This window comes from Pinus tabuliformis, chromosome 4_1 (assembly GCF_031772625.1).
Source record: "Pinus tabuliformis cultivar Carrire ecotype Pingquan chromosome 4_1, CPIR1, whole genome shotgun sequence".
NCBI classification, from domain to species: Eukaryota; Viridiplantae; Streptophyta; class Pinopsida; order Pinales; family Pinaceae; genus Pinus; species Pinus tabuliformis.
Genome location: NC_142303.1, coordinates 856,989,160 through 857,061,248, shown reverse-complemented (window position 1 = coordinate 857,061,248; position 72,089 = coordinate 856,989,160). Strand labels below are relative to the sequence as shown.

At 41.5% G+C, this 72,089-nt stretch overlaps 2 protein-coding genes across 2 annotated transcripts; one reads left to right on the top strand and one right to left on the bottom strand.

Moving 5' to 3' along the window:
• Positions 1 to 32,391: 32,391 nt before the first annotated feature.
• LOC149178913 (uncharacterized) lies at positions 32,392 to 36,585 on the bottom strand. Its single transcript, XM_089422283.1, has one exon. It carries the CDS (start codon positions 36,583 to 36,585, stop codon positions 32,392 to 32,394), a length of 4,194 nt encoding a protein of 1,397 aa, XP_089278409.1.
• A 19,235-nt stretch (positions 36,586 to 55,820) lies between these two features.
• On the top strand, positions 55,821 to 61,751 carry LOC149178912 (uncharacterized). Its single transcript, XM_089422282.1, has 7 exons — positions 55,821 to 56,313; positions 56,407 to 56,555; positions 57,161 to 57,349; positions 57,504 to 58,485; positions 58,639 to 59,151; positions 59,656 to 60,548; positions 60,858 to 61,751. Exons 1-7 carry the CDS (start codon positions 55,821 to 55,823, stop codon positions 61,749 to 61,751), a joined length of 4,113 nt encoding a protein of 1,370 aa, XP_089278408.1.
• The last annotated feature ends 10,338 nt before the right edge of the window (positions 61,752 to 72,089 follow it).

Sequence of the window (72,089 nt, the reverse complement as noted above, 5' to 3'; positions counted from 1 at the left end):
TGAGAATGTAAACTTCACTAGAATGAAGTGTGAAACCTTTGTTAACCTATCCACAATGGCCATGATGGAATCATCCTATTTCACTGTCTTCAGCAACCCTGTGATGAAATCCATGGAAATGACCTCCCATTTCCACTCTGGAATCACGATCAGCTGTAGCAGTCCACCTGGATGTTTACACTCTAATTTCACTCATTAATAGTCGAAACACCTCACCACAAACTCTACTACATCCCTCTTCAAATTCGGCCAATAGTAGAATCTCTTCACCATTATTAGTGTCTTCTGATAACCTGGGTGACCCAAATATGGTTTCGCATGAAACTCCCTCAAGATCACCTTCTTGAGCTCACTGTTATCTAGTACATATATCATGTCTCAAAACCTGACCAATCCATCTATTGTAAGAGAATATTCGATGTCGTGTGAACCTGCAATTTTACTTGTGCTTGTACCTATACTTTTACCTATACCTTTACTTGTCGCCCCTCCTATCCATAGTGTCCAACAACGTTCCACCTCTCACTATGTTAGATCTATCTAACCTGTGTCTACTAGGAGACTTGTTGCCATATGCCCCATTAGTTCCATCCCCATGTCCATGGTTGATCTAAAGTGGCCCTTGTCACTGCAAGTATGACAAACTCTGAAGAAGTATAGTATTAACCTTTGATTGTCTCTTGTGCCTTTATGATCTAGTCATTGTCTTCCTTACAAATCCTTATCTCTTCCTTCAAACTTCTCAATGTAACTACCAAATCGGAAGAGTTCCTAACACCATACTGCTCTTCATATTCATAAGGAGTCTTTTTAGTCAACCATCTGGCTAGCCATTTGATATCTTTCCTACAATGAATAATATGTCAGATAAACCAAATCACAATAAATCAATGTACCTTAGTATAACTTAGGGAAGGTAACTTGTTCGCAAGATCATCAAATCAATGTGATACATGTATAACATAATCATAACACCATATAGACATATGCAAATAAATGTATCAACACATAAACATCACTCTAGTTAGGGTCCAGTCATCAATGCAAGACCATATCAACAAATGCATGCTATGACCTCATGCATGACAACAGTCATTACTCCATTGTACACATCACCACCTGCAATCAACAACATGCATAAGCAATTACTAATCAACTACACATATGCATAAGTGCATGTAGTCGAGCATAAGCGATAATTATTGTAATCAAATTGCAAGACTGATAAATGTAATCAAAATATTCAAGAATGTAACCTAACATACAAGGATGTAAGTAGGCGACATAAAATCAACATGTAAGTGACATATAACCATATGAAACCAATCACATACCCATGACAAATGCATTTCAAAAGTTCAATATCAAATTCTCCATAACAACCTGTTGATGGTGTTGGACCCGACAACATGTCAGTGGATCTCCCTGATATGAAGTCCCAATTAGACCTCACACCATTTGGTGTGGGATCCCATCTGGTATGATGGCCCGGTTGCCATTGTCTTAAGGATTTGCCTCAACTTTTTCTTGTCAGCACAGGAGAGTGGTCTTCTTTGTCTTCAAGAAGTGAGGTTCACGTGCCTGGTGAGTGTAAGTGTCACTTGTGTCATTGGTTCTTTCACTGTAGAGGGAGAGGGTGGGAGTGAGTCCCATGTTGGTTGGGATGAAGTCCCAACTCAGCTAGGAATACACAACACAACTAGACGTGCATAGCTTCTAGAGGAGCAGTCCGCACAGATATGGCAGTCACAACACACAAGGTAAGATAACACGTAAAACACTCGACGGATGAACCCGAACGAGTGAAACAGTTGTTACAACAAGTTTTAAGGTATGTCTGGTGTTTGGGAGAGTAGTCTACATGGATGAGACAATGTTAACAGCATATACAACACATTTCCATTAATAGATTATGTATTACAACAAGTGAAGTAGTTCATATGTAGAACATAGGTTAAAGCAACATGCATCAAAAGTGTTAAATATTAGTCTTACAACAATTACAATACATGTTTGAAAATGTTCTGGCATATTAGCAAGCTTCTGAATTAAGTGAAAGTTCCAAGACACATCATTACACCATACATCACTAACCCCGAGTGTGGGGCCTTGGAGCCACTATTTACTCCTCAAAGAAAAGATTGCAGACTCTCTTGGCTATATGGGAGGAGCTGAGGTGAAAAGTCCTTTCATGTACAAATGAGGGGAGTACTTATAGCCAAAGGGTGAAACTAACCCTTGTGGTTGTTCGACTACCCTCATGATTGTTTGACTTCCATGACTTTTCAACTTTACATGACTCTTCATACAACAAGTGGGTCTCTTGGACTTCCATGTTACATTACATTGATTGACAACATAGCCCATAGTAGAGATGTGGGTGACATGACTCAACATGACAATGTTGGTACATTCATGATGTTGTTGGAGTGCATGTTAAGCTACAGTGCTACTGGGTGATGGATGTCCTCATGGTGTATCACAGCTTCACCTTCGCATGGAAAAGTGCATGGAGTCTTCGATGGTCTTTGGTTCACTTCATGATGCTTAGGAAAGTTGCTCCTTTCTTGCATGTTGGAAGGCTTGGTAGGCTCATCTGTTCACGAAAAGTGCATGTTTGTCTCTTCATTAGCTCATCAGCACATCTTGCGTGTTTTCACATTCGTCCATCCGCGAACATATCTTTTCATGATCATCCATTTGTGAGCACATCTCTTCGCATGCATCATTCATTCATCTATTGGTGAACCTGTCCTTCTGCATGTTCTCCCTTCGTTCATCCCATTCGTCATCTTGCCATGTTTGTTGGTGTACCTATACCTGCAGTCAATCATGACGAGATGACGTCAAATCTAAAACCTCCTAGTCTACCATGACACATGATCATTTCGGATGCAGGTGACCAGGAGGGGTAGCAAGGTTGTGAAGCGGGATGATGGCTCCAGGCATTGCTAATGAAAAGTACGAAAGAATCACTGATGGTGAATATGGGAAAACCAAGTCGAAAGTGACTATTTGCGAGGTCTGGCTCGGCTAGAACGAAAAATTGCACAAATTTTGGGAGGGACAATCTGTATTGCAAGAAGGAAAGGTAGGCAAGATCTGCGCAGTTTCCGGAATGAGTGAGTAGTAGCAGCTGGAAGGCCAAATTTACGCAAATTTCTAGAGGAACATGTCGAGTTGCAAGCTGTGTCAGCAAGCAGATATTGTGCAATTTTTGGGAGGAACTGCCTAGGATCCTGGCATCCAAAACTATGGAATTCCCAAATGGAACTGGCAGTTGGCTGCTGGCATTGATGGCAGCAGAAACTGTGCAGTTCCTGAAGGGAACTGGCAGTCTCCTGCTAGGAGTTGCTGGCAAGGGAAACTACACTAAGGCTAGGAGGTCAGCATGCTGATCATCTCTTCGCAATTTCTAAGCTGAGTGGACAGTTGAGCAGCAAATGGTCTGCTCATGAAAATAATGCAATTTCTCAAATGAGTAGTCAGTCGACTATCGGGATAACTGACTCAGAAAACTGGGAAACTTTCTGAGGGAGACAGGGACAGGCACTTGGTGTCTATCTAGCCTCTCTATGCAATTTCCTCGGTAAGCTTAGCGATTAAGGTCAGTGGCCTCTGCACAATTTTTTAGGGGAGTCAGCCCCAGGGTGACTTTCGGGTCTGACTGTCCTGGTGGCCAGCATGAGATTTGATTGAATTGCTTGCAGGCAGCGCAACTTGAAAAGAATAGCTTGGTGCTTCTACGTTGTTCTAGTCGATAGTTGATCGAGTCGATGTTGGGGTGATGGTCTAGCTGTTAGAGGGGAGTCTGGTCATTAGAAATTTAGTGAAAATGACTAAGTGTGTGAACAATCGAAAGATGCATATGTTATCATACAGACACATAGTCACATGACTTGATGATGAAACAACCATCCAGACACATATGTTCAACATGACTGACCGATAGTGAAAGTGACAAGCGTGACACTCGTGATTGACTGTTCATTGATCGAGATGATGCTTGCGCGACAGTGAGTGTGACCCTGTGTGTGGGTGCAACAGATGCTTTCATAGCGGAGACAACAAGTACACATGAAGCGAAGACTTTGAGCATAACCAGAACATGGTCGCAAGCATGACTTAGACACCAACATGCAGAAACTTGAATGAAATGCACAAGCATGGTGGAAGCAAGGACTCACATGAGCTCACGAAGTGGACTTGAGTTTGTGCAATCATCAGGTGAAACTCTCAAGGGAGGCTTCGAAATTGGGTGCAGGCCAAACTTTTGGAGGGTGGTTGTAGTGGCTACAACACTTGGTATCACACTGGTAGGACTCTAGCTTCTCTGTTTTGGTTCATGTCTAGCACAGGGTCTTGGTCTTTCAAGGAGTATTGAACCACTGTGTGGATTACTTCGACTTCACCACTTACCCCATGGACATGCATGGTTCACCCTTTGCCAACTCAGTCAAACACAATCAAAATTTTAGCTTAATCTCAGTGTTTCGAACTTTGGAAGGGTAGTTTAGCTCATGAGTTGAAGATTTTTAGAGTATAAGTTTTCATCTCTGGTGTTGCTTCGCTGCCAATAGGCCTGGACAGTACCCTGACTGTTATAGACATATTTGGGCACTGCAACCCCAAACTCATATGTCCATAATCTAAGGACTCCTTAAGTCCCTAAAAGTGTTGCTTCATATCCTAAAGGATCATGGTCAGCTGATTACATCATTTCCCAGAAGTTCCACCTGAAAAAATACTCAGAACTAGCCAAAACTGGACCATACAGGCTGCACCATGGACAAGGTGCAATGCATACTAACTGCCTAACTGGCCAGGTGCGATGCATACTGAAATGGCTTTCTGTGGGTTGCGATGAGCGAGAATAGACAAATGGCAGGGACAATTTGCAAGGTGGATGATCATGGAATCTTCCAGAAACTTCTCCTGTGACACTACCTCTTCCACCTGGATTGATTGCTATAAAAGAGATAGTGGAGGATCTTCTACCTAGTACTCCAGTGCATTTTGGAACTAGTATCCACTTACATCCTTCTACTACAGAAGTTAGTTCTTTTACATTGCAAGTTCCTGTCGAATCGCTAGGAAATATTTTGGATAGACTAAACATCTCTAAACAACCATCAACATCTAGGACTGTGTCAATCAACACAGCTACGATGGAGCTTCCTGTTGTTGTTCCTACAATGATTGCTGGTATACCATCTGTCCCGGCAAGTTATCAACAACAAGCCGGAGTCCAATCAGGGACTATTTCGACGACATGGTCAGTTCCTATTTCTTCATCCGGATTCTCATCTGGTATTTCTTATGTTGAAACTCAACAAGTCAATCCGATGTGTCTTCAAAGGCTAATCTACCCTTTAAGTACCGGATTAAAACCATATTGGGGGCAGTATGCCTTTTCATTGTTCCCTCCTGGAGAACAACCATATGAGAGTTTACAACAAGGTTCAGGTCAAACCGGAGTTACATCCGGCGGTTGGGTACTAATACTGCCTCAACAACCAAGGGTTGTATATTCAATGCAACCAGTCCATCCCATGACAAATATTCCCACTACACCTACTATTGTGACTGTATCACAAGTACAAGTGCTACCTATTGTATGTCAACCTCAAGTTTCTCAGGTTGCCATAGAACAGCCTCTTGTCTTAGCAATTCAATCACAACCTCAGGTTAGTGCCTCCTTATCTGGAGCGACTCAGGCTCAAACAGGTACTATGACTCCTCATCTTGGTCAATCATCCAATATTGGACAACAGAAAATGGTCCAACAACCATGGCTGGTTCAATACCAACAACCGCAATTCCAACAATCATACCAAGGACCTGAGCAACAAGTCTTTGTAAGTAATGGGCAATCGCATTTCCAAAGCAGTTATCAACAACCATACTATAATGGTTATGCCCATCAACCTTATCAAAGTTATCAGCATCAAATACGTTAGGCTGGTATGAAAAGACCTACTGCTCAGGCGATTCCATCTTATCCTGGGTATGCTTCACCTAACCTGAATCAACAGTTGCCCTTTGTAGCAACTCTAGAATTACCAGATCTAAACCGACTGACAAATGATCCAATTGCTTATGCCCCTTGGTGGCCTGTGATTCCTCATAAACTTCCCTCTGATATTCCTAAATTCAATGGAAATCCGAGTGAAGATCCATTGAATCATGTGATGACTTTCCATTTGTGGTGTTCATCCAACACCATGAATGATGATTCGATTAGGCTTCACCTTTTCCAGCGAACGTTAATAGGTCTGGCAGCTAAATGGTATATAGAATTGCCTAGAGCATCATTTGAAAACTTCAGTACCCTTTCTACCACCTTTTTAACCCATTTTCAGTTACCCATAAGGTACGAAACAGGAACAGAACTCCTTAACAACTTTAAACAGACGACAACCACTCATATATCTGATCATATTCATGAGTGGTGGTGTCGTCGAAGAATGGTGAAGACATACATTCCTGATCAGATTTTAGCTGAATGGTTTATAGAGTCATTATTACCCTCTATTATAGAGGATGTGGCTAAGGGGGGAGTTGTTACAGAAGAAAAAGTCATTGCTCATGCACAATATTTAGACTTGATCTATACTCAGTCTGGCATGCTCTACGACAAAATTCCTGACATTCCTAGACTAGAATTTTCCATTCCTGTTCTTCCTAAATCAAATAAAGACTCTCATGCCGGTGATGGCGTGATATGTATGACAAGCACGAAAACCACAAAGGCTACATCTAAGAAAGCCCATACAGTTTCTAGTCAAAAAGCAAATGAGGAACCTCTTGCCTCGGAGATCAATGCCATGTCAACCAACAAAGTCAAAAATGCGAAGCAACCAGGAGGAAAGAATAAAGGGACAAACAAAAAGAAGAAACAGGAGGATTCGACTCCTGAGAAACCTTCTGGAAACCCTGCTGGAAGGAAGAAACTTGGTCAGCCATGCTTCATATGTGATGAGGACCATTACACAAAAGATTGTCCACATCAAGTTGAAGTCAAGAAGTTCTTCAAAAAGACTTCAAATACCTCAGTAGTATTGACTGATCCATTTCCAAATCCAGAAACTAACCTGGTTGCTAGTGATCGTGCTTCCCCATCCCAAGTGCTTATGCTATCCATCTCAAAACAGCAAAATGACACTTTGATATCTACAAGGAATAAGGATTATGGAAATCCACAATCGTCGAACGGCAAGGCTACTGATCAACCAAGTAGTTTGACAACAACTTCTTCGGAAGTTGTTCCACCAATCATTCCTAAATTAACAATAAAACCACCTAAGGGAGTAGTACATAAATCGAAATTTAATCGGCGTTCTCGAGCAACGCGGAATTATAATATAGTGGAGGATTTGGCCCAATCGCCATCCGCCATGTCGACACTTGAAGTACTACAAAATTGTCCATCCCAAAAACAGGCTTTGTTATCAGTGATAGGTGGGATTGATCCAGTGGATTCCAATCTGGTGGCCTTTAATCATAAAGGATACAAACCTTAGTTACCAGCACAGCTCGCTTTCCTCATACAGGTAAAAGCCCTCAACAAAATTGTTCATCGAACAATAATTGATGAGGGAGCATCTACCTGTATTATGTCAATGAGTTGCTGGAAAAATTTAGGCTCTCCACCCTTGTCACGATCATCAATGACATTGAAAGCGTTCAATGGAAGAACATACATGCCATATGGGATATTAAGTAACTTGCAAATCAAACTGGGGGGCAAGACAGTAGAAATTGAAGTCAAGGTCATTGATGGAAACCTTGACTACAACATCCTATTGGGCAGGCCCTAGATTTATTCTATGGTTGTTGTTGTGTCAACATATTTTAGAAAGATTGCATTCCCCTTTCAAGGTGAAATCACAATCATTGACCAACTCACCTTCCTCCCCAACAGTTCTCAAGTTACCAAAAGCATTCCATTGATCCATGGAAGCTCTCAATCGCTTCAAAATATCGGAGTAGGTCTCCTAAAAGACCCTTCTTTAATGGGCACTTTTTCCCTTCTGCCTCTGAGTAATCTAGCGGAAGTGGCCACAGTGGAAACCTGTCACATGATATCTTCTACATCGTCAAAGATTAAGAAGAATCTCAAACATTTTTTTAGCATGGATCATTGACAGGCATTTCCCCCAAGCCCCATAGAATTGTTGTAGCAATCAATATTCTGGGCATGGGCGGCAAACCCAAATCAACGCTCGGCAAGCATTTGGATAGATAGGTCTCTAGAGTATGGTACCTCTTCTGATCCTTGGTCACATGTACATTCTACAGATGAAGGAATCATTCAGTCAATGATGATAGGAGAAACACCATGGGAAGATCACCACCATCATTCTCGACCTCAAGATAACAACAAGGATTACTCTAACGACCATAATCATCCTTCAGTTTTTTATTTTCTATCAAATACTATAAATACTGTGGATTTAGAGAAAAATCTGTCAAATATTGAAGAAACTATTTCCATTAATATCTCGACCAAACCAGATGTTGTAGAGAATATACATGTTGGAAAATCTTGTTCTCCTTCAGAACTGGAAATATACTGCACTCTCTTTCACGAATTCAGAGATGTCTTTGCTTGGTCATATGAAGAAATGCCAGGCATTGACTTCAGCATCGTTGAACATGAAACCAAGATGTATCCTGATGTCAAACTAGTAAGACAACAGCTTCGACTAGTTCACCCGAAGAAAGCTGCTACAATTAAAGCAGAATTTGAAAAAAAATTGCATCCTGGTTTTATATACCCCGTTCCCCTCACTGATTGGTTATCGAATATTGTTCCTGTGATGAAAAAGCAAGGAACGATTAGAGTGTGTGTCGATTATAGGGATGTAAATCATGCTTGTCCGAAGGACAACTACCCTACACCCTTCATCGACCAGATTATTGATGAATGTGTCGGATGCAAAGTCTTTTCATTTATGGATGGATTTTCCGGATACAATCAAATCAATATCCGCCCATAGGACCAGTCGAAGACTGCATTCATATTTCCATGGAGCACATTGCGTATCGCAAACTACCTTTCGGTTTGAAGAACATAGGGGCAACATTTCAAAGGGCAATGAACTACGCCTTCCATGACATCAAACACATCGTTCAACCATATCTCGATGATTTACCGACTCATTCGTGAAAGCGGACTGATCATCCGCAGCATATGAAAGCTATATTTCTATGTTTCTGACGCTACAAGATATGACTCAATCCACACAAGTGTGTGTTTTGTGTTTGTTTTGGTCGGTTAATTGGTTTTGTAGTTTCTAAAGACAGAATTTGACTCAACCCGTGTAAGGTTCAGGCAATCATCGACATGCCTCCACCTTCAAATTTGCTTCAGATTCAGAAACTCCAAGGGAAAGCAAACTTTCTAAGGTGGTTCATTCTAAATTATGCCAAACTTGCTAAAGGTTATACACATCTTTTTAAAAAATAAGTTCCCTTCAACTGGGATCAGGTTGCGCAAGCTTCCTTTCATGCTTTGAAAAGTTCCCTAATAAAAGAATCATTAATGTATGCTCATGATTATCAAAAATACTTTAACCTGTATCTCGCTACCACAGATACAACCATTGCAATGGTTTTAGTACAAAAAGACAATGGAATAGAACATCCTATCTATTATTTAAGCCACAACATAAATGATAGAGAAAGCAAGTACTCCTACATTGAAAAACTCGCTTTGGTAGCTATCCAAGTAGTACAAAGATTTTGACACTATATACCCTTTCGCAAAACTACCATCTTGTCAGATTGCAACCCTATGACCTACATCCTGTCACATCAATTGCTAGGGGGAAAGTATTCAAAATGGATAGCCATTTTGCAAGAGTTTGATCTGGAATTCACCAAATCCAAATCAAAGAAATCCCTAGTTTTCGCGAAGTTACTTTGCGACCTCCCGTCGTCATCCAACGATTTAACATCTCAAGCATCGATCATGGATGAAACATTATTTCTAATATCATCAAGCAACCCGTGGTACAGAGATATACTAATCTATCTCCAAACCCAAAACTTTAGGCCTAACACCTCTCACTCAGAACAGTGATGTACTTGATACCAAGCAAAAGACTACATGACCATCGGTGATGCACTTTACTGATGTGGTGTCGATACAGTTCTGCGAAGGTGCCTCATGCATGAGGAGGCCGAAAAAGTCCTAAATGACTGTCATTCAGGCGCATGTGGGGGGAATCTATCTGGCTACGTTACTGCACAGAAAATATTACGAGTTGGCTACTTCTAACCTACTATCTTCAAAGATTGCATAATAGCAGTAAGAAGTTGCCATGCTTGTCAAATTTTTTATCACAAAACCAGATTACCACCCGCACCTCTACATCCAGTAGTTGTTGTTGGGCCATTCGCCAAATGGGGCATAGATTTCATGACATGTAACCCCACCTCGCCAGGGGGCATGGGTATATCATAATCATTGTCGATTATTTTACAAAATGGGCCAAGGCGATGCCTACATTAAACAACAGCGATGAAATGGTTGCTCTTTTCTTTTTCAATCATGTAGTCTCTAGGTTCGGTGTTCCACAGGCTATAGTCATAGATCATGGATCGCATTTTCGCAATCACATGATGGTTGAATTGACTGCCAAATTAGGACTATCCCACGATAGTTCTACTCCATATTATCTGCAGGCTAATGGACAAGTTGAAGCGATCAACAAAGTCCTCAAGCGCATGCTGCAGAGAATGATTGGAGCCCACAAACGGGATTGGCATTTAATCCTGTACTCAGCTCTATGGGCATATAGAACCTCAGTGAGAAATGTGACCGGGTTTACGCCCTTTCAGTTGGTGTACAGCCTGGAAGTTGTCTTACCGATTCAATGTGAGATTTCATCTCTAAAGCTCGCAATCGATCTACTCCCCGAAACTTCAGAGGAAGAGGCTCGTTTCTTGGAACTAATCCGCTTGGATGAAACCCATTGTGACGTCGCGTTGGCTAACAAAACGCATAAGAAACGTGTCAAAGCACAATTTGACAAAAATGTCAAGCCTTGTGTCTTCTCCGAAGGTGACCTGGTCTTACTCTACGATCAGGACTCTAATAAATTGGGAGCAAGTAAGTTCCAATCATTATGGATGGGCCCCTACATTGTTAAATGGGTATTAGAAAAAGGAGCCTACGAGCTAGTAGAGTACGATGGAATTCCACTATCACAACCTCAGAACGGGTTGTATCTTAAGCGATACTATGCTTGATCAAGTGTAGTTATCTCTTTAAATTTTTTTGTTTCATTTTTGCTTTCGTCAAGAGTTGTCATTTTGGTTAAGTAATCCACTTTGCATTTGTTGCAGATGTCGGACTTTTTGGAAACACTCGTTCGGTACGCCGACAAAGCTAGTCGTAGAATGTAGAACTTATCTTCTACAGCTTGGGCCATCTTTGATCCAAGCGGCAAGTTAGTGAGTTACAGGGGGATATGTATTGGTCAATCAATGAACAACATCACTGAGTACAGCGCATTGATAGAGCTTCTCTCTGATACCATTTTGCATGGCATATGCCGACTTATTGTTAGGCTAGATTCGCAACTCATCATTCTACAGCTTACTGGCATCTATTCAGTTCAGAACCCAGCTATCTATCGTATGTTCCTAAGGGTCAAGATTTTGGAAAGATAGTTTGATTCCATTCAATATCAACACATTTCCAAAAACTTAAACACTTTAACTGATTCATTAGCGAATTATGTGTTAGATAAACATTTGCAACATTTGTAAAGAAAAGTATTTTATATCAACACTTGCATCTGGATCACATAACTTAACCAAAATAAACTTCGAAAATCAAAAATATATAATTGTTTATAGTTTCACATAATGTTTTTTGTACAAGGAAAAATCGGTCATGCGACCAAGTAACTCAAAACTAAATGAAAAAAGAATCCTATACTAATCATGCTGGTGATAACACGTCACTGCCTGTGTGATCATACGCAGGATCCTAGTCCATCGACTCGGAACACTAGTAGTATGGCACTATAGCCTCAAAGGTAACTAGTCGGTCCTCACATCCTGGATACCATGGGTAAGACCCTTGATCTGATCCTGCAATACTGCCAAGGTCTCTGCTATGTCCAAATCACGAAGGACAGCCCTCCCTACAGCTTCTCCTGCTAGGACGCTAGCTGCCGCCCTTGGGCGCGCCGCTGGTCTCATTGGTCCAACATCTGCACAAGTACTTGAGTTCAATTAGTCTCGATAAATCACAAAAAACATTATAAAAATTGATAAACAAAGATATGGTCAAAAATTTTACCTATCACACCCCACTGCTCGGCAACCAGCAATGCCAGATCTGGGTCACCTCAGAAGTCCATCCCGACATACAAATACTCTGAGAAGACCATCTCCTGATGGTCGAACCACTCAAAGAAGGCATCAGAGAAAGTAATCTGTGGCTGACCAGCATGTCTGGCCATGAGATTGACCCATCTCTACATCCTGGGTTCCCTCAGTGCTGGCAATCCTAGTGAAATATGTTGTGTCTGCATCAGTGGGATCCTCTCTAAGGCAAAGGTAGTCAAAATGGAACCGTATCTGAAGTTCTTGGATCTTCCATTCTTTACCTTGGAGAGCTATTCTTTTATCACCGGAAGTACTACATCACACTAGTTGAATACCTTTGGTTCCAGACATTCTAAAGCATACTGTACATAAGATCTATTTGCCAAATGAAGTGCTATGCTACCAGCCAATCTAGCAAAGGTGAATAAAATGGTCCTCAGAGACCAATTAGTGTTGTCCCAGATATTGATCTTGCTGTCTCTACTAGGCTGAGATCCATCTCTACAAAGCTGGAAGATATAATCTCTCACCGATTCGCCCCCACGGGTGGATCCCGATAGTGAAAGAGGGGCAGCACGCCTCGATAACCCCGTCAAAAAGTAGATGTCCTTGACTATCAGTGGGATGGATTTACCTCTAATCTGGAACACCTAGTTGATTGGATCCCATGCATTGAGGAAATATTGCAACAAGCTGATTTGTTGCCTCATGCTAGATATACGAAAGAATTTGAGCAAACCAGTTTCGCAATGCTATAATAGTACCCTGATCATGCAAGGCAATCATGTCTTCTTCTTCATCCTTGCGTTCACGCCACGTGACGACCATCTTGATCCAACAAATATATGAGTCACAAACAAAAGATGAATTAGGATCCAAATTTGAGCAAAAACAAGCAAAAATTTCATGAGAAATCACTATGCAAAGTTTCCCTTCTGCACCCATCACACCCTGCCTTTGGACTAGATGAGATGCATACTAACTGGCTAATGCACAACTCAGTATGCATTGCACCTTTCGATATAGGGCAGGTGCAATGATGGGAGAACATTCTGTTCAAACCCTAGGGGCTTAGAAAAAGGGAAAACTTTCTCAAAATCAGAAAAGGATGGTATGAAAATGAAGAGCTCAGGGTTAGCTCCTACCTGGTCCTGACGGCGCGGAGAATAGTCCATCGGATCTCCCGAAATCAGCTGATGAAGTTTGAGGCAGGAAACCACTCCAGAGCTCCAAATCCAAAATTTGAAATGAAATGGTAAAAATGAGGGGTAAAACTACTTTTTATGTTACTATTCACGTACTTCAAGTAAAATGTTAGTTTTTAATTCATTTTTCAAGCATATATATGTGTATTTCTAATCAATTTGATGGAGCAATTGAGCAGGTTGAATGACTGAGAAAAGAATCTAACGTGTTAAAACGGTAAACTGAATATCATTGACCAATATCAAGAGAAATGTTCCCGCAAGGTTCAAGCTCGTTAAAAAAATCAACTTGCACTGAGCACATGTTGGTACAAGGTTCAAGCTCATTAAAAAATAAACCCGCCTCTAGTAAATAACCTTTTGTGATCGCTTTGCTATCTGCCCTTTTGAACTTTGGTTGTGTTCCTTCCATCACCTCCATTTCATTCGGCTGACCATGTGCTTCGACTTGATTGTTTACCCTTTTGAGTAACATCTGCGAAGAGTGATTCTGATTGCCACCCTCTTCACACTGCCATATTTTGAGAAGTTCCAAACTTACCTGGAACCATCTACTACCCAAAAATATCACTCGTTCCTCAAAATAGAGCATCTTTTAAACTCTTTTTAGACTCGTTAAATATAAAACGATTTTTGAGCTATTAGCCTTCCCAGCTCGTTAAAGTAAGGGGAACATTATCCCTCTCATATATTTTAATCTTTTTGGACTTGAGGGATTATTAAACAAAAATATCGAGCACTTGTCTTTGTTGGCTCGTTAAAACTATCAAAAAGTCATCCCTTTTGTATTATTTTACACTTTTTTCGGACTTAAGGGATTATGCCATGAAAAAGGACTGTTGGAGTCTCCTTTTTGTCCATTTTCAGACTCCCTAAAAAATAAAAGGACTGAGTTATCTTTTTCATTAAACTCGTTAAAACAATAGCGACAAACTTGTCCACCCAGACAAGAACGAGTCTCGCTGACGCTAGGCTCGCTAAACACAAAGTGACAGGTTTGACCGAAGGGCAAATTATAGACGAACCATATGTTATCCTCCTCAAGCTTGTCAAAAATAAAGAGGTACTGGTCAACAATGACTGGGTAAAAATGGGAAGAAAACTTGAAGAACTCTATTGGTAGCAAGTCACTCTTGAACATGACGCTTTCACTCCATCACTATGATTCAGTTGGGTTGGGTTTCCGTTCACCGTCACCATAGGTCTGTCGTGCCATCCATGGGGTTAACAGTACCAGTCCATATCAATGTCGCCAATATGTTCAAGAGAAGTCATTTAGAGAATTCACCATCTAACAAACGTCTCATCCACTGCATTACATCCATGCTTCATTTTTTCATGACCACCATTCCTGAACCTCATATCATCAGATCATTTCCACCTCCACAAAAATCATTTGCTCCTTTTCGCGTTGTAGATGTGGGATACATCAAGGCCCTCCTATGACAGGTCACTTCTTCTCGACATCAGCTCATTATCCAAGAAGTTGGCTTAGAAACAACCCTTTCAGTACTTTGAAGCTTGCATGCCTCAATGGCAAGTTCCTCACTTCGAGCGACAGGTTTACATCAATAACCTTTGACTGAAATACTTTGCGTGGTGTTTGACATCAGCTCATATATTCACACCACGTGAATTGTACTATAGTACCTTGAGGGTCATCATCATTATTGATGATTCCTCTTTTGTCTGTTAACAGCTTACATCATTGGCTGGTAATCAGGCGATGTCTTTCCATGTTCGACTTCAGAACATCTTTTCACATGGATCGGCTTGTACATCGGGCAAAGATTTTACGAATTTTGAAGACCCCAGATCTAGTTTCATCCATCCAGGCTACGATATATTCAGGAAATAAAAAAATCAATTGTACACAGAAGCTGCACAGATAGTCATCTAGCTAGGGAAGATGACTCTTCATGCGAAGAATCACAAGTCTGCAACAGCAAATGATTGTCTGTCCTATGTACATGAAAATGAATTTATAAAGCTTAGCATGGGAATGCCTGCCTCAGCTAGATCATGAAAATAATATGATGATGATGTATTTTATTGTATCTTATACAGGTCACCTTCCAGTTCGAATACCTCAGATCCTCATGAATAAAGCATTTCACCCGAGATCAGAAGATTTACAACCTCATGCTTTAGGGGGCACCTGTTATAGACATATTTGGGCATTGTAACCCCAAACTCATATGTCCATAAACTAAGGACTCCTTAAGTCCCTAAAATTGTTGCTTCATATCCTAAAGGATCATGGTCAATTGATTACATCATTTCCCAGAAGTTCGACCTGAAAAACTACTCAGAACTAGCCAAAACTGGACCATACAGGCTGCTCCATGGACAAGGTGCGATGCATACCGACTGCCTAACTGGCCAGGTGTGATGAATACTGAAATGGCCTTCTGTGGGGTGTGATGAGTGAGAATAGACAAATGGGAGAGACCGTTTGCAAGGTGGATGATCATGGAATCTTCCAGAAACTTCTCCTGTGACACTTGCTTCTCTGAATTCACCCAGGGATGAATAAGAGATGATGAAATCTCCAAGTGGAACCAAGAACTATTAGTGGAATGACACTAATCAAAAACCTAGAGCTGACTCACACTCTTACAAGACATCTATAAATGGATCCCTCATCTGAGAGATCGTGAGGCTGGAATTTTGTATTTTGTAAGGAAGTGTTGTTGGTTTGTTGAGAAGAGACATTGCATTGTTGGGTGATTTGCTTGTTCATGAGCTAAAGAGGGCTTCTACAATTGGGAGGATGATGTTGGATCAGATAGCTGGGTTGTAATCCTCTCTTACATTACTGTAAATAAAGTTCTTTGAGTTTTCCTCCATATAATCTTGTATTTGTGAATCTTATTGTTTATGAATGCAATTGTATGGTCAATGTGTTTCTGATTCCATATTGGTTATGATGTTTTAGATAGAGATGCTTTGATATTTTGCTTTTACTTTGACTCTACAACTACTCTTTGAAGTGGGACAAGTAGGAGAGGAGTGGAAAATTCTATCAAGGAAAGGAGGAATCAAGCTAGGATCAAAGCGAGAGATCCAAGTTGGTCCTCTATTCTTCTCTTCCATCTATCACACTTAAAGGAACTCTTGAAAAGCTTTCATTGTTTGTTTCTAAGATAGCTACCTGTCTTAGTCGGACTAGTAGTTCGAATCGACACTAGTTTTCCCTGAAACACCGATGGAGTCACGTGGGAACACACACGTTTCTCCACTTCCAGCGATCCTAGTCAGTACCCCGGTCGAGTTGCAAGCTTCACCTCTCTGTGCAGGAAGCCTTTCTCATATTTCTCCTTTGTACCTTTTCAAGAGGAATGTGCATAAGCACTTATTTATTTTTGGGGCAGAAGAGGGATCCTGACTTATTGAGAGTAGAGGAGGTTGTTCCTTGAGAGAAGCATGTAATACCTCTGACATAGGTTTTCTCATTTAGATTTTCCCCTTCTTCGATTCTACTAGTTGGATGAGCTTGAACACACAGAGTAGAAGGATGAGTACAGGCATGGTGCCTCCCAGTGTGGACACAGGTTCATGATTGGACCAAAACTTCCCTTGCAGATGTTTCTTATTTTCCATCAAGACTTCATCGGTGAAGGTTACAGCCAAGCACAGAGAAGACAGACACAAGACTGGACAAGTGTTATAGTGTCACATGTTTCTTCAAATTTCAGCCACATACTCTATTCAGAAATCAGAACGTAGTAGTTGGAAGCACTTATTTCCAGAAACAAAAATAGTAATATATCAAACAAACCAAATGAACATGAAAAAAATAGATAAACAGAGTCAAACAAAGAAAAACAAAAATAATAAGAAAAGCAAACAAGATGAAAACAACAAGCAGCAAGCAGACTATGTACATGGCACGGGTGCGGCCCAACCTACTTAAAATAATGCTTGGGATCTTGGTCATTAGAAGGAAGGTTGTCAATCCTCCTATTAAGTGATTGCAAATGATATGTGTATCGGACAAGATTCTCATAGACCAGTGCAAGTCCACTGGGCTCTGCTATTGGAACCTGGTGGCATTCCAAAAGACCTTCAAGTGAAGAAAACACCACTGTTACAGGTACTATGTGAAACATGGGCTCAGATGATGGCATGAGGTAGTTTTTTTTTTATTTCGAGAAGGATTCAAGTTTCTGAATTCAATGCATAAGCATATTTTCCTGGATTTATTACATGTAGAATTTAAATTAGAGAACCAAGTATGATGAACAAATTTTCAAGTAATCCAATCATCCAAAATGTTAGTCAATTTTTCCTGTATAAGGAATGCAAACAACATAAATGTTTTACCTAGTCTTTGCTACAATAGATTATGTCCTCCTTTACCTGGGATTCTATGTTGGATTGCTTGCATGTATTGTGTACTCAGGTCATTTCCTGCCAATGTAGACCTGTCTAGGTATTTTTTGGTCAAGCGGTCAAAGATTTGTCGCTACTATGGTGTGTAGCTTGTGCTGAGACTAGCTATCTTCAGATCATGATAGGTTTCTAGGTTACTCTATCCATTCGTAGCATTGGTCCTTTGTATGTTCAGAACGAGTGCTTCATACTCAGCTGTGTTGTTTGTGCACTCAAATTTCAAGCATCTTGAAATCATCCATTGTCTGTCGTTTTGGAAGACTGAGTTGTACCAAGTCCTTGAGCCAACATATGTTTCTGATTTGTCAAGACTCATGGCCCACAACTTGTCTGTACATGGACCGTTTGGCATGCTAGTACTAGTGATATTGCTACTACTACCGGTAAAATAAACTGTACAAGTTTCATTACCATTAGTTGGGCAAGGAAGGAGTCCCAACTATGTGTCTGATGAGGTTGGAGCTACCCGTGTAGGATAACACTCCAATGTTGTTTCCAGGAGGCATTTTCCAAACATGAGTTCTGCGAAGGGCAATGGTTCATTCTCATTGTTAAGGGGAGTGACATTTTGTTTCATATACTTCTCGGATAACACTTGGATTTGGTTGCATTCTCCCTTGTACAGAAGCCACATGTGAGACTAGTCAGTAGAAAAATATCCATCTAGCTTGCTGGACTAGTCTCTACTGAGTAGCAGACCATATGCTTCTGGTATGTCCACGACAACTATGTTGATGCATTGGTGGACTCGACTATCATGATATAGTTGGATTATCATGTCTCGCAACTCACCAATTGCTGATACCAATGTTCGATCGAGTTGGATGATTCTTTCGGATGTTTTGCTCCATTGTGCATTGATCTTATTAGCAATGGAGAGTGGCATGACGTTGGCTGTAGTGCTAGAATCAACCAAGAATTTGTGGACATTGTAGTTAAAAAATTCAAACAAGATTAGGAATGGAGGGAAACCCGAGTTTGCTTCGTCCATTCAGAGTGTGTTGAGCACAGTGGATAGTGATTCGGGAGGTGTGTTTTCTCCCTTGCTGGTGGAGGCTTTGCTATCCGTTTTTGTCTATCCCATTACGCGCAGTAGGATATCTCACTAACTCTGGACCTTATCTAACTCGAACAAACTTATGTTCACTCTATTTTTCTTCATGTCTTCAACAATGTTGTATTCCAGAGGTGGTAGACTTACTGAGGTGTTCAGAGTGGAACGGATGTCTGTGTTGTCCAGCGGGGTGTTTTGCAACTTGCTTCTCATGGATGTAGTATTATCCGTCATTGTCTTCTCAAACTTGCTTTTTGTTTTCTGCCTTGGGGCGGCCGACGGATGAACATTCTTTATCAGCAGTCTCACCTTCTCTTGCATTTACCCAAGTGTAGGGGGAGCCCCTTTACTCCTAAGATTGTAACGATCATTTTTTTTGGGGCTGCTTCTCGGTGTTCATATTTGACATTAATTGTGAGCACTGATATGCATTCACCACATGCCCAACACTTGATGTTTCATCAAGTGCAGCCTCTTCGTCATCACCAGTGTCTTCCAGTTGCTCCTGCATATTTCTTTCTGCATCAAGTGTATGACTGTAGACAGAGATAACGACTCGCTTCTAATATGAACAAGAGTTCTTGGGGTGATACTCTTCATGGAAGGAGTAGAACTTGGGATCTGCGCACTATTCGAGTTAGAACACATGTTTTTGCATAGTTTTTGAAAAGAACCGGTTGTTGCTTGATGAGCCAGCTGATGAACTATTTGCATGTCTCTGTCTGGGCGGATGATTGATTGCAAATGTGTCCATTTTCCATTGTTGGGTCTCAATATCGGTTTCTTCCTTGTCTCTACCCTTCCTCATCATTGCTCGGGGCTTCATGCTCACATCCTTGGAGTCCTTCGTTGATTTGTCATCCTTGATTACCTCGATTACGCGCAAGTCCTTTTCAATAGCAATAGCCTCTTCGCAACTTTCCACGAGTGTTGGTTTTGTAGCTTGATTAAAGAACTACACAATGCTGGTTGGTAGTGTGAATGTGTAATAGTCAACAATGATGGAGTCGTGAGGTTTAGTGTCCACTGCAAACTTGTTCAAAATACGTGTAAACCTCTTATTGAATTCTTTCACTTTCTCTTTTCCCTCCATCTTTAGACTTCCCAATTATTTGAGTAGAAGGGCTGGGATCTTGTCATTAGCAAACTTCTCAAGGAACATACGTTTGAAAGCACCCCATTTTTGTATTGAGTTGGGTGGAAGGTTGTGATACCAAGCAGCTACGTGGCCATCCAAGTTACATGGGAACAATCTACATGCTACATCATCATAACATACCTCAAGGGTCTGCAGCTATAGGTAGAAGTTGTCTAAGTGGTCTTCTGCCTTCATCGTGTTGTCAAGGTTGAACTTGATGTTCATTCTCTCTACTCACTTCGGCATCCTGTGGAGAACAGTCGGGAGAGCCAATGATCCTAGAGTCATCCATTCAATATGTGGGTTAGCCATCTCTTCTTCTTCATCATCCTCTTCCTCTCCTTCAGATTCTGATGGTTCCGACTCTGAGTCTGTTGGTTCGTCTCTCCCTCCACCTCTTTCACTACCTTCCCCTCCACCTCCTATACCGAAGTTCAATCCCAAGATCACAAGAGTTCCTTTTTAGTCTTCCTGGAAGATTAGAGGTTACTCTCCATCTTCAATAGCTTCTTCTAGACCTTTGAGCATGGGAAGGACTACTTCTTCCAAAGATGATACAACAAATCCTATAGGAGTGGATTTTGGCTTCCTAGATGCGTGTGGAAGATGTTGTATTCTTGGGATCAGTCCGACTACTTTCACGAACTAGCAAGTGATGGGATGGATGGAGCGAAGGTATTGATATGAAATCTCATGTTCAATTCTGCGAGGTGAGGAGTAAACAACTGCAGAGTCACATGTAGGTGAGAGTGAGTGTGAATTATTGCCTTGACCAGATGGTTGATGAATGAGTGTGAGGGTAATTTAAACCATGTACAACTGGCTTCCCTCCTTCTAGCACCAGAAATGTTGATGGTGTTGGACCCGCCAACATGTCAGTGGATATCCCTAGTATGAAATCTGAATTAGACCTCACACCATTTAGTGTGGGATCCCCATCTAGTATGATGGCCTGGTTGCCATTGTCTTAAGGATTTTCCTCAACTCTTACTTGTCATCATAGGAGAGTGGTATGCTTTGTCTCTGGGAAGTGAGGTTCGTGTGCCTGGTGAGTGTAAGTGTCACTTGTGTCAATGGTTATTTCACTATAGAGGGAGAGGGTGGGAGTGAGTCCCAAGTTGGTTGGGATGAAGTCCCAACTCGGCTAGGAACACACAACACAACAGGATGTGCACAGCTTCCGGAGGAGCAGTCCACATGGATGCGACAGTCACAACAAACAAGGTAAGATAACACGTACAACCCTCAATGGATGAGTCTGAACGAGTGAAACAATTGTTAGAACAATTTTTATGTGAAAGGTATGTCTCGTGTCCACGAGAGTAGTCTACATGGGTGAGACAACATTAACAACATATACAACAAATTTCCATTAATATATTATGTGTTACAACAAGTGAAATAGTTTAGATGTAGAACACAGGTTAAAGCAACATGCATCGTGAGTGTTAAAGTTTAGTCTTACAACAATTACAATACATGTTTGAAAATGTGATGGCCTATTAGTAGGCTTCTGAATTAAGTGAAATTTCCAAGACACATCGTTACACCATACATCACTAACCCCAAGTGTGGAGTGGTGGAGCCACTACTTAATCCTCAAAGAAAAGATTTAAAACTCTCTTGGCAATGTGGGAGGAGCTGAGCTGAAAATTCCTTTCATGTACAAATGAGGGGGGTATTTATAGCCAAAGTGTGAAACTGACCCTTGTGATTGTTCGACTACCCTCATGATTGTTTGACTTCCATGACTTTTCGACTTTACATGACTCTTCGTACAACAAGTGGGTCTCTTCGAATTCCACTTTACATTACATTGATTGACAACATAGCCCATAGTAGAGATGTGGGTGACATCACTCATGACATGACTGGACATGACAGTGTTGGTACATTCATGTTGCTGTTGGAGTGTATGTCGAGCTATAGTGATGTTGGGTGATGGATGTCTTCATGGTGTATCACAGCTTCACCTCCTTATGGCAAAGTGCAGGGAGTCTTCGATGGTCTTTGGTTCACTTGATGATGCTTAGGCACATTTCTCCTTGCTTGCATGTTGGAAGGCTTGACATGCTCATCTGTTCACAAAAATTGCATGTTTGTCCATTCATGAGCACATCTTACATGTTTTCTCATTCGTCCGTCTACAAACATATCTTTGCATGATCATCGATTTATGAGCACATCTCTTCGCATGCATCATTCGTTCATTCGTTGGTGAACCTGTCCTTCTCCGTGTGCTCCCTTCGTTCATCCCATTCCTCGTCTTGCCATGTTTGTTGGTGTACCTATACCTATAGTCACTCATGACGAGACGACATCAAATCTAAAACCTCTTAGTCTACCACGACACATGATCATTTCAAATGCAGGTGACCGAGAGGGGAAGAAAGGTTGTGAATTCAGATGATGGCTCTGGGCACTGCTGATGAAAACTGCACAAGATTCATTGAGTGATGAAGATGGGAAAACCAAGTTGACAGTGACTATCTACGAGGTCTAGATCGGTTGGAAGAAAAAATTGCACAAATTTTGGGAGGAACAGTCTGGGCTATAGGAAGGAAAGGTAGGCAAGATCTCTGCAGTTTCTAGAACGAGTGAGCAGTAGGGGGTGGAAGTGTAAATGTGCACAATTTCTGGAGGAACAGGTTGGGCTGCAAGCAGGGTCAGCAGGTAGAGATTGCGTAGTTTTTGGGAGGAACTACCTAGGAGCCTGGCAGCCAAAACTATGTAATTCCTAGAGGGAACTTGCAGTTGGCTGTTGAGGTCACTGGCACTAGAAACTACACAATTCCCAGAGGGAACTAGCAGTGGGCTACTGGGGTCACTGGCAGTAGAAACTGCGCAATTCTTGGAGGGAACTCGAAGTCTACTGCTAGGAGTTGCTCGCAAGAGAAACTACACTAAGGCCGGGAGGCCAGCCTACTGATCATATCTACACAATTTTTGAGTTGAGCGAACTATTGGGTAGGAGAAGGCTTGCTCATGAAAACTATGCAATTTCTGAGATGATCTATCGGTCAACTGTCGGTATGACTGAATGGGAAAAATACTAAATTTTCTGAGGGAGACAAGGACTTTCACTTGGTGTCTATCCAACCTATCTGTGCAATTTCCTCAATCAGCTGAGCAAGTAAGGTCAGTGAACACTGCGCAATTTTTTAGGGGAGTCAGCCCAGGGGTGACTATCGGGTCTGACTGGTCGGGTGGCCAGCATGGGAGTTGATTGAATTGCTTGCGGGCAGCGTAGCTTGAAAAGACTAGCTTGGTTCTTCTGCATTGTTCTGGTTGAGAATCGATCGAGTTGATGGTAGGGTGATGATCTGCATGTTAGTGGGGAGTCCAGTCATTAGAACTTCAACAAAAATGACTAAGTCTGTGAACGATCAAAAGATTCATAGGTGATCATACAAACACACACTCACATGACTCGATGATGAAACAACTCAAACCATCCAGACACACATGTTCAACATGACTGACTAATAGTGCAAGTGACAAGTGTGACACTAGTGATTGACCATTCATTGATCGATACAATGCTTGTGCGACAATGAATGTGACTCCATGCATGAGTACGACAGATTCTTTCATAGCATACACAACAAGTACACACAAAGTGAAGACTTTGAGCATAACCAGAACATGGTCGCAAGCATGACTTAGACACCAACATGCAAAAACTTGAATGAAATGCACAAGCAAGGCAGAAGCAAGGACTCACATGAGCTCATGGATTGAACCCGAGTGTGTGTAGTCATCAAGTGAAACCCTCAAAGGAGGCTCCGAAATTGGGTGCAGACCAAAATTTTGGAGGGTGTTTGTAGCCGCTACAGCACAACCATAATAAAACATCAAGCAAATGAAACAAGCACATGAAATGAAATTTTAAGAGACACACATGCAACTGGCATGCATGCATGACCAACATACGCTACCCATCCAGTCCGAGAGTTGAACCATGCTCTAATACTACTCTATAAAACCCTCCTCCCACATCTACCCAAGTAACTAGCCAATCGGGGTAAACATGAAACGAGATGCCTCTATGATTGGATTCAACCTACTATGTGACCTTAAGGAAGTGGAACGAACGGAAACATCACACATAGTCATGCAACATCAGCATCAGAATCCTCATGAGACATGTAAGGAACTCAGACAGTCTGTCCCTAGGTCCCACTGATGTTCTAGACATCTTAGGTCTCAGTCGCTCTCATGCTATAGGCAAGGGAGCAACCAGAAACCTAAAATCGCTCTCACAGACTTGCTTGCCAATGACCCCAGGATTTAAGCCACTTTTTCAAGCCCAGAGCACAAGTCATTTCCTGAAATGGAGCAATAGCTTAAATTCATTAAAATTATAGGGAAACAATGATGAAAAAGAAATAAGTTGAATAAAACCTTAACCAGACCCCTACTAGCAATGACATACATTTCATCAAACATATTATCAACATGTAACCTACAAGTGTAAACAATAGAATTAAGTGTAGGGGTCTAATACTTATCTGAGCATCGCTATGAACCATGCTTCCCTCATGTCAATTGCTGCATTACCATCTATTAGGGCATAGACACATTACCCATTCAAATACAAGTAAAAACATGTTGAGAGTCATACATAGCTAATGTCATAAAGCATACATATAACCAACATAATAGGGATAGAAATATCATAAACATATCACCCATAAAATCCATATATACATCAATACATTTACACGTGAAAATCAAGGGAATGAATTTCTCATTAATGAATGCAATAAACCAACCGGAGATGGGACTACCACATTATACCCAACCATAGATTGGGTAAGCCAAGTCTCTCTTCAGCCAATCACCCTCGTGCCATATTCCTAGCATGAATGTGGGACTCATAGAACACATCAAAAACACCAATCAACATGGATTCCACCACAGTTCTCTACCTACACTGTGAGGAATTTGAGTGCCTCCTAGTCTTTCAGGCTTACCACAATCCACACTTCGATCTAGGGATCCCTAGGCCCTACACCGAGACATACTCTCCAGGATTTACTATGCATCCCATCCCGAGACCACTAGGCCCAACAGAGAGAAAATCCACCTCTTGGCTTTACTGTATATCCCACCATTCACCAACAATGATTCCTAGGCCCACCGAGGCACACAATCTAGCTTTACCCCTGTTAACACTCAGGTTTTCCCCAGGTTGGAGTAAGGGATACGGCCGAGGTAACCATAGACCAACTTTGGATTGCAGGTCCTAGCCCACATGCAATCAGAGAGGGCTCTCTCTTTCTGATTTAGCTTTGTTGAAAAGGGATTTCAGGCTAGGTATTGAGTTCGAAGGGTTTTTTTTTTTTTTTTGGTGGGAAAATTGATGTTTCAGGTAGAGAGGCAGAGCATAGTCTGAGGGTTTCAAACCATTGGGCGTGGAGTCGAGGAGGAGGACTACTGGTGCATTTCCTTGGTCACAATAAGGGAAAATGGAGCAAGATAGCTGTGCATGAAACAATGTTTCAGGTCTAAAGGATGAGGTGAATGCTAAGGAAAGAGAGGCAGTTAAGAATCTCTCAATCAGCTTAACAGAGGGAGGTAACAAAGCTCTACCTAGGGGCAGTAAAGAATCCTTAGATAATTGGCAAACACAGGTGAATCGGGGTAAATATGAGCCAGGGGGAATTCATATTTATAACCAATTCGTTCAGAGGAAAATATAAAGAAACATCATAAATTGAGCATAGAGTGTATTTAAACAAATTCTAGGCTATTCTTTCTTTCTGCTATTTAGATAATGGTAAACAGTAAACAGAGGTAAGAAGCACTTATTGTATCAGGCTGCAGCACAAGAATTCCATCTTCGGTCTCCAGAAAAGATTTACAACACATCAAACAGTCTGTTCTCAGAACTTTCAGCAATCTTTGATTACAGAAAAACTCAGGTATTCAGTGCGAGTCTCTAGTGAAAATTCTCAATTGACCAACCCTTGAAACAATGTAGAGAGCGGTATAAATAGGGAAAAACTCTCTACAATTTCTTTATTACATCTTGACCTAATCAGGTCTAAAAAATGATTAATTTGACCTAATTCTATCAGAAATAAATGCGTCAAAATATCTCGGGCTGCGCTGAGGACTACCGTATCAAACGAAATGAATGTGCTTGTCCTCGGTGGCTTGGTGCAGTGTTTTCTGAAATAAATGAGCATGGGTTTCTGCTTCTTTGCTGTCTGGTGGCTTTGAATGCTTTAATTGTGATTTGAAGGTAGGGAAGGGCTTACGCCTCCTGATTTGACTTTCTAGGAAATCATTAATATTGTTCAGGTGCTTCGAGCCCCTAAAAAATCTTGGCTGATACTCTTTGGCTCTTCTTCTCCATCTGATACTCTTTGGAAAAAACTGGGTTGCTGTTCTGACGTGCTATGCGTTAAATCAACATTTAATGGCCGCTGTTCGGCCATCGGTTTCCTTCAAAACTATCTTATGCTCCTTTCTGAGTGCTTCGCGAAGAAAAACGGGTCATTCGGCGCCTTTCGGGCTTGTTGGGCTCTGCGTGATGAAAAGATTCCTCATTTTGGCCTAATTTATCCAGCATCAAAAACTGCCTCAGAAACTGATTCCAGGGCTCCAAAGTGCGATTTTCGCCCTTCGCGCCAAAAACTGATGATGACGTCAGCATGATGGACCTCGTACGACGGGTGACGTCAGCGATGACGTCAGCATCATGACATGGCGGTACGGCAGGGGACATGGTGGCAGGACACGTGGCAGGGTGACTCGGCGGTATAGTGGCAGGAGGCCACGCAGGCGGATGACGTGTCATGGTGGCTGGGCAGGGGGGTGACGCAAGCGGGTGATGTCACTGGGCAGGAGGCAGTTTCCGGTTTTGGGGCGCACTGCCTTTGGACAGAGGTGGTTTCGGGGGAGGGGGCTCCGCCACAGCCCAAAAGGCGATGCGTGGCCTGAGTACGGCAAGAATACCACCCATCTCCCGGACGCTAACCTTCGGGCATGTTGGGAGACGGGAAGGCCCACCCACCGTAGATCTATGGGGCGGGCGATCTAACGGTTGGCGGCGAATGTGAGATGGCGGAGGTATAAGGGCGGGGATCCGGTGAATATTCCCTTTTAAATAAAGCGCGACAGGGTTTAAAACTTAGGTTTTGTGGGTTTGGGGGTTAATAAGCGGGCGGGATATGTTTTTGTGAATGAAACTTTGGTATAAGGGCACCAAAGCGGGTTTTTAGAGGGTTTTAGGGCTAGGGGAGAGGTTGTTAGCATGACCAGGTGTCATCTAACTCCGGCTATGACTCGGATGGGCTAAAAATAGCCCCAGATAAACTGTTATTTCCCTGACTTAGAAGAGATATGGCTATATTGCCAGGGAGGGATTATTTATATAGGGGAGTTTTATATACATATTTTTAGTAGGGGAAGGGGAAAACTGATAGGGAGTTATATACTAGAGTTAGTGGTTAATATGGAGATGATAAGAAGGTGCTAAGGTAGGGGACCTTAGGCTAATCCTCGAGGGAAAAGTGACTCATAAATGAGACATAAAGAATCCTTGAGTGAAGCAGATCTTCCCCAGGACAAATGACATGGAGAATGATGAAACTAAGAGGAATCAAGTAGATCTTGACCTCTTTGGGAAATTAGTAATTGACTTGGGGAATTAGAAGAAGGGGGAGTTAGTGATGTCCAGATTGAGCTCCTCCAGATGAAAACTGCCTGATAACTGTGATCTGAAAAGATAAAACACTTTGTAACACAAAATTGATCATACATCATCATTCTGCAACCACACAGCTACTTACTCGGCCTACTCACCTAACATTTTTTCTTCTTTTGATTCAGGTGCACTTAGACTTGCAGACCCAGCTTTACAATTTTTCTTTTGAATGTTTCCTATCTAAATCTACACTTATTTCTGCCAGGGCCCAGATTAAGCAGTTGTGTCCCTTTGATTCTCTACCTATCTACAAATTTGCCAAGATTAAACTGTTTGGACAGATGCATTCTCTATATTCTAAAACAAGAAATTGAAACCTAGGGAGACCAAGATTAAACTGTTTGGACCTCCCTTTAAAAAACTCTTCAAAACTGGAACAACTCATCAAAATTAGAATACAGCAGTGGCATTTGGACTAGCACAGTTCATGGCTTTCTTCTTTGGTCTCTTCTGGAAATATGGAACACTGCAGCTTGCAAAGTATGACATATTTGGCCTATAAAAATGTCAATCATGAAAAATGAACACCTGTTGCAACATGAGGCTAACAGTAGCTCCACTTGGGGATGACTTTTCCTTGTGAAAAGCCAAGAACAGCAGGTCAGACTGCCTTGATCTTCTATGGTTGTTGTAGACTGGGAACATTTGTTCTGGTTGCTAAGAATGTAAAACATTGAACTATGAACAACCTCCTCCTCAACTGAATTACTGTGAACTGTGAAGCATCGCCTGCTTTCTTCTGCGTGCTTGATAATTATGTACAATGCTGCTGGAGCACTGCCTTTTAAATCATGGGTCGAAATTGATGTATTTTCCTTGTTTCTTGCTTTGGGCAAGTATGCTGATATGAACTGAAAATATTCCTCTGTTTCGATACTTTTGACTGCACACAGTTCTTTTCTACCATGAATTGCTTGTAGTGTGATATTTCTCTTCTTCCTGTTTTGCTGAAGTTAGAGTAGAGACCGAGCCTTTAAAACTGGAATACTTGCATCGGTTGTATCTTCACAAAATTTACTGCTTCTCCTTAAACAATCGGCCTGCTTATAAATAAAAAAAGAGTGTTGATACATACAAATAAGACCATACAAAAGATATATACAGGGCTGCATTGTTTCCTTTAAAAGGGATCATGGTAATGTTTCAGCATACGGTCATTGACAGGGCCTTCTTCAGCAATGTCGTCCTCTATAGATCCGAGAAAATAAATGCTATTTCCGTGAACAGCAGAGACAACAAATGGCACTTTCCATAAAAAATCAAACTTGGGATGTTTGCCCTTGTCTTCTCTTCTTGAGTCCCACCTTAGAACTTTGTCACCAATACTGAAATCCTCAGCCTTAGCTCTCTTATCAAACATCTTTTTAAGCTTTTCTTGCAGGATTTGAGCTCTGTCGTAAACTTGTTCTCTGGTTTGCTGAAGACAAATGGTCTGATTGATTCTTCTTTGAATGTCATTTGGTTCAGCCTGAATCTCCTGTAATAGCTTGATAGTAGGAATGCCCAGGGATGAAGGAAACCTGGCCTCCATGCCATATACTAGCTCATAAGGACTCATCCCAATGGATCTCTTGCTCGAAAGTCTGTCTGCCCATAGGGCATTTACCAGCTTTTTGTGCAAATTCTTCTTGTTTTCTTCTAGCACTTTCTTTGTGATGTTGATGAGGCTTTTGTTAGATGATTCGGCCAAGCCATTACCTTGAGGGTAATAGGCTGTAGAGTGGCCCAAGGTAATATGAAATCTGTGGCAGAAATTGATCATCTTTTTGGACTTAAAGGCAGCGGCATTGTCAGTGATGATTTTCTAAGGGCATCCAAATCTAGAAAGGATATTGCACTCAAGGAATTGGATAATGATGGTGTCATTGGCCTGCCTACAGGGGATGGCTTCAACCCACTTGGTGAAATAGTCAGTGGCTGTTAGGATCCATTTGTGCTGGCCTGAGGAAGAGGGATGGATTTCTCCAATGAAGTCAAGACCCCATTGTTGAAAAGGTTTTTCTGTTGAGATAGGTTTAAGGGGTAGGGGTAACAACTTTCTCTTGCCCTCAAAGATTTGGCATTTGTGACATGACATGGAAAACTTCTTTACATCTGCAAAAAGAGAGGGCCAATAGAAACCAGCCCTTAGAATTTTATCAGTAGTGGACTTTCAATATAGATTTCCTCCACAGTCACCTGCATGGAATTCTTTCATGACATTGTTAGTTTCATTCATGGTTAAACAATTAAGCAATATACTTTCATGATTTCTCCAAAATAATGCACCATCTATAACACAAAACTTTAAAGCCTTCATTTTCAAAAATCTTTTCTTGGTCCTGGACAATCCTGGGGGAGCACACAGGTTTAACAATACAAAGCAAATATCAGTGTACCAAGGGCATTGCAGAAATATTTCACTGATCTGTGGAGTCGCCAGCTCCGGTTCATTTTCCAGTTGGTTAATGTCTAAGGGTTGAAATTTTGTTTCGGACATCAGTTTAGCTAAACCTTGTCCCTTTATCAGCTTGGTTGGTTTTATTTCTATGTCATATTCAAGGATGTTTGCAATCCACTTGCCTCTTTTGCCTTCTAATCCCTCTTGGGTTAATATGTCTTTTACAACGGCGTGTGGAACATAGGCAATCACGTGTGAATACAAAATGTACACTCTGAAATCCTTGATGGCCTTAACAAGTGCGTAGGCCTGTTTTTCCATTATTGGGTACTTCAAAGGGGCGTCTCTTAAGGCTCGGCTGAAAAAAGCGATTGGCTTTTCAGCTCCTTGTTCATCCTTTTGCAAAAGGAGAGCGACTATTGTGTGATTAGATGCAAACGAAAATATGATAAAATCTTTGTCAAACTGTGGGCTGGTGAGGACAGGGGTTTGTATTAAGGCTGATTTGATATTCTCAAATGCTTGCTTGGTTTCAAGAGACCATTTTACCTTGGCATGTTTCTTTAACATGTTGCTTAACAATCTTATCAGTTCAGCTAGATTTGGGATAAATCTTCTTAAGAAGTTGATCTTTCCAAGGAATGCTTGCAGCTCTTTTATGTTTCTTGGATATGAAATTTGGAGGATGGCTTGGATTCTTTCAGGGTCAATTCTAATCCCATCTTTTGATATGATGTGGCCAAGTAATTTGCCTTCTTCAAGGCCAAAGAGAGACTTCTTTTTTTTTTTTTCTTTTTTTTCTGAATGCGACTAATTCTATTATCATACAAAACAGAGATACAAAATAGAGTACAATGGGCAAGGCTAAGAAGTTTTTCCTATCAGCCCTTGCCTTGCCCTGCTTTCAGTTCCAAAATTGAGAAGATTCAAAATTGGAATTTGTTGCTTGACCACTGCCGACACATTTACATAACAGATGATAACTGAATAGACATCAGGGCCATGGACTAACCCGGACAAAGACAAACAAACACCTGGACCATTACATCCGACACATGAACAATTACATCCGACACCTGAACCATTACAGCCGACACATTGACAGAGATAGAGCCTCCGCTTGGCAGAGTTATACATCAAAATCCCAAGAAAAATAGCAGAGATTACCGGGAGCGAGTTCATTCATCATCAGTGGTCTAGGGCGCCTCTTCAATTCGGCACCCGAAACGGAGAGAATCCTCGGAGTCTGAGAGCTGGATGACCGCGTCAGGGCTTCCTTCTTGTGCTGGCCTGCTTGGACCAGCAAGCGTTGAACCAGCAAGCGTTGAAGGGCCGGCAGCCGGGTCGCAATTTGAAGCTGGGCGCGCTAGATCCGGTCCAAGTTCACGTCCAGGGGCCAACCAACCAGTTCCAGCCTCAACCGGAAGGCACGCAATAGGTGAATCCTCTCTGCTGGAGCGCTGCCCATCCGGCAAAGGCTCTGCCTCCATGTTCTGTGTAACGCCAGGCTCAATCATTATAGAAACAACCAGTGTAGAATTAACTTGAGGGCAGGGGAGCCGATACCTAAGCATTGGGAGCTCCATCTGTCCTTCTTCAGAATTTGGGCTTCTGCCATCATGCCCACCCTCCTCCTCATTGCTGCCCTGGAATCTCTGAGGCAGCGACGTTACTTCGATAGAGGAGGAGGGCGAATTGTAATCATGCTGCTGCGGGAGGGCCCTGCCTCTGGTTCCCCCTCATCGGCTGCCCATCCGCGGCCTTTCCCTCGGCATTGCTGAACTTCTCCCTCTATGAAAACCAACACAAGCACCCTGAGCTCCTACCGCTACGAAAACCAACACAATCACCGCACTGATGCAGGTGGTGCTCCTTCCAGACCCAGAAACCAGCGGAACGCACCTCAAATCCTTACTCCCATTTCCGTCGGAGCGGAGCAGGGCCTCACCACAATGATCGCTCATATCCCTCTGCAAATCGAGCCCTCTCTGCTTTAAACACTCTGCTGCGTCGAACGCCATCCTCCTCCCTCGAGCCGAGAAGACAGGCATTAATGCCTTCGTCCGTCTGCTTTCAAGCGGATTAATATCCCGCTACGCGTGGTACCACCTGACGTCGTAGGCCTGCCACCTGCCCACGTGATGGCTCATGCCATTACCACGTCTCCAATGCACCCGCATCCGGGATGGTGAAATCCTTCTGCGCCAGAGAGATGCAGTCATTGTTAAGCTTGTCATCTTCTGAGGTATCCAGTGATCCTGCAAAGTAAAGAATGCACTGGGATGCACCTTGGTTGGCTAATCTATCAGCCACCTTGTTCGCTGTTCTTCTTACGTGCTTGAAGGTTAAACTTTGGGGAGTTTGTAGCTTTTCCTCCAGAGATTCCAGCCTGCTTAGTAATCTCCAGCTCGTGGCGACCTTGACCGCTGGCGTACCTGCCTGAATTCTTTGGGCAGCATTGATAAGGATTAAGGAGTCTCCCTCTACTTCTAAAGGGAAGTAGTTATTCTGTTCTGCAAGGCATAAGCCCCTCCATAATCCTTCTAATTCAGCTACATTATTGGTGTCTTTGCCCAGCGAGCCATAGAAAATCTGCATTATTTCCCCTGAGTGATTTCGGAAAAGTCCTCCATAACCCGCGAGCCCCGGATTACCTTTGGCTGCCCCATCAAAGTTTAACTTGTAGGTAGCATAAGCTGGAGGGGACCAGCTGGAAGGAGAGGCGCTGCTGTTAGAGGATCGGGTGCTTTCTTTCCGTATTGCTGAGAGGTTTATGTTCCATGCCTTCAGAATCCTGCATTCCAATGGGGATTCTGGCATATCTGCATCTGACCAGGATTTGAGGGCAAGAGTTTCTTGCAGTTGTTTGTTTAGGATTAGCCATAAGGCTTCAATGGACCGGGAAGAATTGTTGAAAATTCTATGGTTTCTTTCCTTCCAAAGAGTCCAGTATATGAATCCTGGTAAGAGGCTCCACAGAGAGTTGAGAAGCTGACTCTTGAAGGGGGATTTGACCCAATTCCTTAAGTTCTCGGTTATGTCTTCTGTCCTGGCTTCTAATCTAATGTTACAGCTTTCAACTTTCCTCCATATTTGCTCAGCTAGCGGACAGGTTTCCATGAGATGTCCGATTGTCTCAGAGTGAATGTTACAATTCGGGCATCTTGATGGCCCTACGAATCCGCGCTTTACCAGGTTGTCCCATGTGAGTATTCTTCTTTTGCTGAGCAGCCATAAGAAAGTGGAGATTTTGGGCCAAATTCCTGGTTGCCAAATCTTTTCCCAGATTTGGTCCTTGTTGAGCTGATTTCCAGTGTATCTGAGCTGGTGGGCTTCTTTGGTGGTGAATGTACCTTTAGGCTTATGGCCCCATCTGAGGCGATCCTGTAGAGTGGAGTATCGAATTCTTCTGAATGATAATTCTTGATCTATGTCCTCATATGATTCTCCTAGCCAATCGCGCTGCCAGAGACTGGCCTTCTGCCAGGTTCTGAAGTCGGTGCTTGCTGAAGGTTGCCAAAATTGATTGACATGAGTAAGGTGTGCTTGCTGCATCTGCTCTTGCCAGAGAGGCTTGTGAAAAACTGTGGCGAGCCTGGGGAGCTGCTGCCACGAGTCCTCCCAAAATCTTGCTGTAGTACCTGAGTGTATCTCCCAGAAACTATGTTCTTGAATGAATTTGCTGTGAGGTTTGGCTGCGTTCCATATAGGTGATCCCTGAGTAGTGGAGTTGATTCGGATTAAATCATTCCATTGACTGCCGGGTGCATATTTGGCTTGCCATAGTTTGGCCCATGGTGCGTTGGGCTTAGTGATCCAATTCCACCACATTCGAGCTCCCATATTATTGTTGCTCTGTATAGGGTCTCGTAGGCCCAGGCCCCCATCAGACTTGGGTTTGCAGACATCTTGCCAATTTACAAGCGCCCATTTTCTGTTCAGGCCAGAAGACCCCCAGAGGAAGTTACGCTGCAGATTGCGAATAGATTTGAGAACCCATTTAGGGGCGGCCAACAGTGAAAAGAGGTACAATGGCATGGCTTGAAGGACCGATTTGATCAGGACAAGCCTGCTGGCAATATTGAGAGCTCGGAAAGTCCAAAGGGAGAGTTTGGATTCAAGCTTATCTAGAAGAGTCTGCCAGGAGGAATGCTTGATAGCTGCAGCAGCCAGGGGAGCCCCTAAGTAGGTCGACGGAAGCTTGGAAATAGTGAATTGCAATATTCGGGCTATGTTCCTTTGAGTGGAGGGGGGGGGGGTATTAAAGAAATAGAGCTGAGATTTCGACGCATTGATGGAGGTACCTGAGGCTTTGGAAAAAATAGAGAGCAAGGATTTAAAGACAGAGGCTTCTTGCGAGGAAGGGTGGCCAAATAGCATGGTATCGTCAACAAATTGTTGGTGGGATTGGGGTGGAAGGCCATGAACAGAGATGCCTTTGAGCATTTGAGATGAGACGGCTGCCTTTAGCAATCTACCTAGCCCTTCTGCCATAAGAACAAAGAGGAAAGGCGACAAGGGGTCCCCTTGTCTTATGCCTCTAGAAGGCCGAAAAGGATGAGAAGGAGAACCATTTAACAGAACAGAAAAGCTTGGAGAGGAGATCAAATTGGTGATCCATCTTGTCCAAGTGTGACTGAAGCCAAAAGCTATAAGCATTTTTTGTATATAGTTCCAACTGAGCTTGTCAAATGCTTTGGATAAATCTAGTTTTAGAAGCATACCTGGCTTTTTTAGAATCTTGAGTGAATGAATCACCTCATTTGATAAGACGATGCCATCCATGATCTGCCGCCCTTCAACATAACCTGTTTGTTCCGGCGAAATGAGTAAGGGTAGAAGTGGTTTGAGCCGATTTGCGATGACCTTGGAGATAAGCTTGTATATGACGTTGCATAAAGCGATGGGTCTATAGCTTTCAGGCTTGCTTGGTTCAGCACATTTGGGAACTAGTGCGATAAAGGTAGTATTGAGGGCTGGAAGAATCCAATGCATGCTTCTTGATTCTTCCACCAGTTCCCAGACCTCTTCTTTGATTAACTCCCAGAATTCATGGTAGAAATTGGCGGTGAAACCGTCTGGCCCAGGGGCTTTGCCATCCTTGAGCTGGTTCATCGCTTCTTCAATTTCTTTTAGGGATGTGGGCTGAAGCAATTTGTTGTTGTGCTCATCAGTTATTATTCTAGGAATATGCTGAGTGATGGCTCTAATTTCTGCGTCCCTGTTTCCTTCTGGCTCTTTAAGGATGTCTTGAAAATAATTTGTTAATTCCTTTTCCATGTCTTCGTGGGCTTCGACTCGCTCTCCTTGTTGGTTGTTGATGAAGGTGATGTTGTTATGCATGCGCCTTTGGATAGCTGTTCTGTGAAAAAATTTTGTGTTCTTTTCTCCCTCTTTTAGCCAGCTGATTCGAGATTTCTGTCGCCAGAGTATTTCTTCTTGCTTTCTCCGTTCTTCTAATCGATGCCAGAGGATTTGCTCTTGTTGGGACTGTTCCTCCGTTCGGCCTTCTTTGATGATGTCTTGCTGTAGTGCTTCCATTTGCTTTTCCAACCTTTGCCGATTCTCCTGAATGTTGCCAAATTGTGTTTTGTTCCAATTCTTGAGTACTTGCTTTAGGTTTTTCAATTTTTGCTGGAATTGAAACATTTTGGCTCCTTCTGGTGGCCTGTAGGACTTCCATGCCTCTTCTACTATCTGCCTGAACTTTGTGTTTGTAAGCCAAAATGCTTCAAAGCGGAAAGGCCTATTGCATCTTGTGCCGGGCCTAGACCATTGAAGCATGATGGGCCAGTGGTCCGAACCTCCGTGGGGAAAAATTGATGCATTGAAGTCTCCTCCTAGATGGATTGCATTGTCTGAGAGGAGGAACCTGTCCAGCCTAGAGGCAATATGATTGGCACCGCTGCGCTTGTTAGTCCATGTAAAAATCCCATTGGTGGTTGGAATATCCATTAAGTGGTTGTCCTGTATAAAATCTCTGAGTCCTTTGCTATCATTTTCTAATCTTGTTCTTCCCCCTGTCTTCTCCTCCAGTGACTGAATGATGTTGAAATCTCCTCCACTAATCCAGAGCGGGAACTGTCTGTGCTCATTTAAACTGGAGATCGTGTTTAACAGATCTAATTTCTGCTGAATGCTTTGCGGAAAGTATACATTGGAAAGGTGCCCGTGGATATTTGTTCCTATGAGATGAAAGGAAGCTTGAATGAGGAAATGGGTGGCATGGAAGTCGTAAAGATTGAGGATCTGTGGATTCCATAGAATGGCTAATCCACCCGAAGCCCCTGAAGCATCTACTGACATTGAGCTGCTACCAGCCCAAATCTTGTTTCGTGCTTTGTCCATGGCAATTGTGCTGCTTTTGGTTTCTTGAAGAAAAACTATAGAAGGTTTTTCTTGTTGAATCAAGTTCTTGATCATCCTAATTTTTGAGGGGCTGTTGAGTCCTCTCACATTCCAGGAGATAAGCTTCATGGTAAATGGGTTGTAGGTTTGTAGTACTTGGTCAGCTTAGGGAATCTCCCTGATTCCATAAGCAGTTCCCCCACTGCAATGGTCCTCTGCAGATCAGTTTTGCGTCCCCTCTTCTTGGTTTCTTTGAGATTCTTTTTTATATCCCATGGACTTCCTCCCTGTATGCCTAGATGTTTATTGTGTTGTACCTTGGCTAGGACTCCTTCCAGCCGATCTATTTGCCAGGGAGGAATAGTATTGTATTCCTTTTGCTTGCAGGCAGTTTCAAGTTTTAAGATGTCTATTCCTTCTAGGATAATGTTCTCCGGATCTTGTTCCATGTTGCTAGGAGTATTTTGTTCATCTTCCTCTGTGGTGTTCTGTAAGCTTAGCGCTAATGCTGCATCCATATCCATGTCGGAGGCCAGTTGCTTAGGATCTAATATTGATTTCCCTTTGCCAGCGGATGGGTCACTGGGATCTGAAGCTGCCTTTGGAATGTCTTCAGAAGGTGAGAGGGGAGATTGGACAGAGCTGAGATTAACTGAATGCTTGTGGGTTTGGGGATTAAGGGATGAAGAGGGCTGAGAGACAGAGTCCAAAGGCTCCCCACTGGGAGGTTCTTGGTTGGCTAGAGGCGAAAACTTGTTCCGAGAGTCTAATCTGGTAGAGATTTCAGGGGCTGCCTGATTTTTCTTGGTATGCCTGCGGCGGTTGGGGATTATGGTGAAGCCTTCTGAATCAGTCAGGGTTTCAGAGGGAAAGGCTTTGGATTGCTGATTAAGAGGGCAATCCCTGAACAGGTGCCCATGCGCATGGCACTTACGGCAGCGAAAAGGGATGTGTTCATAATCAAGAGTTTGGTCCCATTCGAAATCTTCGTGAAAGAGACTTACCGTGTCTGCCAGAGTCTTGGCGAGGTGCATCTTGACGCAGATCCGTGCATAGGATGTGTATTTGCGCTTCTTTGTTTCCTCAGCGACTTTGATGAAGGTCCCCAGTCTGTTTCCAATGTCTGCAAGCGTTTCTTCCTTCCAGTATTCCACAGGGAGCCCGTACATTCTGATCCATACTGGAGCCCAACTGAAATCTTCTTTATCAGGGTTAAATCGTGGCTTCCATTCTGTGAGGTACAGTCCTGATGAGTTGAAGAAGTATGGGCCACCCTCAAATACCTTGGTTTTGTCCTCCAGACAGTTAAATATGGCTGTGAAGAAGCCTTTTGGACCCAGTTGCAGTGTAACTTGTCCCTTGGGTTTCCACTTTGATTCGATCCAGCCATTCAGGGCTCGTTCTGTCGGCCAGAAGCCCAGAAATTTGCCGATCAGGGCATGGTCCTGCATGTACTGTATTTCTCCATTGATTCGATGACTGGGCAGTTCTATCCTGATGCGTTCTGTCGACTTTGGAATGCATGTAGCCGAGGTCGCCTTTGGCTGTGACGAAGAGGCGTTTTGGCGCTTTTCATTTTCTGGGTCTGTGGCTGCAGTCTGATCTGCATGGATCTCCTTGTCACTGGTCTTCTGTCCTTCTTGCTCTGTTTCACGATTTGTGTCAGGAGGAGTCAGCGGAGTTTTGTTCGTTTTCTCACCGGCGGTAGAGGCATTCGAAGGAGGGGGGGCAGAGCCCGCCCCTCCTGCTGGCGGTGCCATGGAATGCCTTCAGCAGTGAACTAGCGACTTAGCGTGCTCTGTCAGGTACGAGCAGGTTGTAGGGTTCAGAAATGGCGGCAGGTGCACAGGCATCCGTAGGGTTGCAGAGCGTCTCCTAGGGTTGCAGCCAAAGAGAGACTTTTTGGAGTTCAAGGAAATGCCATATTTCCTACATGTCATGAATATTTGCCTAAGATTCTTGAGGTGCTCTTCATTAGATTTGGAAAATGGGGTCAAGTCATCAAGATAGACAACTAGGAAGTCATGTATTTCTTTGGCAAAAGCAATATCCATTGCTCTTTGAAAGGTGGCACCAGCGTTTTTAAGTCCGAATGGCATCTTCACATACTTAAATGTTCCCCACGGTGTGGTGAAGGCTGTTTTGTCTTGGTCATCCGGGTGAACAAGTATTTGGTTGAAACCTGAAAAGCCATCTAGCAAGGAGATTCTAGATGACCCCACTACCCTTTGTAGGATGTGGTCCATTTTGGGCAAAGGATAGTGGTCTTTTAAGGAAACTTGATTTAAATTTCTGAGATCTACACATAGTCTGATCTCACCTGTCTTTTTTCTTGTAGGAACAAGATTGGACACCCATTCAGAAAATCTGATAGGTGCTATGATGCCTGCTTCAAACATCCTCTTTACTTCCTTCTCAATCGGGGGAAGAAGCATAGGGTTAATTCTTCTAAGTTTCTACTTGAAGGGTTTCTGGTTGGGTTTTAAGGGGATTGTGTGTTGGATCACCGAGGTGTCATAGGATTTCAAATCTTCATAACTCCAAGAAAATACATCTTGGAATTCTTTGAATAAGTCAATGTACTTGGGCTTTTGATCAGGTGGAAAATTTTTGGACAGTTTGATCATTTTGGGATTCTCTTTTGTCCCAATGTTGTGTTCTTCTATATCAGTGTTAATGGGTTGTAATTTTGGCTTTCTAGGCACATCATTAGCGTCAAACATGTCTTCTAAAGGGGTGAGGCCAGCAGGCAGAAAATTATCCTTTAAGTCAATGATCTTTGCCTCTGTTTTGTCTATTTCCTCCAAGTGCATTTGTTTCAGCTGTTCTATGTTTTCTTTGTCAAAAATAGTTGGTTTCAGGATTTGCTTTGCTGTTGCAACGGTCATAGTTTGCTGATTTTCATTTGTTTTCTGTTCTGGATTTGTCATAGCATCTGTATCAATGTTAATATTTAAAAATTCATGCTCAAGGGTAAGGAAATTATTAATCTGGACGTCATTTTCGAACACTTGCCAATCTCTGATGTTATTTGGGACAGTGGGCCTATGTTTTATTTCAGCTGTGAAGTGGTGATTTGGGTCAAAAGGAAGCTTGCATGTGCTTGCAAAGGTGGCTAGGCTGTGTCCATGAATGTTATGTTCTCTTGAAATTTTGTCAAGCTTGAATTCAGTGAACGCCTTGAGTATATTAGTGGCAGCAGTCCTATAGGCTCTCATTCTATTGTCATTGGTTACAAAATTTCCTTTCATCTGTTGTATGATTAAGTCAGAGTCTCCTAAAATAGATACCTTTATAGCTCCTAGAGATTTGAGCAGTTTAAGGCCTAGCAGCAGAGCCTCGTACTCGGCCATGTTATTTGTGCATTTGAAATTTAGTCTGTAGGCATGACCTACTGCATGATTGTTATGTGTATTATGAATCCAGACACCTGCCCCTGCTCCTAAATTGTTGACAGAGCCATCAAACTCTAAATACCATGTGATTTCCTGCTTGTGGTTGATGCCTAAAGTGTCAGTCAACTTAGGATTGAGCAGATTTGCGTTTTCTGTTCGGGGAAGTTCTTCTTGCATGTTGGTTGCATTGACTGTTGTGACAGTTTCGTCAGTGTGTGCAGCCGATTCTTCATTGATCTGCGCTTGTTGTTCCAGAGCCAAAGGCTCATCACCAGTTGGAGAATTTGTGTCATCATTAAACAAAATAAAGGAATCCATATCAGAATGGATTGAATAAATGGGAAAATTTTCAGGCTTGCTCTCACTACTCACCACATATTTCATCAGCATTTCTCTGTACAGTCTCTTTGGTTGCCCAAAGACTGAAATGGTGGCATAGGAGAGGTCTAGTTGAAGGGATCCTTGGAGCTTTTCTCCCCATGATCTTGACAGGAGCATACCGTACTTTGGTGGGATGTCGGCCACCACCACATCCATGAGGATGGTCTTGTTGGGATATTGGACTAAGGAGACACACAGGTCTTTGATGAGGCCTAAACATTTCACTTGACTTGAGTCAAATGAGTATAAATCTTTGTAAGGTCTTGTAACATCAAGATTCAGTTTTTCCATAACTGCTTTGGGCATAAGATTGTGAGATGCCCCTGAGTCAAACGTAGCATTGTGTAAGACTTTGTCATGTATGTGCAAGCTGATATAAAAGGGAGGAATAGGTCCATGTGTTGACTTTCCATTGACTTCTGGACCAAACAGCAGTTCAGGGGAATCATCCAAAACATTTACATCGTCCTTAACCTCTGGCATTTGAAGTGATCTTTGAATTTGTTGCCTATATACATCGTGTTTGGCAAGTTCTGAGAGGGGAATGGATATTTTCAACTTAGCTATTTCTGCCTCTAAATTAAATGGTTTTTCCAATGGAGTCTTGGTGTTGATAATGGCAGTTTTTTCCTTTTCATTTGAATTATCTGCGATTTTCTCTTGTTTATCAGCGTTATGAGGATTGATTGCTTGCGGTTTTTCGGTTTCAGGAAAGTTTTTTGGAACACTGTTCGAGCTTTCTTTCGAGGAAGAAGGTGGCAAAGGCTGATCTCTGGAAGGCTGTATTTCTGTTATGTCTTCTACAGTCACTTGATGCGGGTTTGGAACATTTGTATCAGCTGGTTCTGTTATGACAGCCTTGCCTTTAGTCTTGTTGGGTTGTTTGCCATCCTTTGTTTTACTAGGTTCAGAAATGTCAATGGTCCTAGTTCTCAGCTTATATTGTTTGTGTACTTCATACACAGCAGTATCATATCCTTGTTTAAAATCAAAAGACTCACCAGATTTAGTTTGAAACTCATTACAGTCATGCTGATTCTGGTCTTCTTGGGACAGGAAAGTTTTATGCTCACCCTTTAGATCCATCAGGTTCATGTGAGTGTCCTCTATGGGTTCACTAGAAGTAGATCCTTCAACATAGTTATCTTGAAAAGGGGGTCTTATGTCATGGTCTTGGTTAGACCTACCAGCATTTGTGTTCTGTGTTTTCCTAAAATTTGGATTCCTTATGGTATTGGACTGTTGTCCTTCCCATGATGCTTTCCTTTCGACATTTTCTACTCTTTCTCCCAGCCTTTGTAGGCCACTGATAATAGCATCAAGATTTTGATCAAAGGCTGAGGGTTCTTCCTTAAAGGTGGTTCTTCTTTCCATTCTAGCTCTGTTTCTCTTGGAAATTAAGTTGGCTTCTACGCTAACAACAACATTTTGCATGTCTGCAAGGGTCTGAGGAGCTCTTTCTTTTAACTGGTATGCCATATCAGGGTCAAAACCATCCGGAAATTTGTACAAGGCAAGGTCAGGTGGAGGCCTTAAGTTCTGTGGTATTGCGTTATATACATTATTGAATCTTGCACAGTACTCCAAAACAGTCTCTTGAGGACCTCGTTTAATCGTATCATATTCAGCTAGTATGTGCAAGGGGTCTTTCTTTTTCTCCCATCTGTTGGTAAAGGATTGGTAAAGCTCATCTGGGGTGGTTATGGAATTTGCAGCAAGTGAACTGAACTAGGTTCTTACATCACCTGTTAAGCTCTGAACAAAAATTCTCATTCTCACGCTATCATCATCTATTTCGTAGTTTTCAAAATAGTCTTGCATCTTTTTGGTATGCTGAATGGCAGTAAAAGGGCCAGTACTATCAAAATATGTGATTTTAGATTGGTACTCTTGAGGTAAAGCCCCAGCATTAGCGGGCAATTGCAGGGGTGCATACCTATTAGACATATTGGCAGGGATAAGTGGAACAATAGGGATAAATGGAGCAACTGGGATAACAGGGATAATGGGAATATCAGGAGTATCTGGAACGGTGGGAACAATAGTAGTAGTAGTTGCGGTATTTGCAACAAATGGGGGTGTGGAAGGAGTGCTATGAGATGTGAATGATGAACAAGGGGAAACAGGGGTAGACCGGAATAAAACCTTGACAGGAGTTGGAACAGAGCTAGGGTAAGCTGTTTCAGGACTCAAATCAGCAAAATCTTCCTGTCTTTCTTGCTTCCTGTGGATTTTTGGGATTATGTTAGGGTTTTCAAAAACAGCTGGAGGGTCTGGATCTGGGTTTGATCTTGTATATCGTGGATTCTTCTTGGGAGCCAGCTTCCGAATTCGTTCTTTTTTGGGTATTTTTATGGGAATATTTTTGTAATTAACAAGGGACAGATCAGATTTTGGAATGGCTGTGTATAGCTTAAAACTAGCATGAAGATTGACTGAAGCAGCTTTTATTTACTTCTGTCAATGTAAAACAAAAACAGTTTCAAAGGCTTCCTGGCTGACATTCAGGCTTCATCTGTAGTTTTAAGAAATATACAACAATTAGAAAATCGACCTTTTAACAGGGGATTTTTCCAACCTTCTTTGTGAAATTAACTGAGGACAGTCCCCAGTGGAGTCGCCATTATGTTATCACTCAGGTTGTCCCCAGGTTGGAGTAAGGGATACGACCGAGGTAACCACAGACCAACTTTGGATTGCAGGTTCTAGCCCACATGCAATCAGAGAGGGCTCTCTCTTTCTGATTTAGCTTTGTTGAAAAGGGATCTTAGGCTAGGTATTGAGTTCGAAGGGTTTTTTTTTTTTTTTTTTTTTTTTGGTGGGAAAATTGATGTTTCAGGTAGAGAGGCAGAGCATAGTCTGAGGGTTTCAAACCATTGGGCGTGGAGTCGAGGAGGAGGACTGCTGGTGCATTTCCTTGGTCACAATAAGGGAAAATGGAGCAAGATAGCTGCGCATGAAACAATGTTTCAGGTCTAAAGGATGAGGTGAATGCTAAGGAAAGAGAGGCAGTTAAGAATCTCTCAATCAGCTTAACAGAGGGAGGTAACAAAGCTCTACCTAGGGGCAGTAAAGAATCCTTAGATAAATGGAAAACACAGGTGAATCAGGGTAAATATGAGCCAGGGGGAATTCATATTTATAACCAATTCGTTCAGAGGAAAATATAAAGAAACAACAGAAATTGTGCATAGAGTGTATTTAAACAAATTCTAGGCTATTCTTTCTTCCTGCTATTTCGATAATGGTAAACAGTAAACAGAGGTAAGAAGCACTTATTGTATCAGGCTGCAGCACAAGATTTCCATCTTTGGTCTCCAGAAAAGATTTACAACACATCAAACAGTCTGTTCTCAGAACTTTCAGCAATCTTTGATTACAGAAAAACTCAGGTATTCAGTGCGAGTCTCTAGTGAAAATTCTCAATTGACCAACCCTTGAAACAATGTAGAGAGCGGTATAAATAGGGAAAAACTCTCTACAATTTCTTTATTACATCTTGACCTAATCAGGTCTAAAAAATGATTAATTTGACCTAATTCTATCAGAAATAAATGCGTGAAAATATCTCGGGCTGCGCTGAGGACTGCCGTATCAAATGAAGTGAATGTGCTTGTCCTCGGTGGCTTGGTGCAGTGTTTTCTGAAATAAATGAGCATGGGTTTTTGCTTGTTTGCTATCCGGTGGCTTTGAATGCTTTAATTGTGATTTGAAGGCAAGGACGGGCTTACGCCTCTTGATTTGACTTTCTGGGAACTCATTAATGTTGTTCAGGTGCTTCGAGCCCCTAAAAAATCTTGGTTGATACTCTTTGGCTCTTCTTCTCCATCTGATACTCTTTGGCAAAAAATGGGTTGTTGTTCTGACGTGCTGTGCGTTAAATCAACATTTAATGGCTATTGTTCGGTCCTCGGTTTCCTTCAAAACTGTCTTTTGCTCCTTTCTGATTGTTTCGCGAAGAAAAACGGGTCATTCGGCGCCTTTTGGGCTTGCTGGGGGCTTGCTAGGCGCAAATCGCGCATCAAAAACTACCTCAGAAACTGATTCCGGGGCTCCAGAGTGCGATTTTTGCCCTTCGCGCCAAAAACTAATGATGACGTCAGCATGACGGACCTCGTACGGCAGGTGACGTCAGTGATGACGTCAGCATGATGACGTGGTGGTACGGCAGGGGACATGGTGGCAGGACACGTGGCAGGGTGACTCAGTGGTACAGTCACAGGAGGCCATGCAGGCGGATGACGTGTCATGGTGACTGGGCAGGGGGGTGACACAAGCGGGTGATGTCACTGGGCAGGAGGCGGTTTCCGATTTTGGGGCGCACCGCCTTTGGACAGAGGTGGTTTTGGGGGAGGGGGCTCCGCCACAGCCCAGAAGTCGACACGTGGCGGGAGTACGGCGGGAATACCGCCCATCTCCCGGACGCTAACCTTCGGGCGTGTTGGGAGACGGGAAGGCCCGCCCACCGTAGATCTGTGGGGCGGGCGATCTAACGGTTGGCGGCGAATGTGAAACGGCGGAGGTATAAGGGCGGGGATCCGGGGAATATTCCCATTTAAATAAAGCGCGGCGGGGTTTAAAACTTAGGTTTTGTGGGTTTGGGGGTTAATAAGCGGGCGGGAGATGTGTTTGTGAATGAAACTTTGGTATAAGGGCACCAAAGCGGGCTTTTAGAGGGTTTTAGGGCTAGGGGAGAGGTTGTTAGCATGATCAGGTGTCATCTAACTCCTGCTATGACTCGGATGGGCTAAAAATAGTCCCAGATAGACCGTTCTTTCCCTGACTTAGAAGAGATATGGCTATATTTCCAGGGAGGGGATATTTATATAGGGGAGTTTTATATACATATTTTTAGTAGGGGAAGGGGAAAACTAATAGGGAGTTATATACTAGAGTTAGTGGTTAATATGGAGATGATAAGCAGGCGCTAAGGTAGGGGACCTTAGGCTAATCCTCGAGGGAAAAGTGACTCATAAATGAGAAATAAAGAATCCTTGAGTGAAGCAGATCTTCACCAGGACAAATGACATGGAGAATGATGAAACTAAGAGGAATCAAGCAGATCTTGACCTCTTTGGGAAATTAGTAATTGACTTGGGGAATTAGAAGAAGGGGGAGTTAGTGATGTCCAGCTTGAGCTCCTCCAGATGAAAACTGCCTGATAACTGTGATCTGAAAAGATAAAACACTTTGTAACACAAAATTGATCATACATCATCATTCTGCAACCACACAGCTACTTACCCGGCCTACTCACCTAACATTTTTTCTTCTTTTGATTTGGGTGCACTTAGACTTGCAGACCCAGCTTTACAATTTTTCTTTTGAATGTTTCCTATCTAAATCTACACTTATTTCTGCCAGGGCCCAGATTAAGCAGTTGGGTCCCTTTGATTCTCTACCTATCTACAAATCTGCCAAGATTAAACTGTTTGGACAGATGCATTCTCTATATTCTAAAACAGGAAATTGAAACCTGGGGAGACCAAGATTAAACTGTTTGGACCTCCCTTTAAAAAACTCTTCAAAACTGGAACAACTCATCAAAATTGGAATACAGCAGTGGCATTTGGACTAGCGCAGTTCATGGCTTTCTTCTTTGGTCTCTTCTGGAAATATGGAACACTGCAGCTTGCAAAGTATGACATATTTGGCCTGTAAAAATGTCAATCATGAAAAATGAACACCTGTTGCAACAGGAGGCTAACAACCCCAACCCATAATCTGGTTTAGGTGTTACTAGGCCGGTGGATTTTTGATCCATAGTCTGGTTCAATGACCACTAGACCATGTGTTTGTCAATTTGCTGATCCACCCCACTCAGCTTTGAATCCAATCTACCCATCCCACATAAACCAAATAAGAGAACCCATCTCATCAAACCTATTAGGAAATGGCAAGGCTAGGCTGAAAATACTGTCACACCTGGAAAATCCATGCCATGGTATAAAATAAACACATGAAATCCCATGCATGCCAAATCTAGCAGGGAAATTACACATGCAATTCGATACCTGCAAAGAATCTTGTTGTAGCTACTTGATATTTCCTTTCCCTTCTTGATCTTTACTTCCTCTTCGCTTCTTTGCCTTTCTTGCTCCAATGACAAAGTACTCGAAGAAAACTCTAAGTGTCCAAGAGTATGAGAGAGAGAGAGAGAGAATAATGAGAGAGCTCCAAAAATAAACAAACAAAAGGTTACCAACTGATCCTCAGAAGAATTTTTATGAATGAGGCCTCTATTTTTTTTCATTTTCCATTATTTTCCTTCATTTCCCCCCTCACATGCAACCTATGACCTTATACCTCATTTTTCTCCTAATTTGCATTATTTTCATAAATAATTGTGCCAAAAATTCTGTTTTGCCTTTCCAAGGCCTTAGACATTGCCTATTCAAATTTCCTTAGCCATAAACAACCAAATGAACACCCCCTAGGATGTCTTTCCCTACATTCAACTTGGAATAAGTGTCCCATTGACTGTGGTTATTGTTTCTAACTTTTATTACATGGAATTTTCACGGGGGCTATTACATTTTCCACCAGAGCCTTAAATTATTTAAACTTGTCAAAGACTTCAAATTTCTTCTCGGGGAAATATATCCATGTATTCCTTGAGAAGTTGTCTATAAATAATACATAGTACACATACTTACCTAGTGATGGAACCAACACAGGTCCAAATACATCATTGTGAACAAGCTCTAATATCCCTTTCACCCTCTTAGCACCAGAGGGGAAACTCACCTGATTATGCTTCCATATACATAATGTTCACAAAAACAAAAATTTAGAGAGAAATTAGACATACCGACTACCATACCATTACCATGAACTATTCGAAGTTCCTTCTCTCCAATATGTCCAAGCCTTTGATGCCATTGTAGAAAATATTGTAGATTCACAAGCTCATGCAATGTACTAAAGCACAAGACAAGAATCTCCTTCTACTTTCAACCACCGAAAGCCAATACATCAATGAAAACAATATGAACAAGAATAAGATAAATCAATGGCACATAACACAAGATGTATCTGGGGAAATCCACTGCTCAAAGCCTCACTATCTCTATTTCATATATCAGAAATATGAGTGAAGATACAAGGCTTGTTCTCTCTAGAACAATTCGACACAGGTATGCTCATCTTTCTCAACTCACAAGCTAACTCCTGGCCAACACTTAGCCAATTATGTATCTCTCCAAGCCCCTAATCTCTTTCATAATTCCTAGGATGAATAGTTGGCATTTAAATGGAATTCATGCTTCCAAAACTACGCAATCCAAACATAGGATTAATCTCTGATGCATGGATGATATTTACACTACAGTAAATAATACAACTCATATTACACTATCCCTACACTCTAGTCTCAACTGGGTCTTTCTCAGAATCAACATACATGAGTTTCCGATGAGGAAATCTTCAATTAACTAGAGTGACACTTGTGGATGCACTAGTGCACCAACTAATTGTTAACTTTCTATTAGTTCCACAAACAGTTTGGAACCAATTTAACTGAACATAACTCGGTAAAATGAGTGACCTAATTTCGAAATAAATTTAAACTCATACTGGACCCTAAAACTTAGGGAGAACATATACATTACTAAAGAAAGACTTCCAACTCGAAATTCCTAAGCTAATTAAGTTAATTAAACTTAATTAACTATTTACAAGTTGCTATGAGCATAGAATTCGATTTTAATTCTCAGTTTAATTCAAGGAAAAATTAAAATGGAATTTCTTGTTCATTTCTCAACACTCCCTCTCAACGAGAAAGGGATTATCAGTTACCCCAATCTTGTCTCTATGAAACTCAATTTTACATATTGACAATGCCTTTGTCAAAATGTTAGTATCTTGCTCCTCTATGGGAATGTACTCTAACAACATAATCTTCCTCAATTCACAATCTGTGAGATGATGATATCAGATATCAATATGCTTGGACCGATCATGGAAACTGGATTTTCAAAGAGTTTGATACAACTCTAATTATCACCGTAAATCACAGTTGGATCCATCTGCTAACTAAACAAACCAACCAAGATCTTCCTCATCCATATGGCTTCACATGCTTCCTAACGCGCAGCCATGTACTCTGCCTCTATGAAAATAAGTGCAACCAATCTCTATTTCCTATTGTACAAAGAAACTATCGTTGACCCAATACTGAAGGACCCTCCTCATGTGATCTTCCGGTTGGATGGACTCCCTTCCCAATCTACATGGGTGAAGCCTTGAAGCTTCACTCCCTCTATATGTATGTAGCCTAATCCATATTGAGAAGTGCCCCTCAGGTATCTCAATACATGCTTTGTTTCCTTCCAATACAACTTGGTAGGCCTAACCATCACTTCACTAAGTTGGTTAACTGCATAGCACATATCTAGTCGTGTGTTGACCAAGTACATGAGTGAACCCACAAGCTGCGTATAAATAGTAGCTTCCAATACTTCCCCTGATGTAGCATTGCCCTTCCTCCGGCTACCTTCTAGAGGAGTCTCCATGGGTTTGTTGCTCTCCACGTGGAATCTCTTGAGTATCTCATTGGCATACTTGCCCTGAGACACAAGCAACTCCCCGTCTCCCTGCCATACCTCCATGCCACGAAAGTAATGCGTGAGCCCCATGTCTTTCATCTCAAACTCTCATGCAAGGTCATCCTTGCAAGATTTGATAAAATGATAATCACTTGTCAGTATGATATCATCAACATAAAGTAAAATGATCAACAGCTGACCTTCCACCACTATGTGGTACAAGTTCACATTCACTTCACTCTTTGCCAAGCCTAACCCAGTGAAGTAGCTATCTATATTGGTGTACCAAGCACGGGGTTGTTGCTTCATCCCATACAACGCTCTCTTGAGCCGGCACACATGTGACTCACGATAAAAGGTATCAAAACATTTGGGCTGCTCTATGTACACCTCTTCCTCAATGATGTCATTAAGGAAGGTTGCCTTCACATCAATCTGATGCATCTTGTAACCCATCTGTGTTGATAGTGCTAATATAGATTTGATTGAAGAGTACCTTGCAACAGGAATGAAGTTCTCATCATAGTTAGTCCCCTCTACCTGTGAAAAGCCACGGGCCACAAATCTAACCTTATGCTTCTCCACACTACCATATGTAGCTTTCTTTACCTTGTAAAGCCGATGAGAGCTCACCACTGACTTGTCCTCCAGTCTCGAGACCACATCTAAAACATTGTTACAAACTATGGATTAATACTCCTCCACCATGGCATAAATCCAAACCAGATGTTGCACTACTTCCTTAAAGGAAGATGGCTCTATCACAACACATTTAACCATAAGATCCATGTATCTAGTGTACCTCTCAGGTGACCTCCTCTGCCTGCGCTGAGAAGTGGGTGCCCCCACATTCTCCCATGCATGATCGACAATCTGTCAGCCTCTCTGGTGCACTTTCTTCCCTCTCTAGAAGAATCTGCTTGAGTGGATGTCTCCACTCCCACATCCTCTACATGTGGTTGCTCCACATCAATCGAAGGCTCCTCACACTTAGGAGCTAAAATATCCTCATCCGCATGTAGCTCAAGCTCCCTCTCAAGGGATACTCGCATGGCCTTCTCCTCATTGAATCTAACATCCCTGCAAACCACTATCATCCTACTGGTCGGAAAGTACACCCAATAGTTGTTAGGTGTATTAGTGTACCACACAAATATCCCCAACTCTGTTGTAGGCTCAAGCTTCGTCTGTGCATCTTTGGTCACATGGAAATATACCGATGACCCAAAAATCTTGAAGTGACCAACATCTAGCCTCTTACCGGAATAAGCCTCGTATGGTGTCTTCATCTCAAGTATCTGATGTGGGCTATAGTTATAAACATAAACTGTTGTGTTGCTTGCCTTAGCCCACAAGTGTAGTGGTAGACCTTGATCATGCAACATCACCCTTGCTTACCCTACTATGCTTCTGTTCTTCCTCTCAGCAAACCCCATTCTACTGAGGGTTATGGGGTTCCGTCAACTCTCGTTTAATCCCTTTCGCTACACAAAAGTTATTAAACTCATTTGATACATATTCACCATCATTATCACTATGTAGATTTTTAAACTTCTTGCCTGTCTCTTTCTCCACCAATGATTTAAACTCACAAAAGTTTGAAAGTTTGATCATTTTTCTGCATGAAAAATATCCAGCATTTACGAGAATAGTCATCAACAAATATAACATAATACTCATGTTTTTTCGTGGATGTTGTTGAGAATGGTCCACACACATCTAAGTGGACTCGCTCTATAATAGCCTCTGCTCAACTATCTTTGTCGTGAAAGTAAGAATTGGTGTATTTTCCCAAAGTACACCCCTTGCATGTATCGATTTTCTCAAGCATACCTTTCAGAAGACTGGTAGAGATCTGTTGTAATATCTTCAAAGCCCCATGATGCAAGTGGCCCAATCACCTATGCCACAACTCACCAATGTCTCAGCTCTACACCCTTTATGCTTATGTGCTCAAAACAACACACTCCTCTACTGCTTGCTTATAGATATTCTTCACTTGAATCCATATCTTCTTTACTTGACCTATGGCTATGTGTCAAAGGAATGCCTTTCCTTTTGAGAAGATCACACCATAGCCTCTATCCTCAAGCATGGAAATGGATACCAAGTTCTTCTTTAGGCTGGGCACATACATAACATTCTTCAAGGTGAGTAAAGCCGCATGCTCCCTCTGAAAATTAATTGTGCCCAATCCAGTAACACTATACTTCTCGTCATCACCCATCTTGATATGCATCTAGAGATATTTCTCCCCAAGGTCATTGAATAACTCATTTTCGTCAATCATGTGGAATGAAGATCCACTTTCTAATTATCATACACTTCCCATCATTGATGACACCATGAATGCAATGAGGGAAAAGTCCAATTCGAATTGAGAGGCCAAAGCCTCACCCACCGCTCCTCCTAAGGACTTCTTCTTAGATTTCTTAAGTGGACAATTTGTAGCAAAATGGCCCAGCTCATGACAATGAGTGCACTTAACCTTCATCGTGTCTTTCTTCTTACCTCCATCATAAGAATCCAATTTGGAATGGGAAGCTTTCCCTTTCCCCTTCTTCACCTTAATCGCTAAGGCACAGTTCTCTTCATCATTAGTCTTTGATGAACAACCATCCCTAGTGTTCCTCCAGATCTCCTCCTGCATCAAATCCAACCACAGTCGTCCCCAATCCAGTAGCTTCTCTCGAGCATTGACAAAGTCCTGATAACTATGCCTACTCTTTGGGAGGCCAAGAAGAGCAAGACCCACCATATCATAATTGGAAATTGTGATTCTAACACTTCCATGTTCATCACTATACTGAGTGAACTTGGTCAAGTATTTTGGAATCATCTTGCCTTTCTCCATTTTGATTTTTTGAAGTTTGTCCTTCAGTGCCAATTTCCTTTGGTTAATGTTGTTCTAATAAAAGTTCGTTAATGTTTTCCACATAGCATATGGCATTTCCTTGCCATGAAGACTTGAGATAATGTGGTCTCAAACTCCCTCAAGGACTATCTGCCTCGCTTTCACCACACACTTCTTCCATTCAGCCAAATTTTGTGCATCTGATGCTGCTAGCTTAGGAATTTCTTAATTAACAAATTCCTTCAAGCCATTATCCTCTAGCACAACCTCCACTCTGTCCATCCAGTTAATAAAATTTGAGCTTCCTTACAAGGCATACTCGAGCCGCAAACCATAGAACATCATCTGTTGATCCTGAAGTATGTATTGTAAATTTTAATTTCACATGCAACTTAAACTCAAAAATTTGAAATCTCCTCTTGTATATTGTTCTTAGCTACGATACCATGTAGAACATCTTGTAGATTCACAAGCTCATGCAATGTACTAAAGAACAGTAAAATAATATACTTCTACTTTCAACCAATGGAAGCCAATAGATCGATGAAAATTATATGAATAAGAAGAAGATAAATCAATGGCACATAACACAAGATGTATCTGGGGAAAGCCACTTCTCAAAACCCTGCTATTTGTATTTCATATATCAGAAATATGAGTGAAGATAAAAAGTGTGTTCTCACTAGAACAATTCTGCACAAGTATCGTCAACTCTATTAGCTTAAAAGCTAACTCCTTGCCAACACTTAGCCAATCTTGAAGCTCTCCAAGCCCCTAATATCTTGCGTAATTCCTAGGATGAATAGCTTGTAATTAAAGGGAATTCATGCTTCCAAAACTATGCAATCCAAACATAGGATCAATCTCTGATGCATGCATAATATTTACACTCTAGTAAATAATACAACTGATAGTACATTGTCCTTGCACTCTAGTTTCAACTGGGTCTTTCTCATAATCGACATGCATGAGTTTCTGATGAGCGAATCTTCAGTTAACTAGAGTGACACTTGTGGATGAACTAGTGCACCAACTGATTGTGAACTCTCTATTAGTTCCACAAACAGTTTAGAACTAATTTAACTGAACATAACTCAGTAAAATGAGTGATCTAATTTCCAACTCAATTTAAACTCATATTGGACCCCTAAAACTTGGGGAGAACATATACATGACTACAGAAAGACTTCTAACTCGAAATTCCTAAGTTGATTAAGTTAATTAAAATTAATTAACTATTTACAAGTTGCTATGAGAATAGAATTCGATTTTAATTCTCAGTTTAATTCAAGGACAAATTAAACTGGAATTTCTTGTTGTCATTTCTCAACAACCATAACATGGTATTTTCTCTAGAGAGCACTAGATTTTCTGCTCCACTTTCAACATGGGGGCTTCACTGTGAGAGAAATACCATACCACATGGGTTCATATTGGGGGATATATATTGAGGTGAAAATGAAATAATATATTGGGGGATATACAGGGGGTAAAGAGTTTTTACATTGGCAGGTATAAAAAATGGAACTCAAATTTAATGGAAAAATATAAACGGGTATAAAAAAATGTTAATTAAAAGATACATACCTACAATATCTAGTGAAAGTAGGGGATTTCAAAATTGGGAAGGTGTATTGGGTTTGTATTGGTAAGGGGTCATATAATGTGAATTTTAAGTATTTTCCAATATGTATTCAAGTTAGGGGTATTGTTTTATATGCCATGAATGCACATGATATGTCATAGGTTCATTAAGTGAAGCGCTTGTCACTTTCAAGAACTAAAAAACTATTTCACCCATCAATAAAAATATTAACTAGAAGCTTTTACAAAGTTCCATTCTAAACTCCCCGCATCGATTCCAATGATCCTCGAACCATCTTGCAGGTATCTTTCTCGAACATTGTTCTTACACCTGCATCATCTATCTTTCTTGCAAAAATCATATTTCTTGCCAATGCAAGAATATGCAGAACACCTAAAAGTATTCTAATCCTTCGACCTTGCAACTGTAGCTTGAATTTTTAGTGTCTAATGATTCTAGCCTTCCTGTCATCCCCTAAGAAGACGTCACCACCATGATATTTCTCATCCTCATAGAACCACTCCCTATGAAGATTCAAGTGAATGGATGCACCTGAGTCAATCAACCATGCCTCATGATCTACATGTGTACTTGAAGAAGAACCTAAGTACACATCCCCACCTTCATCTGAGGTGGGTTTTTCCTCTGTAGAAGGAGCATCATCAGATCCCATTCCTTTCTTAGGAGCTTTATATCTACAGTCTTTTTTATAGTACCTTCCTTTCTGCATTTCCAACACACCTTTATATGTTTTCCTGGAGATTTAGATCTCCCTCTAGATTTAGATCTCCTAATCGAGGACTTATTTTTATTTCCGTTATGGGACCATCCTCGTATAGATAAGGCATCTCCTTTATGGATCTCCATATTTTTTCATCCCATCTCCTTTGATAGCAAGGATGAGGCTATTTCATCAAACTTCAAGGTAGTTGTATTGCTACCTATTGCAACAACCAGACTATCCCATGAATTTGGTAGAGAACATGACAACTAATGCACTTATCTTCATCTGGAATTTTAATATCAACAGATAATAACTGTCTTACCACAGTATTAAACGTGTTCAAATTCCTTGTCACCCGGTCTCCATCCTTCATCCTCAGGTTATACAACTTTTTGTGTAGGAACAATTTGTTCACCAAAGACTTAGATTCGTACTAAGTCCCTAACTTTTCCCACAAATCCTTCGGCATAGCTTCCCCTGATACATTCAACAATACTGAATCTGACACACACAACTGTATTGTGCTCTTTGCTTTCCAATCCAACTTCGCCTAATATTCAGCTAACATTGTCATTATTTTAGTACCCATATCTACTGTGATCCACTGACCTTTATCCACAAGTAGATCCTCCATCTTGAGTTTCCATAACTCAAAACTCTGACCATTAAATTTCTTGATCTCTATATTTCCACTGCTCGCCATCTTCTTTCACTACAAGGATCGATCTCGCAAATCTCCCACAGAATAGGGTCTACCACAGGCTCGAGAAAAACCCCTCAACAGTAAAGATGTCCCACTAAAGCCAAAATAGATCGGATACCAAATGTAGGTTTTAACCTTGTACAGAAACTACCTGCATACGAATTCTAAAACATAGAAAAGTAAGTAGTGGTGAGAATATAAAACAAATACTTACATATTTTCCTCTGGATCCCAAAATCGGTACTACCAGATTGATTTTTCATTATATTCCTTTCAATGTTACAACATATATATACATGTCGAAGAATTCATAAACTATTGAATTGAGGCTTCTGTGATCCATAATAGTTGTAAGCAGAACTTCGGCGAAAATCACATGAGGAAAGACCTTTGTCGGCGCGTTTCGAACCAACCAGTGTGGTTCATCGTCAGGACAACTTGAAGAAATAGATCCAGCTTAGCATGTTAAATAGTCTGAGCAGAGACTCCAACGGCTAAATCGACCAAAGGCTAATTTTGACCAACGGTCCATAGGTCAAATTACTATTCATTAATTTAATATTATTATTATTATTAATATTAATACATAAAATATTTTTAATGGTTAGTTATAAAAATTAATTAATTTATTTATTAATATATATATATATAGATATACATATATATTAAAGTTATAATATTAGGTTATTAATAAAAGTTAGGATTCAAAAATAAATAAAATATTATTAGTGGTTCGTTTAAGAATATAATTCGCTTATTTATTTAAATTAAATATATATATATCATATAGTTAAGGTTAAAAATATCAATAATTTAATTTAAATGGTTAGTTAGAAAAGGTAAATTATTTAATTTAATTATATATTAATAATATAAGTAACTTTTTGTTTAATTTGAGTTACCTAGACTGAGGAGAGGAACGGCTCTGCAGCGATTAGGGTTCTGAGAAAAGCTTCGACGGCGCAGACGGCACAGCACTGGATCCATTCACAGACTGGACCAAATCACCTGTTGCGTAACAGCGTTGCAGGGTACTAGAGTAGCACAATGGAATCTCCTCAGGGGAGGGCGTCAGAGCCCTCCCCATCGCAGCACGGTCCTGAGCAGGCATTTGTCTTTGGATCAGTCGACAAGGAGATACTGAACAAAGAGAACAAGCATCAGCATGGAAACAAGGAGACAGGAGGTCGGAAGGACAAATCCAACGTCACACAAGACAGAGAGGAAAAACCAGAAGAAGTTCCGAAGGTTTCCTCGACAACATGTAAGCCTATAGCTAAAGAACGGCCACGAATAGAGTTACCTGGACACAAGATTGACAAGCGAATCGAATTCATGAGGGATCATGCCCTTATTGGGATGTTTATAGGGTTCTGGCCGACAGAAAGAGCCTTATACGGATGGATTGCGGCGAAGTGGAAGACCAAAGGAGATGTTACTCTACAGCTAGGGCCGAAAGGCTTTTTCACAGCAATTTTCTTCTGTCTTGAGGACAAATACAGAATTTTGGGAGCAGGGCCCTACTTCTTTAACTCAGCAGGTCTGTATTTGAGGTAGTGGATACCAAGATTCAACCCGGATAAGGAAGATCTCACTTGGGCACCAGTTTTGATCAGAATGTACTCACTTCCAGATGAATATTGGGACGAGGACATTCTCAAAGATATAGGAAATGGACTGGGGGAGTACATCAGGGCTGCAGAAGAAACAAAAATGCGCAGATACACTTCTTATGCTCGCATCTGCGTCTTCATGCGCCTGAACGAAGCCTTGCCAGAATCGGTGAGTCTCTCCCACCGTGATGAAGAATGGATTCAACCTCTGGACTATGAGCATGTACCCTTTCGTTGCAGGAAATGCCATGCTCTTGGGCATCTATTCTGGGACTGTCCTTTGAATACCAAAGCAACTTCTCCTGACCCCTCTGAAACCCTAACCCAGGACGGCTTCACCAAAGCCCCTAGCCGAAAGCGCGCGCACAAGAAACCCTCAAATGGGAATAAACCCCAGCAAAATAATACCCATGGCCCAGCTACTAAGAACAGTTTCGAAATCCTTGCTCAGACCTCTGATGAGCAACCCCCGATCTCCGAGTCTAACCCTGCCCCTCCTTCCTCCTCCTCCCATCCCCCCCCTACAGCCTCCCCCTCCAAACGCCAATCCCCCATCATCATCACAGATAACCCCACAGGAGGACTGAAAGAGTCGGCAGGGAAATACAAGGATATGGAAGTCGATGGAAAGCTAGACCCCCCTCCAAGCTCAGAGATTAATATGGAAGGAAGCAGTCAAGTGCAACAGATGGAAGAAGAACTAGAAAGCATAGATCTGAACGGCCTAGACATTCTAGAACTAGAACTAGCATGCAAAAAGAAAGCATATGACAGTATACCCGAGACCCAACTCAGCAAGCTGGAAGTGGTAATTTCGAGAGCCTATCAACAGCATCAACTAGGTATACAGCCAGGAAGCCATTGGGATGGAAGCCTCCCCCCAAAAGACACCAAAAAGAGAGGAAGAAGAACGGATCTACAGAGAACGATCGAGATTGGGAAAATCCTGGTAGACTCAGGCAGGTATGCTAAATTGACGAAGTACTATAAACCCTCCGCTAATAGTTGAACCATGAAGCTAGTATCATGGAACCTAAGAGGGCTCAATAGCCCTAGGAAACTCAGAATGTTAAAAAACATGATTAAAATGGAAAAGCCGCAACTATGCTTTTTCCAGGAAACCAAATGTAATAGCTCTACTTTAGGCAGCATTCTCTCCAAAGCCTGGCCAGGATGTCGATCGGTAGCGGTAGATGCCTCTGGAGCTTCAGGAGGGCTTGCTATTGCATGGAACACACAAGCGTTAAATCTCTCAGATTTTCACGCTTCTCATCACCTCATCCAGGCAGCCTTCCACATTCTAGGCATGAACATTCATGGAAACCTATCAAATGTATATTTCCCGCAGGATACAGGAAGCAAAATTGCGCTTCTGGACACCATAGAAGCTTTGAACAACAACAGGAGGCACCCGCTCTGGATTATTGGAGGGGATTTTAACATGATTACCAAGCTAGAGGAGAAGATCGGGGGGAGAAATAGAATGGAACAAGAAAATGCCCATTTCAAGGACTTCATTCAGAACACCTCCCTCATAGATATGCCTTTTTGTAATGGCACTTTTACATGGAGCAATCGCAGAGCAGGTAAGCATCAAATTGCATCCAAACTGGATCGCTTCCTCATATCAGATAACGCGGTTCACCTCGGAGGAGACATTTCAGCTGCAATTCTTCCGCATACCGGTTCGGATCATTGGCCGATTGCCCTTCAATGGCAAAGACCAGGCGACTTGACCAGGAGACCCTTCCGCTTCGAAGAGTTCTGGCTCTCGCATCCCATGTTTAAAGACTTTGTCAAAACTACATGGACTTCCTTTATCCCACCAGAAGGGTCCAAGATGTATCAGTTCCAACAGAAGCTCAGGTTTCTAAAAAATCACCTAAAGCGCTGGAACAGGGAGACCTTTGGAGACATCTTTAAAGCGCAACAAGATCTAAACCGGGAATTGACGGACCTCCAACAAAAGATAACCACAGAGGGGCACACTGAGGTGACTCTGGAACAAGAACGATGCATCCACAGACAACTTGAGGAAAGGCGGAAGCAGGAGGAAGTATATTGGAAGCAAAAATCCAGAATCAGATGGTTGAAGGAAGGCAAGCGAAACACTAAATTCTTCCACAGAACCACTATTCAAAGAAGAATGCACAACAGCATACCTTTCATTCAAAAGCAAGGGGGGGTAAAAGTAGAAAAGCATGAGGAGATTGAGGAGAAATTCCTTAATCACTTCAATCATGTCCTTCAAGAGCCTGAAGGAGACAGGCGACAGGCAATTGAAAGAATAACCAACAATGTGCCAAAGCTCATTACGGAGGAACATAATGAGCTTCTCCTTCGCCCAATTCAGCCTCAGGAGGTGGACGAGGCAATGTCCCAGCTTAAGGAAGGAAAAGCTCCTGGACCAGATGGATTCACCACTACGTTCTTTCACACCTTCTGGGAGATGATAAAACTGGAAGTCTGGCAAATTGTAGAAGAGTTGAGAGCTCTCCATTGGCTGCTACCCTCTCTCAACTCCACCTTCATTGCCCTCATCCCCAAAGAGGAGGATTCAATCACCCCTGACAAATACAGGCTGATTGCTCTTTGTAATGTCATTTACAAAGTCATATCCAAAGTTATCGCAAACCGGTTAAAGCCCCTGTTGCCTCTGCTCATATCTCCGGAACAGTCGGGGTACGTGGAAGGGAGACAGATCATGGATGGCATTCTCCTCACGCACGAGATAATACACTCCCTCAAGCAATCAAAGCAGGCAGGTATGCTTCTTAAGCTGGATCTCTCTAAGGCTTTTGATAAACTCAGCTGGACTTACATTCAGCAAATGCTAATGGCCTTTGGTTTTTGTTCTATGTGGATTCGCTGGATCATGAGTCTAATTACCTCCACACAATTCTCCATCCTTGTGAATGGAATCCCTGCCCGCCCCTTCAAACCATCTAGAGGAATCAGGCAAGGGGACCCCCTATCCCCCTTCCTCTTTGTTCTAATGGCTGAAGGACTTGGCCGCCACATCAATCACGCCCTCCACTCTCACCAGCTCAAAGGCCTCTCAGTTCACAACACCCCTGCTACCTCTCATCAGCAGTTTGTTGATGACACCATGCTATTTGGCTACCCCTCTGTCTAGGAAGCCTCCTGCTTCAAATCCCTGCTCAATGACTTCTCCGAAGCTTCAGGCACCAGTGTCAATTGTTCCAAATCGCAGATTTTTTTCTTTCACACGCCTCCATCTGTTAAGACATCGGTTGCTCATATCCTAGGATTTCCCACTGCCTCACTCCCCTCCAAATACCTCGGAGCCCCCCTCACTGTTTCAGCCATAAAGCATTCCTCCTGGCGAACTCTCATTGAGAAGCTTGAATCCCGTCTTAACCTTTGGACGCACAGAACTTTGAATCTGGCCAGTCGGGTAGTGCTCATTAAGTCTGTCCTTCAGGCAATGCCCCTTTATCTATTCTCAATCCTAGCAGCGCCGAAGTGGGTATTAAAAAGAATCAGGAATCTTCAACGTGGCTTCCTATGGGGCAGCTCGGCAACTAACCGTAAATGGGCTCTAGTTAAATGGACCACAGTCTGCATGCCCAAAGACAAAGGGGGCATTGGGCTGAGAGACCCAGAGCATAGCAACTCCATTATGAGCGCCAAAATATGGTGGCAGTGGATCACTAACCCAGAAAAACCTTGGGTAAAAATCTGGACAGCCAAATATGCCAATAACAGACCTCAGGAAGAGCTCATCAGGTTCACCCCCAATGAAAAAGGTTCGCTAATATGGAATGCGGCCAAACAGCACTTCCAGTTAATTCAGCAGCACAGTTTCTGGGAAGTAAGGGACGGCAGAATGGCGAGATTCTGGACAGATGCATGGAGCCAGATGCCAAAGCTCACCCACGTTCTTCATCCACCTCCGGAATTCAATAGGCAGGAGCAGCAACAAGAAAAGATCCGACATTTTTGGATGCAGGAAACGGAGCACGGATTCAGGAAATGGAAACAGGGTAATCAGCTAATCAATAACACAAACCTTCGGGAAACTGAGGAGTTGGAGAAGGAGCTACGGAAAAGAAGCATTAGACACGACGAAGGCAATGACATCCTAAGATGGGGATACCGACCAAAGGGTGCCTTTACCACTTCAGAGGCCTACAAGATCGTATGCAATATCACTACCCCTTCTGATCCAATCTGGAGCAAAATATGGGGTCTTGGATCCTGGCCCAAAGTCTCTTATTTCCTATGGTTGGTAGGCCACAAAAGAATCCTCACCTGGGACAAACTAAGGAGAAGAAACTTTCATGGTCCATCCATTTGTCTTAACTGCAATCAAAATGAGGAAACTCTCCAACACCTCCTGGACACCTGCCCCCTAGCCAATCAGCTATGGGAAAAGGTGAGCTTTAGATGTCAAAAAAGATGCAGAATAGAGAACGACATAACCAACTCCTTAAGACACTGGCCACAGAATCCTTATAAAAGCGAGCTTCTCAACTGTTTGTGGAACATGATCCCAGGGCTCATCCTCTGGAGCATCTGGAAGGAAAGGAACAAACGCATATTCAAAAACCAGCGCTCATCGATCGAAGACATATGGAATAGGCTCTGTGGGAACCTCAAAGAAACGCTGCTGCTCCGATCCTGGACACAGGAGGATCTTCCTTCTCTAAACAACGAGAAAGGCATTCTAGACAACTGGCAACTGCATCTACCTCAGGAACAACACAAGATCGGCCCCTCCAAAAGTAGCATCATAAACAAAGGCACATGGACCGCTCCCCCTAAGCATTCTTATAAGCTCAATTTCGATGGTGCCTCCAAAGGCAACCCTGGAATGGCTGGCTTTGGAGGAATTCTGAGGAACCATGAAGGCACTCCCTTGCAGATATACTTTGGAAACATAGGGTGGGATACCAACAACTCAGCTGAGCTAGAGGGACTCTGGCAAGGGCTCCTTCTCGATTGGAATCTCAACCTTCAACCCCTGATCGTGGAAGGAGACTCCCAGATCCTTATAAACATGTCCAAGCGCCTCCAAAATGGCTCTCAAGCAAGGAAAATCGTTGCCAGCTGGAGGCTCGAAGCAAGACTAGAGGCCATCGAACAAGCTCTCCGCAGCAACAGGGCCATTTCCTTCAATCATACAAAAAGGGAAGGCAATAAGGTCGTAGGCCTCTTGGCCAACATAGGGGTAGAAAATGAGAACACCCTCCTCATAGGAAACACGACTATTATACCAAATAATGTCCAGGCTCAGGAATACGCTAGACTGGTCAAAAGCGATGCTGCTTCCCCGGATGCGGGTGACACGACGTGTGGAAGGGAGGAGCCACATGAAAGCCATGTGCTGCCTCAAGCTTAAGGCAGGCATTCAATGCGAGGATCGCCGCCAAGGAATATATGTATGGGTGATCATGGACGGCAATTCAATGCTCTGTCCGGGTTATTGGTGCGACTGCAGCGAGCAGTTATGGCGAACAGGACTCGAGGAGGCGATGAAGAGTTTAAGAAAGGTGGTGGGTTGGATCGTCATGTGCTGGTTCACGCTCAGTATTTGGTATTTGGTGTTCAGGCTCTTGCCTGGTCTATGGTTTTCAGGGCAACAGCTCTTGCCATCCCTCTGTCTGTTGAGCGTTGTTTCAAGTCTGAAAGGCTGGTTGGGTGGCGTTTCAAGTCCTCCTACTCCGCTTTGTTCCATACCCCCGGTGCTTTTGCAAAGATGGTTAGGCCTCGACAGCGCCTGCTCAGCCGTCGAGGCTCTGCCCGGGGAGGGTCTTCACGTCCTCCAATCGAAAATCCCCAATCCCACTGCTGTCGATGCCTTTGCCATCGAATTGCTGAGGCCAACCCCCTCCAAACAAGCCAATTCATGGACTCCAGAAGCCCAGATTCTGACCCGGCACCTCTGCCTGCTTTCGGTTCTGCCATTTTCTCCTTCAGCAGCTCTCTGGAAAAACCCCGTATCAATGCCCACGTCTCGGTTCTCTTCCTTGAAGAACCTCAGGATGATGGCGAGGAACATCTCAGCAAGGGGAAGCACCCGGGCGGGACCTCAAAGGATGTCAAGGAGACACCAGTGGCTGCTCCAGAGCACGCCTCCAACCTACCTCAGACTCAGGCGGCGTCATCACCCACGGGGGACAATGACGACATGGATTCCTTTCCTACTGCAGAGGAAAGGGAAAAATATGGCTGGTGCAGGGTGGTCGAGGAGAAGCCGGACGATTAGTCGTCCATCCGCTCAGCATCACATTCTCAGGCGCTGCTCAGGTCCTATTTTGATTTTCTGTGTTTGTCATGTTGGCTTACTGTATGTTCTTGCTATGTTTGTTCGGCCCGAAAGGGATCTTGCTGAAGGTTTTTTGATGCCCCTGCGAGGGATGAACACTTTTGGTCCAGAGCCCCTGCGCGGGATGTTAAGTATGATCTGGCTGCACTTCTGTGGTTTAAAGCCCCTGCGTGGGTTGTTTTGCTCAGTCGCGGTGCCCCTGCGTGGGCTGCTCTTTCTGATAACTCTCATTCCAAAGTGCCACAGTTGGCCTTTGGCAAAATGACTCTGTGATTGTAACTGTTTTTCTTGTTCCTGTATATAATAGAATAGTATAGTTTTAACGAGAAAAAAAAACTTTTTGTTTAATTTGTTATTTAATAAATATAATTAATATTATATTAGTAAAATAGTCTTAATAATAATATATTATTAATATTAGTAGTGAAAATATTATTATTAACTTAATATTAATATTATTAATATTAAGTTAATAATAATATTTTCACTACTAATATTAATAATATATTATTATTAAGACTATTTTACTAATATAATATTAATTATATTTATTAAATAACTTAATTAAACAAAAAGTTACTTATATTATTAATATATAATTAAATTAAATAATTTACCTTTTCTAACTAACCATTTAAATTAAATTATTGATATTTTTAACCTTAACTATATGATATATATATTTAATTTAAATAAATAATCGAATTATATTCTTAAACGAACCACTAATAATATTTTATTTATTTTTGAATCCTAACTTTTATTAATAACCTAATATTATAACTTTAATATATATATATGTATATATATATATATATATATATATATATATATATATATATATATATATATATATATATATATAGATATTAATAAATAAATTAATTAATTTTTATAACTAACCATTAAAAATATTTTATGTATTAATATTAAAAATAATAATAATATTAAATTAATGAATAGTAATTTGACCTATGGACCGTAGGTCAAAATTAGCCGTTGGTCGATTTAGCCGTTGGAGTCTCTGCTCAGACTATTTAACATGCTAAGCTGGATCTGTTTCTTCAACTTGTCCTGACGATGAACCACACTGGTTGGTTCGAAACGCGTCGACAAAGGTCTTTCCTCATGTGATTTTCGCCGAAGTTCTGCTTACAATTCATAAACTCCAATTTATTAACCCTGGAAGAACATAACTGTAGTTCCCTTGACCGGATCTACAAGATACCATGGCAAGAAAACCATCATGCCCAAAACCATGTGCAAAACCCATGCACAAAAACATAGGTAGTTCTGCCCACCTAATATAGGGTCTAAAAGACATTTCCTAGGTTGCTGCACTGGACCCCATGTAAGGAGGCTACCACCCCCTGCAAACCCCCTGACATGGGGGGATGCCCCCCTCCCTTGTGACCTCGCTTTTGCACCCCACACAATGAAGGGGGGGCTAACCCCCCTACTATGTGTGTGGGGCTAGTCACTGAAAAATATAACACACACCCAACACGCCCTTTATTTGGGATGACCGAACCACCGATCGCAGATATCTACCAAGGCCTTTGGTTTCTAGAATGAAGAGAAAAGGATAGAGCTCCTTGTCTCAACCCATGGGAAGGATTGAAGGTTTGAGAGGGAGAACCATTTAGCAGGATTGAAAAAACATGGGATGAGATAATGGAAAATATCCAGTTCAACCAGCATTGATCAAAACCAAAATATTTAAGGATACTAATAAGATAAGACCAACTTAGTTGATCATAAGATTTATAAAATTCCAGCTTGATCATCATGCCACGAATTTTATGTTGTTTCAAGGAATGAACAATTTCTTGGGAGGTGATAATACCATCCAAGATTTGACGACCTTCCACAAAACTGGTTTGTTAAGGATAGATAAGACAAAGAAGGAGGGGCTTAATATGCTTGATAATAACCATAGATATGATCTTGTAAATTACATTAGACAAGCAAATATGCCTAAAGCCTTGAGGATCTAGGAATTAAAGAAATGAACTTGGAATTAAGACTAGGACTTACCTTCTAATTTTGGCGGGATTCCTCCACCACCTCAAGTATATCTTGACCTATAAAGCTCCAAGAAACCTAGTAGAATTTTGCAGTGAATCCATCAGGCCTCGAAGATTTGTTTTTATCCATGCCTTTGACAACATCCTCTATCTCCTCCAAGGTAGTTTCTCGCATGAGGGGTAGATTCTAGTCTCTGGAAATGAGTTTTGGAATATGTCAAGTGATTCTTTGAATCACTTCTGATCTATCCTGAGGGGGTTTAGATAGAAGAGAATGGTAATGATTCACCACCAGGTTTTCCATTTCTTTGTGATGAACTAATTTGTTCCCCGAACCATCCTTGAGGGAGAATATTATGTTGTGTTACTTATGTTGGATCATAGCTTTGTGGAAAAACCTAGTGTTTCTCTCACCTTCCCTAAGCCATTGTATCCTGGATTTTTGCTTCCACAAAATTTCCTCTTGTTTTCTTCTCTCTTCTAGCTCGTTTACCAATCGACCTTCTTCCACCACTATGCTTTCAGATCTACCTTCATTGATTATATTTTATTGGACTTCTTACATTCTATCTTGAAGTTGTTTCTTATCTTTCATAATGTTACCAAACTCATCTTGGCTCCACCTCTTAATGCAAGTTTTAATGTATTTTAACTTTAGCTAAAAAGTGTGCATATGGTTCCTGCCTTGAACTATGTTCCCTTTCTAGTAGCTCTCCACTTTCTGCATAAATAAAGGGTCCCTTAGGCAGAAAGATTCAAAGCGAAAGGTCATGCAGGAGCATGAGGCTTGAAGACAAAAGGCTTCGAATTTATTCCAAAAATACAAAAAAAAATTACAAGAAAAGGAGTGGGATCCTTTAGCTATCAATTTACAAAGTTTTCTAGATAGGATTTGAGCTAGGATTTAGGGATTGAGTGATTTTATAATTAATTCAAGTTGTTTAGATTCAGTTGAGATTCTCAAGGAGAATATCAACCAGATTAGATATTGTCTAATATTAGGCAGATTTGATCCATGGATTAAGAATCTGATTGTTAGAATGAAATAGTATTTATGTAAGTTCTGAATGATTGTAAAGGGATTTTGACTGATTTGGCTTGATTAGGTCGTATAAGATTAAGTTACAGAAATTGTATCTCTGTGTATTTGTGTATAATTGGTCAATCTCGGAGGCATTCTATTCCTTCAAAATATCTTTGAGTTTAGTTGATTTCTAGGCTGGATTTTGAATTAGAGTGTGTAAAACCTATATTATATCTCCAATCTTGTGTTTTTTCCATGTTTTGAAATAATTTGGTTATGTTCTAAAAATATCGGAGAGTGTGGGTTGAGACAAGTTAAATGTAGTGGAGGTGTCAAGTTTGGCAGGACAGAGAAAAGAAAACCTCACAAAATTGTGCTAACCCAAAGGAGTCTAGAACCATTCAATCTACAGATCCAATAGATCTACCGGTCATCTCACATCAATAAGCTTGTGCATTAGTCAAGGAAAAAAAGTGGTTTTATCAGTGTAGTTGTTTATCGGGTGGAGAAAAAGTGGTAAGCTGTCTTTTGAAATTCTGAGTGATTCCGTTAATCGACCGACACATAGCACTTGGGTGGAGAGAGAAAACCACTTTATCGGATGGATAAACATTGCGCAAGATCTCCGTCTGATATCGATGTTAACTGTTGGATCAAGTATGCCTTGATTAACAGTGGAGGATTGCTGATTAGTTTTGTTGATCGGGTGAACCAACAACCATCGGATTGAAAGGTAAGATCAACTGTGGAGTTTTAGTGCGATAATGTTTGTGAAAAATGTGGACACGATAAGGAATTAACCAAAAGTTTGAATTCCTTTTGATTCTGTGGCAATCGAAAGGTTGTCATATTGCAGTCAAAATTAAGAAGTTCTACTAATTTAGAAGAATAGTCAAGTTTGGAGGTAGATGACTACTACTCCAAAGGAAATCCAAGAAGAAGTTCCACCTAAACTTGCTGAAAATGTTTATGGATTTGAACGATTATCCATTACACCTGCACCCAAACCACCTTTTGTGGTATCAGAGCAGCCTATTGAGACTGAGCAGGATCTCAAGGATCAGAAAAAGAAATCCAACATGGCTTTTAGAGTTGGAGGAAGAGGTGCTGGTCGAAGAAGAGGAAGACCCATTGCAAATGCTGAAGTGTTGGAAGCTATGCAACAGATACAAGCTAGATTGGAAGCAATGGAAATGGGAAGAGATGTAGATGTTGGAGATGTCAGTGAACCTGAAGTTGAAGCTACAGAAGAAGAAGAACCTACAGATGTAACTCGTAAAATGAGATTCTTTAAGTCAGTATTGAGATCCACATCCAAGCCTAGATTTGAAGTTTCAAACTACACAGGAAGCTTAAGCCCTGAGGAATTGATAGATTGGATAAATGACATGGAGAAATTCTTCGATTATGAAGAAACAGAAGAAGGAAAGAAGGTGAAGTTTTCTATCACAAAACTAAAAGGACATGCAGCACTTTGGTGGGATGGAGTGCACGCAGAAAGAAGAAGACTTGGCAAACAACCAATAAAGAATTGGAACAAGATGGTGGCAAAACTGAAAGGTAAGTTTTTGCCAAGTGATTATCAGCAAACATTATTTAGACAGATGCAGAATCTTAGACAGAGGTCTATGACGGTAAAGGAATACACAGAGGAATTATACAAAGTGAGTATAAGAGTAGGACAAACCTAAGATATAGATGATAAAGTTTCAAGATATGTGAATGGTCTTAGAATGGAGATCCAAGATGAGATAAGTGTACTATCTCCTAAAATAGTAGAAGAGGCGTATCAGATGGTATTGAAGGTTGAAGAAAAACTCATAAGGAAGCAGTCTGCCAGAAATAGAGGTACTTTCTGAGGTAGGGGGAATCAAGGTGGTAGAGGAAGATCTATAGCACCTAGAGATGGAGCTAGCAGCAACTCAAGTTAACATGCACCCATAGGAGGTGATGCAAGTGGCAGAGGGAGTTTTTCCAGAGGAAGAAGAGGCAGAGGTAGAGGAAGAGAAATCAGATGTTACATATGTAACAAGCTAGGACACAGAGCTTATAAGTGACCAGAAATATAGGAATGAATCAAAGGAATGCAATTGTTGCAAAAACTGAAGAGGAAACCACAAAGGTAATAGATGAAGAGAATGTACCAGAGAAAGGGGAATTTTTGGTAGTCAACAAAATTTTGTTAAAACCAACTAAGGAAATTGTTGAACTAGCACAGAGAGAAACCTTGTTTAGGATTGTGTGTAAGGTTCAAGGGAAGTGTTGTCAAATGATAATAGACAGTGGTAGTACAGATAATTTGGTCTCCACAGAAGTGGTGGAGAAGTTGAAGTTTAAAACAAAGAAACATCCAACACCTTACAAGGTGTCATGGTTTCAAAAGGGATATCAGTTGTTAGTGAATGAGCAATGTGAAGTGGAGTTGCAGTTGGGTAAATACAAAGACAAAATTCTGTGCGATGTGATGCCTATGGATGTGTGTCATATATTGTTGGGTAGACCTTGGCAGTATGACAGAGGAGCTATGCATGATGGAAAGAAGAACACATACAAATTTAGCAAAGATGGTGTCAATCATACATTGCTGCCAATGGAAGAAGAAGATACATCAAAGAAACCTGATCCAAAGACCCTTTTGCTAAGTGGAAAGGAGTACTTGCAGCAGATGGAAGAAGATGAGGTAAGTTTTGCATTGGTTTGCAAACCCAAGGTAATAATTACTTCCACAAAAGTTTTTGATTTACCAATTGAAATTCAAGAGATGCTGGACAGTTATTGTGATATCATTGTAGATGATTTTCCTAATGAGTTACCACCCATTAGAAAAATCAGTCATCACATAGATTTGATTCCAGGAGAAAATCTACCTAATAAAGTAGCTTACAGGATGACTCCCACAGAGAATGAAGAAATCAGGAAACAAGTTCAGGAACTGTTAGACAAGGGACTGATTAGAGAGAGTTTGAGTTCTTGTGCAGTGCCAACAGTGTTGAGCCCAAAGAAATATGGAAGTTGGAGAATGTGCATTGATTCAAGAGCAATCAATAAGATAACAATCAGGGACAGATTTCCTTTACCTAGAATTGAAGATTTTATGGATTGTTTGGGTGGATCTAGATATTTTACAAAGTTAGATTTAAAAATTGGTTATCATCAAACCAGAATTAGAGAGGGAGATGAGTGGAAAACTACTTTTAAGACCAATGAAGGATTGTATGAATGGATCGTAATTCCTTTTGGATCGTCAAATGCCCCTAGTACATTTATGAGGCTCATGAATGAAGTTTTGAGAGAATTTATTGGTAAATTCATAATAGTATATCTAGATGATATATTAGTTTACAACAGATCAAAAGAGGAACATGTGAAACATCTAAATTATGTCTTACAGAGGCTACAACAACAGAAGTTACTATTAAATTTAAAGAAATGTGCATTCATGAAGGAGGAGTTGGCGCATTTGGGCTTTGTTGTTTCTTCTGAGGGGTTAAAGATGGATCCAGAGAAGATCAAGGCTATCATGGAGTGGCCTTCACCAAAAGGTTTCTTTGAGGTAAGAATTTTTCGCAGTCTTGCTAGTTTTTATAGGAAATTCATAAGGAATTTTAGTAAGATCAATGCTTCAATTATTGACACAATAAAGAAGGATAGACAACCATTTAAATGGACTGCTGAAGCAGAAAAGAACTTCTAGCTGTTGAAGAGAAAGATTACTAAGAAGGCTATTTTGATTTTGCCTAATTTTAATAAACCTTTTCAAGTGAAGTGTGATGCCAGTGGAGAAGCCATTCGAGCTATTCTGAGTCAGGAGGACAGGCATGTAGCTTATTTTAGTGAAAATAAGAATGAATCAAAGAAGAAATATTCTTCTTATGACAAGGATTTTTATGCAGTGGTGCAGTCTTTGAAGAAGTGGAGACATTACCTGATGTCCAAGGAGTTCATATTGTATTCAGATAACCATGCATTATAGTACATTATGCAACAGCCAAATCTTAACCAGAAGCATGCAAAATGGGTAGAATACCTTCAAAGTTTTTATTTTGTGTTAAAACATGTAACTGGTCAATCAAACAAAGTAGTAGATGCCTTAAGTAGAAAAAGCATTTGTGTTCAAGAAAGTAAAATTCAAGTCTTGGGTTTGATTTTCTTAAAGAGTTATATGAGAAATATCTAGATTTTAAAGAGGCATTTGAAGCTTGTAGAAATCCTGTTTTGTTAGACAAAGCAAGTGGCTAGATTATTTCCTACAAGATGGATTGTTGTTTAAAAGAAATTAGCTGTGCATACCAAATTGTTCTATGAGAGAAAATTTGATTAAGGAGAAACATAGTGGTGGATGGGGAGGACATTTTGGTGTAGACAAGACTTATGAACAGTTGAACTGGTTTTATTTTTGGCCAAAGATGAGAGCTGAAGTGGAAAAGTATGTGAAAAATTGTAAAGTTTGTCAGTATGCAAAGCGAAGGAGCCAAAACACAGGTTTGTATGTTCCATTACCTATTCCAGATAGGCCTTGGGATATGGTAAGTATGGACTTTGTTTTGGGTTTACCGAAAACTCAAAGGGGACATGATTCAATTTATGTTGTGGTTGACAGATTTTCAAAAATGGCACATTTTATTCCATGTTATAAAACCAGTGATGCTACTCACATTGCTAATCTGTCTTTATATGTAAGATTACATGGGTTACCTAAGAGAATTTTTTTAGACAGAGACACTAGATTTGTTGGACATTTCTGGAGGACATTGTGCAAGGAGCTTGGAACTAAACTGAGTTTTAGTTCTGCTTATCATCCTCAAACTTATGGATAGACTGAAGTTGTAAATAGAATCTTGGGTAATGTTCTAAGAAGTCTTGCAAGTGAACATCCAAAACAATGGGATCAAGTATTGGCACAGGCAGAATATGCTTATAATGATTCTCCTAATAGGAGTACAGGGCAGAGTCCATTTTGTATAGTTTATGGAATGCACCCAAGGGGAGTGTCTGAATTGAGAGACTTGGGAAAAGCTGAAATGAGAAGTGCTAAAGGAGAAGATTTTGCTATAGAAGCTCAAGCAATACATGAACAGGTAAAACAACAATTACAGGACAACAACATAAAATACAAGAGTAGAGCAGATTTGAAGAAGAGAGAAGTTAATTTTGAAGTTGGAGATTTGGTTTTAGCACACCCGAGGAAGGAAATATTTCCAAAAAGGGAGTATAACAAGCTAAATTTTAAGAAAATTGGACCATGCAGAGTCTTGAGGAAATTTTCTGCAAATGCATACGAAATCGAATTACTCCCTGATATTGGAATATCTCCAATTTTCAATGTTGTTGATTTGTATAGGTATGAAAGTGGAAATGCAAATGACACAGTAGAGGATCAAGGAGAACAAGAGATTGATTGGGTAAAACAATTACCTATAGCAAAGGAATTGAAGCCAGAGAGGATTTTGGACAAGAAATTGTTGAAGAAGACAAGAGGGCAGGAGTATTTTCAGTATTTGGTCAAATGGAAGGATTAACCAATTGCTGAAGCTACTTGGATGACAGATACCATGCTACAGAAATTAGGCAGTTCTATAAAAGAGCTCATGAACAGGAGCCCATGAAGAGTTTTGTCCTCAAGAGTCTGATGCAGGAGCATGAGGCTTGAAGACAAAAGGCTTCGAATTTATTCCAAAAATACAAAAAAAAGTTTACAAGAAAAGGAGTGGGATCCTTTAGCTGTCAATTTACAAAGTTTTCTAGATAGGATTTGAGCTAGGATTTAGGGATTGAGTGATTTCATAATTAATTCAATTTGTTTAGATTCAGTTGAGATTCTCAAGGAGAATATCAACCAGATTAGATATTGTCTAAGATTAGGCAGATTCGATCCATGGATTAAGAATCTGATTGTTAGAATGAAATAGTATTTATGTAAGTTCTGAATGATTGTAAAGGGATTTTGACTGATTTGGCTTGATTAGGCCATATAATATTAAGTTACAGAAACTGTATCTCTATGTATTTGTGTATAATTGGTCAATCCCAGAGGCGTTTTATTCCTTCGAAATATCTCTGAGTTCTGTTGATTTCTAGGTTGGCTTTTGAATTAGAGTGTGTAAAACATGTATTATATCGCCAATCTTGTGTTTTTTTCGCGTTTTGAAATAATTTGGTTATGTTCTAAAAACATCGGAGAGTATGGGTTGAGACAAGTTAAATGTAGCGGAGGTGTTAAGTTTGGCAAAACAGAGAAAAGAAAACCTGACAAAATTGTGTTACCCAAAGGAGTCTAGAACCGTCTGATCTACAGATCCAAAAGATCTATCAGTCATTGCGTGTCAATAAGCTCATGCGTTAGTAAAGGAAAAGAAGTGG

Bases quoted from the DNA above. Each gene is read 5' to 3' on its own strand.
- LOC149178913 (XM_089422283.1), bottom strand. From the start codon at position 36,585: ATGGACAAAGCACGAAACAAGATTTGGGCTGGTAGCAGCTCAATGTCA.
- LOC149178912 (XM_089422282.1), top strand. From the start codon at position 55,821: ATGGAATCTCCTCAGGGGAGGGCGTCAGAGCCCTCCCCATCGCAGCAC. The intron at 56,314-56,406 runs GTCTGTATTTGA...ACTCACTTCCAG, and splicing joins CTACTTCTTTAACTCAGCAG to ATGAATATTGGGACGAGGAC. The intron at 57,350-57,503 runs GTATGCTAAATT...TGCTTTTTCCAG, and splicing joins ATCCTGGTAGACTCAGGCAG to GAAACCAAATGTAATAGCTC.